This window comes from Odocoileus virginianus, chromosome 3, assembly GCF_023699985.2.
Source record: "Odocoileus virginianus isolate 20LAN1187 ecotype Illinois chromosome 3, Ovbor_1.2, whole genome shotgun sequence".
Lineage (NCBI taxonomy): Eukaryota > Metazoa > Chordata > Mammalia > Artiodactyla > Cervidae > Odocoileus > Odocoileus virginianus.
In genome coordinates this window covers 8,559,343-8,631,431 of record NC_069676.1, presented here as the reverse complement: position 1 = coordinate 8,631,431, position 72,089 = coordinate 8,559,343, and the positions used below count along the sequence as shown (strand labels likewise).

General features: G+C 38.4%; 1 non-coding gene and 2 pseudogenes across 1 annotated transcript; 1 reads left to right on the top strand and 2 right to left on the bottom strand.

The window, feature by feature from the left end:
* Window positions 1-40,457: 40,457 nt before the first annotated feature.
* Window positions 40,458-41,499, bottom strand: LOC110139298 (olfactory receptor-like protein OLF4; annotated as a pseudogene).
* Window positions 41,500-53,284: 11,785 nt separating this feature from the next.
* Window positions 53,285-53,391, top strand: LOC139034495 (U6 spliceosomal RNA). Its single transcript, XR_011487041.1, has one exon. It is a non-coding gene; the product is annotated as a U6 spliceosomal RNA (small nuclear RNA).
* Window positions 53,392-64,242: 10,851 nt separating this feature from the next.
* Window positions 64,243-65,345, bottom strand: LOC110131435 (olfactory receptor-like protein OLF4; annotated as a pseudogene).
* Between the last annotated feature and the right edge of the window lie 6,744 nt (window positions 65,346-72,089).

The following is a 72,089-nucleotide window of genomic DNA, read 5'->3' as shown; positions in this document are numbered from 1 at the left end:
TAGGCTTGACTCTTATTATCTGAATCACCAACTTCATCTCCTTGTGCTACCCTCACCCACATCAATCTCATAAATATTGATCTTCAGTCACAGCATCACTGGATATCACAGGCTCAAGACTCAGAGCCTATGTGCATCTGTTTCCCTCTGCTTGGAGTGTCAACCACTGGTCTATTTGGGACTTTTTATTTACCACTATCTTCAAAATGTCATCTTCTTTATTAGACTGCCTATGTAATCTTGTTCATGAATAATTTTTAACAATATTCCCACATATAAAGAAATGTTTCTCTTGCAATAATTTGTAAATTTTGCTTAATTATATGCCTATTATCCTATCTAGAATGTGAGTGCTTTGATGCATTTATTAATATCACACATACTCCTCAACACCCCAGACTTAGTTTAGTTAGGAATAGTAGCTGAGTTAAATATACATTGCATAAAGGAATAAACCAATATGTTCTTACAGAAGTTGCTGATGATGGAAGAAGATAAAGAAGCCAAGAAATACTAACATAGGTATAGAAACATGCTGAAGAATATTTTCCATATTCGGAGATCCAGAATTATTAATGGGTCAGACTATGTAATTTGTAAGAATAAAATAGAATAGAATAAGTAAAACACAAAAGAAAATATCAGAGTGCATCATACATAATATGGGCTTTTTGGTTCTTTTTGTTCAGATGTTCTGGAGAAGGAAACGGCAAGCCACTCCAGTATTCTTGCCTGGAAAATTCTATGCACAGAGGAGCCTGGCAGGCTACAGTCCATGGAGTTGCAAAGAGTCAGACATGACTGGGCAACTAACACACTTGTTCAGATGTGTTTGTGTCTGTACGCGTGTGCACATATGCACATGTACCTATTTTTTGTTTGCCTGTGCACACATGCTAGATGTTAAAAGCATGTAGATAGCTTGGACACTTCAAATAAGTTTCTAATTCACTGAGATAAATGCAAGGATAGGGAAAGCAATCTTGTTGAGGGAAAGCAATACGAATAAAGAGCTCAACAGAAGAGGCAGGTTACAGAGAGAACAGGCAGCAGCATGGGCACTGAAGTGATCTCAGACTCAAGGGATACCACACTGACCACACTGACCACACTTCCTTTCCTCTTTTTACATCACAGTACCCACATGGAGCCCCTGATTGAACTTTTATTTCATACTTGTTCCTGTGTATTTGACTACATCTATTTCTATATGGTTCAGTAGGCTTCTCTGGTAGCTCAGCTGGTAAAGAATCAGCCTGTAATGCAGGAGATCCTGCTTCAATTCCTGAGTCAGGAAGATCCCTTGGAGAAGGGTTTGGCCACCCACTCCAGTATTCTTGCCTGGAGAATCCCCATGGGCAGAGGAGGCTGGTGAGTTAGTTAATGGGGTCGCAAAGAATCAGACACTACTGAGCAACTAAGCACTTGTGGGTCAATAGTGGATGAAGCTGACCCTTCTGTTAATTTTCTTATGTGTCATTTTCTTTATTATTTTGGGGCTTTGTTTTTGTTCTTTTTTTTTTTTTTTGAAAAATCCATTGGTCACACTCTACTTCTCTTTTTTATACTTCACTTCTTTACTTACTTAAATTTTTAAAAAATTATAATGGATTATAGTTGATTTGCAATGCTGTACTAATTTTAGGCATACAACAAAATGATTAAGTCAAACAGAGACCTATATCCATTCTTTTTCAGGTTCTATTTCACTTTCTGATTCTTGTCCCAGATGAGGAAGCCACCTCACAGGGTGATTTATCAAATCCTATACATGCCACAAAATCTACCTTTTCTTTCATTTGGTTTATGCCTATGTACATTCTGTAATACACACATTTATTTTATTGTAATCTTCTTTCTCCATGAAAAAAAAAAAGGAGATCTGAAAAGCATGGATCTCACCTGCTTTCCTTGCTCTTGTGGCTTCATAAAGGTGTTCACATATAAAACAGATTTTTAGAAAATGAAATTTATGAAATAAATAGGATAGCATGCTAAATATAGTGGATACAAAACAACTAAATGAAATTGAATAAGATTACTATCTTATTCATGAATGAATGATGATGAATTTTTGAAAGAAATAATATATAAAATAACAATAGTCAAAGTTACACAAGTGAAATGAAATGAGCAAAAACCTAAAAAAAAAAGTATATGCATTATAATTTTAAAAATCACTATAGTAAGCAGTGTGTAGAAATATAGATTCAACCCAAACACCTATGTGAGTGAAAGTTGCTCAGTTGTGTCTGACTCTTGGCGACCCCATGTACTATATGTAGCCTGTCAGGATCCTCTGTCCATGGAATTCTAGAGGCAAAAATACTGGCATGGGTAGCCATCCACTTCTCCAGGGGATCTTCCTGACCTCTATCTTCCTGATCTCTATCAAACACAGGTCTCCCACATTGCAGGCAGATTTTTTTTACCATCTGAGCCACCAGGCAAGCCCTAAATACATTTAAATGAATTTGAACATGTTTATGAAAAAAAATAAGCAATAAATTAGTTGAATGCAAAAGCATGTGTTCCACAAAAGGGCAACAAATTATTGCCATTTTAAAAACAGATCTACTCATAAAAGGCAAAAGGTAGCCCTAAGCAAAAACATGTGAATAAGATGGCAATTCACATAAATGATGGTTTACTATTACTAAGGAGGAAGAAGAATATCTATGCTTGAAAAGCAGTGGAAGGGAGGGAAAAATATGACCAACTGATAGTTTTGACCATTTCCAATTTATGCACTCTCATACAACCCAACAAATGCAGTATATACACATATAAGAATTAAATGGGGCATAGCAAACTTCCTTTAAAAATGATAACCCTTTGTTTGAAAGAAGGCAATAAAAACAAGAATAAAGAGAGACTCACATAGAGAATCTGGAGTAGGGGAAGTTGTTGCAGTCTAGAGCATTTTTCAGTGAAAAAGGAGCCACAGAAATGTTGCCTGATACACTTGTGTTGGGAGGGGAAGAGTGGGGACAGAGAAGCTGCCTGTATCTCTAGTTTCAGCAACAAGACTTGTCAAGGCATTTAAAATACATTTCATGCTCTCCTTCTTCCACCTATTGGAGTGCAGTTTCTGGCCTTTTCTTAGCCAGAGGTGAAATAAATTATAAAAGAAGGGGTGTAGAAAAAAAGAATAGAACACTCAGAAGCCAGTATGTGAAACAATTTGCATGGACAGGTTACAGTAGGGAAAGTAAATAGCTAATAAGTCCCAAAATATATTCAGCCCATAGGTAGTGAACTAATTGCAAAGTTAACCCCTTTACCATATGCCTGTTTGTATAGTAAATGCAGTTTTAAAACAAGTGAACACTCAAATCTGAGTAAAGACTCTGTGACATGTGTGTCTCAAGAACTGTATTTCCAGGCAGTTACTATAGCCATTGATCTGGATCTTCCTTATGAATGCTCCAATATATTGCATCTTAAAAATTAAAAAGTAAATAAAATGTTGTCACTTCACTACAAATCACTTCTAACCAAATAGTTTATTTCCTACTCCAATCAGCTGCAAACGTCCTTGGAAACATTCAAATTTCACTGATCACTGTGCCTCCCATTTCTTCTTGAGTCTTTTCCAACTAGATTTTCATTCATATAACTTAATTATCAACTGTAATTCTTGTATTTCTGAATTTATAGGTACTTTCCTTTTAAGTTGTTAAATACATTTGTTATAAATTAACTAAGCAAACAAGCAAACATGGCGATCTCTTGGCTCTGGGTTATTTGCTTAGGTTTTCAGGTGACCCCAGATAAATAGCGTTGAGTTTCATTCTCTGTGACTTTCTCCTTCAGTGGCTATTTCTTACTTGGACTCACCCGGGGGGAAGTCTGAGAGGAAGGTCTCTGTGTGAAAGTCCAAATTCTTCCCTGAATGGTTGATGATGTTGACTGAAGTTCTATCTTTAAACAAGGGATGATTAGGAAGCAGTGAAGCAAAACCAGACTTGGGAATCTAAATGAAAAACCATGCCTTCTCCAGCTCAAGATAGAATTGCTCAGACATTGCAGCAGAGGAGATATAGTTCCTTATGTTTTCTGTATCTCCTCATTATTTTCAGCACATTTTCCATTGTTACTCCAACACTTGATCACATCATTTCCTCAGGGAAACTTGTCGGGACAGAATGGAAAATTTCTGTGCTGATTTGCCATTCCCAGGTGAACAGGTTAGAAGTCAGGTGTTCAGTTCAGTTCAGTTCAGTCGCTCAGTCGTGTCCGACTCTTTGCGACCCCATGAACCACAGCACGCCAGGCCTTCCTGTCCATCACCAACTCCTGGAGTCCACCCAAAACCATGTCCATTGAGTTGGTGATGCCATCCAATCATCTCCTCTGTCATCCCCTTCTCCTCTTACTCTCAATCTTTCCCAGCATCAGGGTCTTTTCAAAAGAGTCAGCTCTTCGCATCAGGTGGCCAAAGTTTTGGAGTTTCAGTTTCAAAATCAGTCCTACCAATGAAAACCCAGGACTGAACTCCTTTAGGATGGACTGGTTGGATCTCCTTGCAGTCCAAGGGACTCTCAAGAGTCTTCTCCACACCACAGTTCAATAGCATCAATTCTTCTGTGTATTTTATTCTTATTGTTACTCCATGGAGTATCCTCTCTCCCAGAGGTCTGACACTGAAACTTTTTACAGCACTCAGTCAAAGTTTTCTTCCACTTCTAAGTCTGAGGAACCTGTCTTGACTAGGTCACTTGGCTCTCGGAAGCACTGGCTTGTGATGGGAACACAATTCCTGATATCACCAGAAAATTACTGCTTCTTCTTTGATAAGTGAGAGAAGTATGTGCCTTTGTTATAAAACCATGGGTAAAATAATCCTAGGCTTTATAATGTCTTTAACACATCAATAGGATTTACATGCTTTAAATGCTGGTGAAAAGTTGATATTTAGTCCTTTATTTATAAAACATTTGATAATTATAAGATATCCACTTAGATCTTTTAATACACCATGGGCTGAGCTCAAAATCTTACATATTATTTCATTTATTTTTTGCAATGGTCCATCTTATGAGGATTGTACAATAATGAGCCTCCTTCTAAATTTGCAGTGATTGCAATTTGGGTGATTGGCCCAAAACTTACCAACTGAGTAAGGTGTGTGTTTTGATTATAACACTAGATATTTCTAGTTTTCTTGCTCCAGGCTAAGGCTTCTCAATCAGAGATGAGTTCATCTTCTGAAGACACTTGGAAATATATGGAGAGATTGTTGATTGTCATATCAGGGGAGGTGCTACTCACTGACAGTGGGTTCAGGCCAGGGATACAGTTCAACAGTCTACAAAGTAAAAATTGTCCCCACCCTAGAGAATTATCCAGCATAATGCCAACAGTAGTGAAGTTTAGAAATACTATTCTGCGCAAGCACTTCTCCCAATGTAGATGCATACATGAATCACTAGGGTATCTTGTTTAAATGAAGATTCAAATTTGGCAGGACTTTTAAAGTGCTACACTCAATATATCAGTAAATTTTGAAAACTCAGCAGTGGTCACAGGACTGGAAAATGTGTTTTCATTCCAATCCCAAAGAAGGGCAATGCCAAGTTCTAACTACCATACAGTTGTGCTCATTTCACATGCTAGTAAGGTTATGCTCAAAATCTTTCGAGCTAGGATTCAGCAGTGCCTGACCTGAAAATTTCCAAATGTGCAAGCTGGGTTTCAAGAGGTAGAGGAACCAGAGATCAAACTGTCAACATTCTTTGGATTATGGAGAAAGCAAGGTAGTTCCAGAAGAAATGTAATCCTGCTTCACTGACTACAATGAAACCTTTGACTGTGTAGATTGCCAGAAACTGTAGAAAATTCTTAAAGGGATGGGAGTGCCAGATCACCTTACCTGTTTCCTGAGAACCTGAATGTGGGTCAGGAAGCAACAGAACTGGACATGGAAAAACTGACTGGTTCAAAATTGGAAAAGGAGTATGTCAAGGCTGTAGAATGTCACGCTACTTATTTAACTTCTATGCAGAATACATTATGTGAAATACAGGGCTGGATGAAGCACAATCTGCAATCAAGAATGGTGGGAGAAATATCAACAAGCTCAGATATGCAGATGATATCACTTTAATGGAAAAAAGTGAAGAGAAACTAAAAGGCCTCTTGATGAGGGTGAAAGAGGAGAGTGAAAAAGCTGGCTTGAAATTCAATATTCAAAAACTAAGATCATGGCATCCAGTCCCATCACTTCATGGCAAATAAAAGGGAAAAAATGCAAGCAGTGATGGATTTTATTTTTTTGGGTTCAAAAATCACTGTGGATGGTGACTTCAGCCATAAAATTAAAAGATGGTTGCTCTTTGGAAGGAAAATTATGTGGAACCTGGGCAGCATATTAAAAAGCATAGACATCACTTTGCCAACAAGGGTCTGTTTGTCAAAGCCCATAAAATTAAAAGATGGTTGCTCTTTGGAAGGAAAGTTATGTGAAACCTGGGCAGCATATTAAAAAGCATAGACATCACTTTGCCAACAAGGGTCCGTTTGTCAAAGCTATTGTCTTTTCAGTAGTCTTGTATGGATGTGAGAGTTGGACCATAAAGAAAGCTGAGCCCTGAAGAATTGATGCTTTCAAGTTGTGGTGTTGGAGAAGACTCTTGAGAGTCCCTTGAACTGCAAGGAGATCAAACCAGTTGATCCTAAAGGAAACCAACCCTGAATATTCATTGGAAGGACTGTTACTGAAGCTCCAATACTTTGGCCCCTTGATGTGAAGGGCCAACTCATTGCAAAAGACCCTGGTGATGGGAAAGATTGGGAAACTGGAGAAAGGTGCAGCAGAGGATGGGATGGCTAGATGGCATCATTGACTTTAAAGGACATGAATTTGAACAAACTCCCATAGATAGTGGAGGACAGAGGAGCCTGGAATGCTACAGTCCATGAGATTGCAAAGAGTAGGACATGACTCAGCAACTGACAAACAACAACAGGGCTGTCCAGAGATCCTGCATTTGTAATAAATTCCCAGATGTTGTCGATGTTGTAAGTCTTAGGACCACACTCTGAATGTCAGTACTGTGGTCCAGAGTAAGGTGTAGGTCTTTTAGGTCTTCTCTATTAAGAATCTTCCTTTCCGCCTCTGGTCTGATGTAAGGGGGGTCAAATGTTGAACTCAGTCATTTTACTACTGCATATCCAACTTTACATGTGCCTCTTGGGTATTTCATTCTTGGTAGGAAATAATAATTTTGACCTGTACATCCTTTTTTGTAAGTGAGTAGATTTCACCTAAGCAGTTATTGTCTAAGTTGATAATATTTTAGATATCACAGGAAATTACTTGGCACAGACAGATGCTCAATTCATCGCAGCTGTTATAACTATGTCTGAGTTCAGAATTTACTAAAATCATTGGGACTCCAGAGAATCTCTTAAAATAAGAAGGGAGTCCAGGAATACTCTGATCGTGGATTGAACTGTGATTTTAAAGGCATATCTCGGGGGAGGAGCCAAGATGGCAGAGGAATAGGACTGGGAGACCACTTTCTCTCCTACAAATTCATCAAAAGAATAATTGAACGCAGAGAAAACTTCACAAAACAACTTCTGATCGCTAGTTGAGGTCATCAGGTGCCCAGAAAAGCAACCCATTGTCTTCGAAAGGAGGAAGGACAAAATATAAAAGATAAAAAGAGAGACAAAAGAGCTAAGGACGGAGATCCATCCCAGGAAGGGAGTCTTAATAGAGGAAGTTTCCAAACACCAGGAAACCCTCGCACTGGTGGGTCTGGGGGAAGTTTTTGAATCTCGGAGGGCAACCTGACTGGGAGGGGAACAATAAATAAAACCCACAGATTACATGCCTAAAAGCAACTGCCAGCAGAAAAGTAACCCAGATGTCTGCATCCGCCACCAGCAAGTGGTGGCAGAACATAGAGGAGCCAGCGGCATTGCTCAGGGTAAGGACCGGGCCTGAGTGCCCTGAGGACAATCGGAGGGAGCTTTTGTGAGTTACCAACTTAAACTGTGGGACAGCAAAAGAGAGAAAATTAACCGGCCCGAACACACTGCCGGCCGTTCACAGAACAAAGGGACCAAGCAAGTCCAGAGAGGAGCTGCAGGCTGCGGACCGGCCCAGCCCTGCCAGAGGCTGGAGGCAGGGGGAAGGGGAAAGGGGCAGGCTCGGCCCCAAGGACCGCATCCCCTACCACACTGCAAACAGGCCTCCAGTTTCTAATCAAAGACCTCCTGAGATTCTGGATGGTCGACATCTGCCAGGAGGGTTGTGGAGAGACACAGGGCGCAGGCACCCAACTGGCGCAGGAGGGGACTGGGGCTGGGGACGCGGAGGGCAGAAGGCACACGCACCCAACTAGCATGGGCAGAAAATGAGACTGGGACCTCGGAGGGGAGAAGGCGCGCCACACCCGGGGACAGTGCGCCCGTCAAGCTCCTGGCTGCCTGAGCCTGGCTGCTCGGACGGGGAAGGCACAAAAAGCAGGCGCAGCTTTTTGTTCCACGTTTTTGTGGAATACCCGAGGGCTGGAACCGCGTGCGGCCCAGGGCACGCTCCATATAGAGCAGCTGGGAGCCTGAGCAGCATAGACGGGGAAAGCAGCACCAGCCCCTCCCCACAGCGCGACGGAACTAGCAACCGGAATAAGAGTCCACTTCCGCCAGCCTGTGTCAGGGCGGAAATTAGGCACTGAAGAGACCGGCAAACAGAAGCCACATAAACAAAGGGAACCACTTCAGAAGGGACCGGTGCAACAGATTAAAATTCCTGAAGACAACACGGACTACACCAGAAGGGGTCTGTAGATATCGAGAAGTGTAAGCTGGAACAAGGAGCTATCTGAAACTGAACTGAATCCACACTGACCACAACAGCTCCATAGAAATTCCTAGATATATTTTTACCATTTTTTTGAGTAAAAAAATTTTTTTTTTCTTTTTTCTCTTTTATTTTCTTTTAAAATTCCCTTTTACTTCCCCATTACTCCTAAACTTTCATTTTCATAGATTTTTACGATTTTTTTAATTAGGAAAATTTTTTTCTTGTTTTTTTTTTTTTTTCCTTTTTCTTTTCTATTTTCTACTTTTCTTTTTCTCTTATTTCCTTTTAAAGTCCTCCATTACTTCTCTATTACTCCTTCATTTTCATTTTCATTACACTATAACCTTACCAAAAAAAAAAAAAAAGAGAAGCCTTATTTTTAAACTGAACTTCATATATATTTCTAAAATTTTTTTTTGTGTGTGTTTTGGTTTTTGTTTTTAATACTGTATTTTTAAGAGTCTAACCTCTACTCTAGATTTTTAATCTTTGTTTTTCAGTATATGATATACATTGTGGACATTTAAGAATCCAATATTCAGTTCCCAGTTTTATTCAGGAGTGTGTTGATTACTTGTGGACTCTGGGAGAAGGCGAGGGTGGGATGTTTCAAGAGAACAGAATTGAAACATGTATACTCTCTCCCAATGTTGACTCTCCATTTTCTACCTCAGAACACCTCTATTTCCTCTTTTCCCCTTCTCTTCCCAATCTAATTCTGTGAATCTTTGTGGGTGTCTGGGCTACAGAGAACACTCTGGGAACAGACAACTGTGTAGCTCCATCTCTCTCCTCTTGAGTCCGCCTTTTTCTCCCCCTGCTCATCTCTATCTCCCTCCTCCCTCTCCTCTTCTTCATGTAACTCTGTGAACCTCTCTGGGTGTCCCTCATGGGGGAGAATCTTTTCACCATTAACCTACAAGTCTTATTATCAGTGCTGTATAGTTGGAGAAGTCTTGAGACTACTGCAAGAATAAAACTGAAATCCAGAGGCAGGAGACTTAAGCCCAAAACCTGAGAACACCAGAAAACTCCTGACAACATGGAACTTTAAGCAATAAGAGACCGTCCAAAAGCCTCCATACCTACACTGAAACCAATCACCACCCAAGAGCCAATAAGTTTTAGACCAGGACATACCACGCAAATTCTCCAGCAGCGCAGGAACATAGCCCTGAACGTCAACATACAGGCTGCCCAAAGTCACACCTAACACATAGACCCATCTCAAAACTCATTACCAGGCACCCCATTGCATTCCAGAGAGAAGAAATCTAGTTCCACGCATCAGAACACCGAGGCAAGCTTCCCTAACCAGGAAACCTTGACAAATCAATCGTCCAACCCCACCCACTGGGTAAAACCTCCACAACCACAGACCTCCAGAATACAGAAAGCCCACTCCAGACACAGCAACCTAAACAAGACGAAAAGGCAGAGAAATATCCAACAGGTAAAGGAACATGAAAAATGCCCACCAAGTCAAACAAAAGAGGAGGAGATAGGGAATCTACCTGAAAAATAATTTAGAATAATGATAATAAAAATGATCCAAAATCTTGAAAACAAAATGGAGTTACAGATAAATAGCCTGGAGACAAAGATTGAGAAGATGCAAGAAATGTTTAATAAAGACCTAGAAGAAATAAAAAAGAGTCAATTAAAAATGAATAATGCAATAAACGAGATCAAAAACACTCTGGAGGGAACCATGAGTAGAATAACAGAGACAGAAGATAGGATAAGTGAGGTAGAAGATAAAATGGTGTAAATAAATGAAGCAGAGAGGAAAAAACAAAAAAGAATCAAAAGAAATGAGGACAACCTCAGGGACCTCTGGGGCAATGCGAAACACCCCAACATTCGAATCATAGGAGTCCCAGAAGAAGAAGACAAAAAGAAAGGCCATGAGAAGTTACTCGAGGAGATAATAGCTGAAAACTTCCCTAAAATGGGGAAGGAAATAGCCACCCAAGTCCAAGAAACCCAGAAAGTTCCAAACAGGATAAACCCAAGGCGAAACACCCCAAGACACATATTAATCAAATTACCAAAGATCAAACACAAAGAACAAATATTAAAAGCAGCAAGGGAGAAAAAACAAATAACACACAAAGGGATTCCCGTAAGGATAACAGCTGATCTATCAATAGAAACCCTTCGGGCCAGAAGGGAATGGCAGGACATACTTAGAGTAATGAAAGAGAATAGATTACTGTACCCAGCAAGGATCTCATTCAGATATGAAGGAGAATTCAAAAGCTTTACAGACAAGCAAAAGCTGAGAGAATTCAGCACCACCAAACCAGCTCTTCAACAAATGCTAAAGGATCTTGTCTAGACAGGAAATGCAGAAAGGGTGTATAAACGTGAACCCCAAACAACAAAATAAATGGCAACGGGACCACACCTATCAATAATTACTTTAAATGTAAATGGGTTGAATGCCCCAATCAAAATAAAAAGATTGGCTGAATGGATACAAAAACAAGACCCCTATATATGCTGTCTGCAAGAGACCCACCTCAAAACAAGGGACACATACAGACTAAAAGTGAAGGGCTGGAAAAAATATTTCACGCAAACAGAGACCAAAAGACAGCAGGAGTCGCAATACTCATATCAGATAAAATAGACATTCAAATAAAGGATGTGAAAAGAGACAAAGAAGGACACTACATAATGATCAAAGGATCAATCCAAGAAGAAGATATAACAATTATAAATATATATGCACCCAACATAGGAGCACCACAATATGTAAGGCAAACGCTAACAAGTATGAAAGAGGAAATTAATAGTAACACAATAATAGTGGGAGACTTTAATACTCCACTCACAACTATGGATAGATCAACTAAACAGAAAATTAACAAGGAAACACAAACCTTAAATGACACAATGGACCAGCTAGACCTAATTGATATCTATAGGACATTTCACCCCAAAACAATCAACTTCACCTTTTTCTCAAGTGCACACGGAACCTTCTCCAGAATAGATCACATCCTGGGCCATAAATCTTGTCTTGGAAAATTAAAAAAAAATTGAAATCATTCCAGTCATCTTTTCTGACCACCATGCAGTAAGATTAGATTTCAATTACAGGAAAAAAATTGTTAAAAATTCAAACATAGGGAGGCTAAATAACACGCTTCTGAATAACCAACAAATCATAGAAGAAATCAAAAAAGAAATAAAAATATGCATAGAAATGAATGAAAATGAAAACAAAACAACCCAAAACCTATGGGACATTGTAAAAGCAATGCTAAGGAGAAGGTTCATAGCATTACAGGCTTACATCAAGAAACAAGAAAAAAGTCAAATAAATAACCTAACTCTACACCTAAAGCAATTAGAGAAGGAAGAAATAAAGAACCCCAGGGTTAGTAGAAGGAAAGAAATCTTAAAAATTAGGGCAGAAATAAATGCAAAAGAAACTAAAGAGACCATAGCAAAAATCAACAAAGCTAAAAGCTGGTTTTTTGAAAAAATAAACAAAATTGACAAACCATTAGCAAAACTCATTAAGAAACAAAGAGAGAAGAACCAAATTAACAAAATTAGGAATGAAAACGGAGAGGTCACAACAGACAACACTGAAATACAAAGGATCATAAGGACTACTACCAGCAGCTCTATGCCAATAAAATGGACAACTTGGAAGAAATGGAAAAATTCTTAGAAAAGTATAACTTTCCAAAACTGAACCAGAAAGAAACAGAAGATCTTAACAAAATGATCACAAGCAAGGAAATCGAAACTGTAATCAGAAATCTTCCAGCAAACGAAAGCCCAGGACCAGATGGCTTCACACCTGAATTCTACCAAAAATTTAGAGAAGAGCTAACACCTATCTTACTCAAACTCTTCCAGAAAATTGCAGAAGAAGGTAAACTTCCAAACTCATTCTATGAGGCCACCATCACCCTAATTCCAAAACCAGACAAAGATGCCACAAAAAAAGAAAACTACAGGCCAATATCACTGATGAACATAAATGCAAAAATCCTTAACAAAATTCTAGCAAACAGAATCCAACAACATATTAAAAAAATCATACACCATGACCAAGTGGGCTTTATCCCAGGAATGCAGGGATTCTTTAAAATCCGCAAATCAATCAATGTGATATACCACATTAACAAATTGAAAGATAAAAACCATATGATTATCTCAATAGATGCAGAAAAAGCCTTTGACAAATTTCAATATCCATTTATGATTAAAACTCTCCAGAAAGCAGGAATAGAAGGAACATACCTCAACATAATAAAAGCTATATATGACAAACCCACAGCAAGCATCACCCTCAATGGTGAAAAATTGAAAGCATTTCCCCTGAAATCAAGAACAAGACAAGGGTGCCCACTCTCACCACTACTATTCAACATAGTTTTGGAAGTTTTGGCCTCAGCAATCAGAGCCGAAAAAGAAGTAAAATGAATCCAGATAGGAAAAGAAGAAGTGAAACTCTCGCTGTTTGCAGATGACATGATCCTCTACATAGAAAACCCTAAAGACTCTACGAGAAAATTACTAGAGCTAATCAATGAATATAGTAAAGTTGCAGGATATAAAACTAACACACAGAAATCCCTTGCATTCCTATACACTAACAATGAAAAAACAGAAAGAGAAATTAAGGAAACAATACCATTCACCATTGCAACAAAAAGAATAAAATACTTAGGAGTATATCTACCTAAAGAAACAAAAGACCTATGCATAGAAAACTATAAAACACTGATGATAGAAATCAAAGAGGACACAAGCAGATGGAGAAACATACCGTGTTCATGGATTGGAAGAATCAATATTGTCAGAATGGCTATTCTACCCAAAGCAATCTATAGATTCAATGCAATCCCTATCAAGCTACCAATGGTATTTTTCACATAACTAGAACAAATGATTTCTCAGTTTGTATGGAAATACAAAAAACCCCGAATAGCCAAAGTAATCTTAAGAAAGAAGAATGGAACTGGAGGAATCAACCTGCCTGACTTCAGTCTCTACTACAAAGCCACAGTCACCAAAACAGTATGGTACTGGCACAAAGACAGAAATATAGATCAATGGAACAGAATAGAAAGCCCAGAGATAAATCCACGAACCTATGGACACCTTATCTTCGACAAAGGAGGCAAGGATATACAATGGAAAAAAGACAACCTCTTTAACAAGTGGTGCTGGGAAAACTGGTCAACCACTTGTAAAAGAATGAAACTAGAACACTTGCTAACACAATACACAAAGATAAACTCAAAATGGATTAAAGATCTAAATGTAAGACCAGAAACTATAAAACTCCTTGTTGAGAACATAGGCAAAACACTCTCTGACATAAACCACAGCAGGATCCTCTATGACACACCTCCCAGAATATTGGTAATAAAAGCAAAAATAAACAAATGGGACCTAATGAAACTTAAAAGCTTTTGCACAACAAAGGAAACTATAAGTAAGGTGAAAAGACAGCCCTCAGGTTGGGAGAAACTAATAACAATGAAGCAACAGACAAAGGATTAATCTCAAAAATGTACAAGCAACTCCTGAAGCTCAACTCCAGAAAAATAAATGACCCAGTCAAAAAATGGGCCAAAGAACTAAACAGACATTTCTCCGAAGAAGACATACAGATGGCTAACAAACACATGAAAAGATGCTCAACATCACTCATTATCAGAGAAATGCAAATCAAAACCACAGTGAGGTACCATTACACGCCAGTCAGGATGGCTGCTATCCAAAAGTCTACAAGCAATAAATGCTGGAGAGGGTGTGGAGAAAAGGGAACCCTCTTACACTGTTGGTGGGAAGGCAAAGTAATACAGCCACTATTGAGAACAGTGTGGAGATTTCTTTAAAAAATGGAAATAGAACTGCCATATGACCCAGCAATACCACTTCTGGGCATACACACCGAGGAAACCGGATCTGAAAGAGACACGTGCACCCCAATGTTCATCGCAGCACTGTTTATAATAGCCAGGACATGGAAGCAACCTAGATGTCCATCAGGAGACGAATGGATAAGGAAGCTGTGGTACATATACACCATGGAATATTACTCAGCCATTAAAATGAATTCATTTGAATCTGTTCTAATGAGATGGATGAAACTGGAGCCCATTATGCAGAGTGAAGTAAGCCAGAAAGATAAAGAACATTACAGTATACTAACACATATATATGGAATTTAGAAAGATGGTAATGGTAACCCTATATGCAAAACAGCAAAAGAAACACAGATGTACAGAACAGACTTTTGGACTCTGTGGGAGAAGGCGAGGGTGGGGTGTTTTGAAAGAACAGCATGTATATTATCTAGGGTGAAACAGATCACCAGCCCAGGTGGTATGCACGAGACAAGTGCTCGGGCCTGGTGCACTGGGAAGACCCAGAGGGATCGGGTGGAGAGGGAGGTGGGAGGGGGGATCGGGATGGGGAATACATGTAACTCCGTGGCTGATTCATGTCAATGTATGACAAAACCCACTGCAATGTTGTGAAGTAATTAGCCTCCAACTAAGAAAAATAAATTAAAAAAATAATAAAGGCATATCTCCTCCCAGAATTCCACACAGGGAGGAGAGTGTTTGAGAGCCCACCATTCTATGCCTGGTTTTACACAGGGACATAAACTCTGAGCCCCTCATGCTGGCTCCATATTATTCAAGAAGAATTTTTAGACTCTCTCAAGGTGTTTTACTGTTTCTATGGTCTACTCAGAATATGTACAAAGCTGCCATTTCTTGATGAATCATCATCTTTTTATTTTCCTCTGCTGCAAGTCTGTAGCATAGAATTCATAACCAACTGATGTCAGTAGTAGTATGACATACTTGTGTTTGTTTCTGCTTTGAGTAGAATTTTTATTTTTCAAAATTACTGCATTACTCCGTTATTTTCTTAAGAGGAATGTACCTCACACCCATTGCTTTGTGCCTTGAAGGTGCAAGTGGGAGGAATACATGTCCCCACTTGTGAATCTTGACATGATGTGCTCAGAGCCTAAGGAGAAGTTGTAAGAGGCTTTGGAAGAGTCCATCCTTTCTATTAATATTACTGTTCCCCTCTATCATGAGAATGGGCACTTCCCACCTGGGAGCTGGCCCACTGATATGGCTCCCAGACCTGCAGGTAGCCTAGCACAATTTGACCAGAGCCAAAAACACTTTGCACCATGCATCTAATAATTGGCGAACAATTGTTATTTTAAGCCACTATGTTTAGGGAGTTGCTTGTTGCCACAGCAAAATTGACTACTATACCACTTTGCATGCATATTAAGTCACTTCAGTCATGTCTGATTCTTTGCAACCCTAAGGACCATAGCCCACCAAGTTCCTCTGTCCATGGGATCCTCCAGACAAGAATACTGGATTGAGTTGCTGTGCTCTCCTCTAAGGGATCTTCCTGTCCCAGGGACTGAACCTGCATCTCTTGTATCTCCTGAGTTGGCAGGTGGGTTCTTTACCTCTAGTGCCACCTGGGAAGCCCTCTGTCCATTTACGTGATGTTTAATGATAACTAATATTTATCTACCAACTAAATTGATACTACAGGGTAAGACCTGTTCAAGTATGTATTCTCATGTGATGTGCACATGGGAATAAAATCTCTAAAAGAAAAATCACAGACTGAGACATTTCAAATATTTAAAAATTTAATCCTGAATACTTTCACTAGTCCTTATTGGCTTAATTACTGATTTATGGAATAATAATAAAATAATTACATGAATACCTTATTTTCTGAGCTCAAATTATTCTCAATTTCCTTCCCAAACTCAGGAAACAAATAGATTTAGATACCAATGTGCTACTTGTACTATTTGGGGAGAGAACTGGTAACTCACTCCAGTATTCTTGCCTTGAGAATCCTATGGACAGAGGAGCCATGGGGTTGCAAAGAGTTTGACACAACGGAGTGAATAATCCACACATACTTGCACTATTACGCCTTTTATTAGATATTAAAGAAATATTCATTTTTCCCTCTCTCTCCCTCTCTCTGTGTCTCTCCAAACAATGTTAGAGAGACTTGTAAAATTCAGTTCCTGTCTAGATTGTAGAAATCTGGAAAGCATTTCACTTTAACAGGAAAGGGGAAGATAAACTATGAAATTGTATCTTTTCCTTGAACCTATTGAAGAGTGGAAATCTCAGAGCAACCATGTATTCGGAAATCTAAGGTGAGTCAGGTGCATCCAATAAGAGTCAGGGACTTGGGGAAGTGTTTTCTTGGGGGGCTATCACGGCAGAAAGGTCATGTCAACATTCATCAGGTGAGGTTTCAGGTAAAATCTTGCTGTTGCTCAGGTGCTAAGTCATGTCTGACTCTTTGTGACCCCATGAACTGCAGCAGGCCAAGCTTCCCTGTCCTTCACTATCTCCGTGAGTTTGCTCAAAAACTCATGTCCCTTGAGTCAGTGATGCCATCCAACCATCTCATCCTCTGTCACACCCTTCTCCTCCTGCCCTCAATCTTTCAGCATCAGGGTCTTGTCCAAGAAGTCAGCTTTTCTCATCAGGTAGCCAAAGGATTGGTGCTTCAGCTTCAGCATCAGTTCTTTCAATGAATATTGAGGGTTGATTTCCTTCAGGATTGACTGGTTTGATCTCCTTGCTCCCCAAGGGACTCTAAAAATTCTCTAGCACCATGAGCCGAAAACATCAATTCTTTAATGATCAGCCTCCTTTATGGTCCTACTCTCATATCTGTACATTACTACTGGAAATACTATAGCTTTGAGTAGAGGTACCTTTGTCAGCAAAGTGATGTTTCTGCTTTTTAATATGTTATCTAGGTTTGTCAGAGCTTTCCTTCCAAGAACCAAGTGTCTTTTAATGTCATGGCTGCAGTCACCCTCTTGGTGATTTTTGAGTCCAAGAAAATAAATAAAATCTTAGAGACTATGTGGGTTGACTACCATAAGAATAAAGAATTCCAGGAAAGGTTGTAATATTTCATTGCAATTCTCAGGTAACTGTGCAAATGGTGAGAAAATGTTTCATTGTCCACTTAAAGCCCTTGGATAAAGAGATCAAGATATGGTAGTTGAAAACTGAGCTTTGAAGTATCAGACATGATAAGAATAAAGGTGATATGGTGGGACATACACACAATTTAATATAGTTATTGATATTGATGCAAAGATGCTTATGTATTTTTCTCTACAGGGATCTACTTCCTGAGCCATTTTGTCAAAACATTATTTTCTTCATTGTTTTAATGCTTTTGTCAAAAATCAGTTGAGCAGATATGACTCATGTCTATTCATGACTCTGTTCCACTCCTCCATAAGTTTCTGTGTGCATGTGTGCTAAGTCCCTTCTGTCATGTCTGACTCTTTGCAACCCCATGTACTGTAGCCTGCCAGGCTCCTCTGTCCATGGGGATTCCCCAGGAAAGAATACTGGAGTGGGTTGCCATGCCCTCTTCCAAAATATCTTCCAGACTCAAGGACTGAACCCTCGTCTCTTATGTGATCTGCATGGGCAGGTGGTTCTTTACCACTAGTGCCACCTGGGAAGCCCCAAATCACAGTGTCTTCATTATTTTATTTTTAGAGCACCTGTTAGTGTGAAACTTTCAAAAAAATTTTTTTGCCTTTGGCAGTTCTTTGCATTTTCCATATAAATATCAGAAATGATTGGCAATTACTACCCAAAAGAAAATTTGTAAGAAATTTTAGTTGAATTTCCATCTGTAGAACAGGTTAGGTAGAACTGACATCATAACAATACTGAATCTTCTTTGACACAGTAGAGCAGGCAGAATTCCGAGACAGCTTCAAGATCCCTGTTTCTGCTTTATGCACTCTAGATGCATCTCACCTTGAGTGTGGATAAGTGAATTTAACATTCAATATTAGGATATACTTTATGGAAAAAATGAAAATGTTTTCCAGATTTAATAAAGTCTCAATTCAGTTTTTGTTGTGCTAATCAAGAGTGAGGTTATCCTGTTTTGGCCTGATGCAATCAAGTTAGCCCTTAAAAGAGACTGGGCCCTTCCTAAAAGAAAAGTTTGGAAGCAGAGGACTGATTTTTTGGCTGGCTTTTAAGTAGTAAGCTGCTGTCTTGTGAAATGGCTAAAAGTCAGGGCAGGTGTGCTCAGTCATTCAGTTATGGCTGACTCTTTGCAACCCCATGAATTGTAGCCCACTAAGTTCCTTTTTCCATGAAATTCTCCAGGCTACCCACTGGAGTGGATTGCCATCAGTTCAGGGGCTGTACAAAATTCCATAAACTTGTAGCCTACCAACAACACACTTTTATTTTTTTATAGTTCTGTAAATGTAAGGTTAGGTGCAGGCATGGTCAAAGTCCAAAGAAGGCTGTCTTCTGGATTGTAAATTAAAAGTTGTATCCTCATATGATGGAAAAGGATTAAACTTGCCCTCTAAACACCAAGGACTTTTTCAGGTGGTGTTAGTGGTAAAGAACCCGACTCCAATGCAGGAGATGTAAGAGACCTGGTTGGATCCCTGGGTCAGGAAGATCCCCTGGAAGAGGGCATGGCAACCCACTCCAGTATTCTTATCTGGTGAATCCCATGGACAGAGAAGCCTGGCAGGCTACCTGGTCTGTAGGGTCACAAAGAGTAAGACACAACTGAAGGGACTTAGCATGCATGCTAAATGGCAAATTAAGACAAAAGAAAGATACCAAATAGACAATGAGAGAGTCAGTTCCTAGGCAGGTTGATAAGAAGTCTAGGGGTCCCCAAGGAGAGAGAAGTATGGAATATTCAAGGAGGAAGAAAGGACAAACTTTTTTAACTTTTTTTTCCTCTACATTCCTTAGGATTATATAACAATAATGTATCCTGCCTGAGGACAGTCTCTGGCTAATTCTGTTATCTTAAAACATAAATTATGGGAGTAGGTCTGGTCTTTACAAGGATGTATCCTGCCTGAGGACAATCTTTGGATTAAACCTTCTAGCCAACTCTGTTATCTTAAAATGTAAATATGGGAGTGGGTCTGGTGAGGTCTTTGCAACCTCCAGACATTCTTTGGATTCATTGGAGAGTATATAACTCCATTGCTAATACTAGCAAAAGGGTTATTCTTTTGCCCCCTTCTGATGCCTATGTCAGAAGCTTTCCCTATCTCCTTTATACTTTAATAAAACTCTATTACACAAAAGCTCTGAGCGATCCAGCCTCGTCTCTGGCCCCGGATTGAATTCGTCTCCTCCGGAGGCCAAGAATCCCGCGTCTAATCGTTCAGCAACAACCTTTCACCTGGGTCAGGAAGATCCCCTGGAAGAGGGCATGGCAACCCACTCCAGTATTCTTATCTGGTGAATCCCATGGACAGAGAAGCCTGGCAGGCTACCTGGTCTGTAGGGTCACAAAGAGTAAGACACAACTGAAGGGACTTAGCATGCATGCTAAATGGCAAATTAAGACAAAAGAAAGATACCAAATAGACAACCTAAATTTCTACATCAAGCAACCACAAAAGAACAGCAAACTAAGCCCAAAGTCAACAGAAGGAAGGAAATAAGTATTGGAGTAGAGAGAATAAGACACAGGAAAGACAATTTAAAAATTAATGAAACTAAGAGGTTTTTTTTTTGAGAAGACTAACAACGTTGGTGATCTTTTGGCTACATTAAGAAAAAAGAGTAATGACTAAGAAGAGTTTACATGAAAGAGGAGACATAACAGCTGATACCACACAAAGACAAAGAATCATGAGACCATCATAAACAATTACATATCAACAAGTTAAGTAACTGAGAAGTAGTGAATAAACATCTAGAAACACACAAGTTACCAGGACTGAATCATGAAGAAACAGAATATCTGAACAGACCAATGAGTAGAAAGGTGGTTGAATCAGTATTAAAGAAAAGCCCCATGTAAGATGGCTTCACTGTTGAATTATACCAATCCTTCTCAAAATCGAAAAAGTTGATAAGGAGGTAGCACTCTCTAAGTCATTTGACAAAGTCAACATTACTCTGACACCTAAACCAAATAAAAACATTACAAGGAAAGAAAACTACAGAACAATATTCCTTGGAAACACAGATGCAAAGTATTCCCTCCCCACAAAATGTCAGTTTAAAAAAAAAATTCCAAGGCACACAATAAGTATTACGCACTGAATTCAAATGAGATTTCCCCCTGAGATTCAAGGATGTCTCAACATATATAAATCCATAAATGTAATACACAAATTAACAGAATGAAGAATAAAAAATATAATCACTAAAGACTGAGAAAAATTTTTTGACAAAATTAAACATCCTTTATAATGCCTGCATGCTCAGTAGCTTTGGTCATGCCCGAATCTTTGCAACCCTAGGCCCTGTAGCCTTCCAGGCATCTCTGTCCGTGGGATTCTCCAGACAAGAACACTGGAGTGGGTTGCCATGCCCTCCTAAGGGATCTTCCCAACCTAGGACTCAAAGATGCATATCCTGTGTCTCCTGCATTGCAGGCAGATTCTTAACGCTGAGCTACCAAGGAAGCCCTATTATGGTAATAGCTTTCAACAAAATGGGTTTAGAATAAATGTACCTCAAAAGTTTTTGATAATAAAGGCATTATATGACAACCTCACAAGTAACAGCAAACTCAAATAGGAAAAGTAAAAGCTTTCCTCCTAAGTTGAAAGACAAAAATGCCCATTCTTGCTAGTTCTATACAACATAGCACTGCAAGTTTTCTGCAGAAGAATTACACAATAAATGAACAAAAAGCATCCAATTCAAATGAAGCAATGGACAAATAAATTAAACTCAAAAATATACAAGCAACTCCTGAAGCTCAATTCCAGAAAAATAAAAGATCCAGTCAAAAATTGGGCCAAAGAACTAAACCGACATTTCTCCAAAGAAGACATACAGATGGCTAACAAACACATGAAAAGATGCTCAACATCACTCATTATAAGAAATGCAAATCAAAACCACAACGAGGTACCACTTGAAGCCAGTCAGAATGGCTGCTATCCAAAAGTCTATGAGCAAAAAATGCTGGAGAGGGTGTGGAGAAAAGGGAACCTTCTTACACTGTTCGTGGGAATGCAAGCTAGTACAGCCCCTATGGAGAACAGTGTGGATATTCCTTAAAAAATTGGAAATAGAACAGCCATATGACGCAGCAATCCCCCTGCTAGGCATACACACTGAGGAAACCAGAATTGAAAGGGACACGTGTACCCCAATGTTCATCACAGCACTGTTTATAATAGCCAGGACATGGAAGCAACCTAGATGTCCATCAGCAGGTGAATGGATAAGAAAGCTGTGGTACATATACACAATGGAATATTACTCAATCATTAAAAAGAATACATTTTTTTCCCTTCCATTGATGAACCTACTTTTATTTACCTTTGGGTTGGTTGGATTTTAGTATCAGGTAATTTTGAAGACACCTTATGGATGTCTAGGGGGCATGGGGAGATGGGTTGAGGACAATCAAAGTCCTCCTCAGCAACACAATTTCAAAACAGAGTGGAGCAATATCTACAGAGTTCTAAGAGAAAGAAAATGTAAACCAGAATTTTTATACCCAGCTAAACTGTCCTTTAAGTATAAAGGGAATAGACATTCTGAAACATGAAAAAAGAATACGTTTGAATCAGTTCTAATGAGGTGGATGAAACTGGAACCTATTATACAGAGTGAAGTAAGCCAGAAAGTAAAACACCAATATAGTATACTAATACATATATATGGAATTTAGAAAGATGGTAACAATGACCCTATTTGCAAGACAGCAAAAGAGACACAGATGTATAGAACAGTCTTTTGGACTCAGTGGGAGAAGGTGAGGGTGGGATGACTTGAGAGAATAGCATTGAAACATGTATATTATCATATGTGAAACAGGTTCGATGCATGAGACAGGTGCTCAGGGCTGGTGCACTGGGATGACCCAGAGGGATGGGATGGGGAGGGAGGTGGGAGGGGGGTTCAGGATGGGGAACACATGTACACTCATGGCTGATTCATGTCAATGTATGGCAAAAGCCACTACAATATTGTAAAGTAATTAGCCTCCAATTAAACTAAATAAATTAAAAAAAGGGGAAGAAGTAAGTGCTAAGGGGAAGATTCATAGCATTACAGGCCTACCTCAAGAAACAAGAAAGAAGTCAAATAAATAACCTAACTCTACACCTAAAGCAACTAGAGGAAGAAGAAATGAAGAACCCCAGGGTTAGTAGAAGGAAAGAAATCTTAAAAATTAGGGCAGAAATAAATGCAAAAGAAACTAAAGAGACCATAGCAAAAATTAACAAAGCTAAAAGCTGGTTTTTTGAAAAAATTAACAAAATTGACAAACCATTAGCAAGACTCATTAAGAAACAAAGGGAGAAGAACCAAATTAACAAAATTAGAAATGAAAATGGAGTGATCACAACAGACAACACTGAAATACAAAGGATCATAAGAGACTACTACCAGCAGCTCTATGCCAATAAAATGGACAACTTGGAAGAAATGGACAAGTTCTTAGAGAAGTATAACTTTCCAAAACTGAACCAGGAAGAAATAGAAGATCTTAACAAAATGATCACAAGCAAGGAAATCGAAACTGTAATCAGAAATCTTCCAGCAAACAAAAGCCCAGGACCAGATGGCTTCACACCTGAATTCTACCAAAAATTTAGAGAAGAGCTAACACCTATCTTACTCAAACTCTTCCAGAAAATTGCAGAAGAAGGTAGACTTCCAAACTCATTCTATGAGGCCACCATCACCCTAATTCCAAAACCAGACAAAGATGCCACAAAAAAAGAAAACTACAGGCCAATATCACTGATGAACATAGATGCAAAAATCCTTAACAAAATTCTAGCAAACAGAATCCAACAACATATTAAAAAAATCATTCATCATGACCAAGTGGGCTTTATCCCAGGAATGCAAGGATTCTTTAATATCCGCAAATCAATCAATGTAATACACCACATTAACAAATTGAAAGATAAAAACCATATGATTATCTCAATAGATGCAGAAAAAGCCTTTGACAAAATTCAACATCCATTTATGATTAAAACTCTCCAGAAAGCAGGAATAGAAGGAACATACCTCAACATAATAAAAGCTATATATGACAAACCCACAGCAAGCATCACCCTCAATGGTGAAAAATTGAAAGCATTTCCCCTGAAATCAGGAACAAGACAAGGGTGCCCACTCTCACCACTACTATTCAACATAGTTTTGGAAGTTTTGGCCACAGCAATCAGGGCAGAAAAAGAAGTAAAAGGAATCCAGATAGGAAAAGAAGAAGTGAAACTCTCGCTGTTTGCAGATGACATGATCCTCTACATAGAAAACCCTAAAGACTCTACCAGAAAATTACTAGAGCTAATCAACGAATACAGTCAAGTTGCAGGATATAAAATTAACACACAGAAATCTCTTGCATTCCTATACACTAACAATGAGAAAACAGAAAGAGAAATTAAGGAAACAATACCATTCACCATTGCAACAAAAAGAATAAAATACTTAGGAGTATATCTACCTAAAGAAACAAAAGACCTATACATAGAAAACTATAAAACACTGATGAAAGAAATCAAAGAGGACATAAGCAGATGGAGAAATATACCATGTTCATGGATTGGAAGAATCAATATTGTCAAATGGCTATACTACCCAAAGTAATCTATAGATTCAATGCAATCCCTATCAAACTACCAACAGTATTTTTCACAGAACTAGAACAAATAATTTCACAATTTGTATGGAAATACAAAAAACCTCGAATAGCCAAAGTAATCCTGAGAAAGAAGAATGGAACAGGAGGAATCAATCTGCCTGACTTCAGACTCTACTACAAAGCCACAGTCATCAAGACAGTATGGTACTGGCACAAAGACAGAAATATAGATCAATGGAACAGAATAGAAAGCCCCAGAGATCAGTACAGAAAACTTGGTCACCTTATCTTCGAACAAAGGACCCGAGATTCAAGGATTCTAACAATGATAAAACCATAAATGTATTAAACAAGTGTAAGACTGGAGATAAAAAATTAATCACTAAGATGAGAAAAATTTTTGAAAAATAAACATCCTTTATAATGCGCATGCTCAGTAGCTTTGGTATGCCCAGAATCTTTGCAACCCTAGGCCTGTACTTAACAGATCTCTGTCGTGGGATCTACCAGACAAGAACACTGAGTGAGGTGCCATGCCTCCTAAGGGATTTCAACATAGGATCAAAATCATATCCTGTGTCTAACTCCATTGCAGGCAGTCTTCTATACGCTGACATACCAGGAACCCTATTATGGTAATATATCAAAGCAAAATGGTTTAGAATAAATGTGACCTAAAAGTTTGATAATTAAAGAGCTTATTGACAACATCAAAGTAACAGCAAACTAAATAGGAAAATAAAACTTTCTCCTAAGTTGAAAGACAAAATGCCCATTTTGGCTAGTTATACAAGACAGCACTGCAAGTTTTTGCGAAGAATACACAATAAATGAACAAAAAGCATCCAATTCAAATGAAGCAATGGACAAATAAATTAAACTCAAAAATATACAAGCAACTCCTGAAGCTCAATTCCAGAAAAATAAAAGACCCAGTCAAAAAGTGGGCCAAAGAACTAAACAGACATTTCTCCAAAGAAGACATACAGATGGCTAACAAACACATGAAAAGATGCTCAACATCACTCATTATAAGAAATGCAAATCAAAACCACAACGAGGTACCACTTGACGCCAGTCAGAATGGCTGCTATTCAAAAGTCTATGAGCAAAAAATGCTGGAGAGGGTGTGGAGAAAAGGGAACCTTCTTACACTGTTGGTGGGAATGCAAGCTAGTACAGCCCCTATGGAGAACAGTGTGGATATTCCTTAAAAAATTGGAAATAGAACAGCCATATGACGCAGCAATCCCCCTGCTAGGCATACACACTGAGGAAACCAGAATTGAAAGAGACACATGTACCCCAATGTTCATCGCAGCACTGTTTATAATAGCCAGGACATGGAAGCAACCTAGATGTCCATCAGCAGGTGAATGGATAAGAAAGCTGTGGTACATATACACAATGGAATATTACTCAATCATTAAAAAGAATATATTTTTTTCCCTTCCATTGATGAACCTACTTTTATTTACCTTTGGGTTGGTTGGATTTTAGTATCAGGTAATTTTGAAGACACCTTATGGATGTCTAGGGGGCATGGGAAGATGGGTTGAGGACAATCAAAGTCCTCCTCAGCAACACAATTTCAAAACAGAGTGGAGCAATATCTACAGAGTTCTAAGAGAAAGAAAATGTAAACCAGAATTTTTATACCCAGCTAAACTGTCCTTTAAGTATAAAGGGAATAGACATTCTGAAACATGAAAAAAGAATACGTTTGAATCAGTTCTAATGAGGTGGATGAAACTGGAACCTATTATACAGAGTGAAGTAAGCCAGAAAGTAAAACACCAATATAGTATACTAATACATATATATGGAATTTAGAAAGATGGTAACAATGACCCTATTTGCAAGACAGCAAAAGAGACACAGATGTATAGAACAGTCTTTTGGACTCAGTGGGAGAAGGTGAGGGTGGGATGACTTGAGAGAATAGCATTGAAACATGTATATTATCATATGTGAAACGGATAACCAGCTCAGGTTGGGTACAAGAGACAAGTGCTCGGGCCTGGTGCACTGGGATGACCCAGAGGGATCGGGTGGAGAGGGAGGTGGGAGGGGGGACTGGGATGGGGAATACATGTAAATCCAGGGCTAATTCATATCAATGTATAACAAAAACTACTGTAATGATGTAAAGTAATTAGCCTCCAACTAATAAAAATTAAAAAAAAAAAAAAAAAGTCTACATCACCCCACCCCCAAGCTGTGGTACTTTGCTATCACAGCCCTAGTGAATTTAAATAAGTCCAACCACCTATAACAACTCCTGACATGTAATAAGTGAAAGTGAAGTCAATCGGTCTTGTTCGACTCTGCGACCCGATGGACTGCAGCCTACCAGACTCTTCCGTTCATGGGATTTTCCAGGCAAGAATGCTGAAGTGGGTTGCCACCTCCTTTTCCAGGAGATCTTCCCAACCCGGGGATTGAGCCCAGGTCTCCCACATTGTAGGCAGACGCTTTACTGTCTGAGCCACCAGGGAAGTCCCTGACATGTGATAAGCAATTAGCAAATAATTGCTGAAATAATAGATGGATGTGAGGCCTCATGTGATCTGGTGTCTGCTGCCCTCTCTGACCTCATCTCCTGCCCCTTTCCCCTTGGATCTCTCAATTCCTTCCAAACAGGACTTTTATGAACTCCTCAAACATGCCATACCCTTCCACCTCAAACTTTGCACTGTTCTCTCTCCCTGGAGTTCTCACTTCCCCAGCCCACCACTGCTCCCCCCAGGTCAGCACTGCAATTTCATACTGTTCATTCTGGTTTCAAATGCAATTTTAAAAACTGTTTTTTAAATACAACAACTGAACTGGAATGGACATACAATAAATTACACATATTTATTTTTTATTTTTTTCTTAGTTTTCTGAAGTTGAGTTTTTTTTTTTAATTTTTATTTTTTCATTTATTTTTATTAGTTGGAGGTTAATTACTTCACAACATTGCAGTGGGTTTTGTCATACATTGACATGAATCAGCCATGGAGTTACATGTATTCCCCATCCCGATCCCCCCTCCCACCTCCCTCTCCACCCGATTCCTCTGGGTCTTCCCAGTGCACCATGCCCGAGCACTTGTCTCATGCATACCACCTGGGCTGGTGATCTATTTCACTATAGATAATATACATGCTGTTCTCTCGAAACATCCCACCCTCACCTTCTCCCACAGAGCCCAAAAGTCTGTTCTGTACATCTGAGTCTCTTTTTCTGTTTTGCATATAGGGTTATCATTACCAGCTTTCTAAATTCCATATATATGTGTTAGTATGCTGTAATGTTATTTACCTTTCTGGCTTACTTCATTCTGTATAATGGGCTCCAGTTTCATCCATCTCATTAGAACTGATTCAAATGAATTCTTTTAAATGGCTGAGTAATATTCCATGGTGTATATGTACCACAGCTTCCTTATCCATTCGTCTGCTGATGGACATCTAGGTTGCTTCAATGTCCTGGCTATTATAAACAGTACTGTGATGAACATTGGGGTGCACGTGTCTCTTTCAGATCTGGTTTCCTCAGTGTGTATGCCCAGAAGTGGTATTGCTGGGTCATATGGCAGTTCTTTTTTTTTTTTTTCCCATTTATTTTTATTAGTTGGAGGCTAATTACTTTAAATCATTGCAATGATTTTTGTCATACACTGACATGAATTAGCCATGGATTTACATGTATTCCCCATCCCGGTCCCCCCTCCCACCTCCCTCTCCACCCGATCCCTCTGGGTCTTCCCAGTGCACCAGGCCCGAGCACTTGTCTCATGCACCCAACCTGGGCTGGTGATCTGTTTCACCCTAGATAATATACATGTTTCAATGCTGTTCTCTTGAAACATCCCACCCTCGCCTTCTCCCACAGAGTCCACAAGTCTGTTCTATACATCTGAGTCTCTTTTTCTGTTTTTGCATATAGGGTTATTGTTACCATCTTTCTAAATTCCATATATATGTGTTAGTATACTGTAATGGTCTTTATCTTTTTGGCTTACTTCACTCTGTATAATGGGCTCCAGTTTCATCCATCTCATTAGAACTGATTCAAACGAATTCTTTTTAATGGCTGAGTAATATTCCATGGTGTATATGTATCACAGCTTCCTCATCCATTCGTCTGCTGATGGGCATCTAGGTTGCTTCCATGTCCTGGCTATTATAAACACTGCTGCGATGAACATTGGGGTGCATGTGTCTCTTTCAGATCTGGTTTCCTCGGTGTGTATGCCCAGAAGTGGGATTGCTGGGTCATATGGCAGTTCTATTTCCAGTTTTCTAAGAAATCTCCACACTGTTTTCCATAGTGGCTGTACTAGTTTGCATTCCCACCAACAGTGTAAGAGGGTTCCCTTTTCTCCACACCTTGTCCAGCATTTATTGCTTGTAGACTTTTGGATAGCAGCCATCCTGACTGGCGTGTAATGGTACCTCATTGTGGTTTTGATTTGCATTTCTCTGATAATGAGTGATGTTGAGCATCTTTTCATGTGTTTGTTAGCCATCTGTATGTCTTCTTTGGAGAAATGTCTGTTTAGTTCTTTGGCCCACTTTTTGATTGGGTCATTTATTTTTCTGGAATTGAGCTTCAGGTGTTGCTTGTATATTTTTGAGATTAACCCTTTGTTGCTTCATTGTTATTAGTTTCTCCCAACCTGAGGGCTGTCTTTTTACCTTACTTATAGTTTCCTTGGTTGTGCAAAAGCTTTTAAGTTTCATTAGGTCCCATTTATTTATTTTTGCTTTTATTACCAATATTCTGGGAGGTGGGTCATAGAGTATCCTGCTGTGATTAATGTCAGAGAGTGTTTTGTCTATGTTCTCCTCTAGGAGTTTTAATTTCTGGTCTTACATTTAGATCTTTAATCCATTTTGAGTTTATTTTTGTAAATTACACATATTTAAAATGTGCAATTTGATAAGTTTTAACATATGTATATATTCATGAACTCATCACAATCAAGATATATATAGATATATAGATGTATAGATATATAGATATATGCATGCATGCATACTCAGTTGCTCAGTTGTGTCCAACCCTATGGACTGTAGCCTGCCAGGCTCCCTTGTCCATGGGATTCTCCAGGCAAGAATCATAAAGTGGGCTGCTGTTTCCTTTTCCAGGAGATCCCCCCAACCTAGGGATCAAACCTATGTCTCCTGTGATTCCTGGATTGGCAGGTGGATTCTTTACCCCTAGTACCACCTGGGAAGCCCCATATAGGTATATGGATAGATATATATAGATATATATCATGCATTATACCCCCAAAAGTTTTCCCATAGCCCTGTTTATTCCCTGGCTCCCCACCTTATTCTCCTCTCAAGTCAACCACTGATCTTCTTTTAGTCATTGGGAAATGCATTTTTGCACTTTATTGAGCTATGATTGAAATACAAAAAACTGTACACATTTAATGTCCAGAGTTTGTACGTTTAGTTTTATATAAGTGGAATCTTATACTATGGCCTTTTCATTTGCGTCCGGCTTTTTTTAACTCAGCATCATTTTGATATTCATCTGCAATGTTATGTGTATCAGTAAGCCATTCCCTTTTATTACTGAATAGAATTCCATTATATGGAAAACAGTTTGTTTCACTGTTCATTAGCTGATGGACATTTTTGCTGTTTATAGCTTGCAACTATTACAAATAAAGCTGCTCTGAGAATTTGTATACACACAAAAAAAGAAGATGTGGACCATATATACAGAGGACTACTACTCAGCCATAAATAATACCATTTGCAGCAACATGGATGAATATAGAGATGATCATAATAAATGAAGTAAACCAGATAGAGAAGGAAAAATATCATATGATATTATTCATACATGGAATCTTATAAAAAATTATGATTGTATTTACAAAACAGATACAGAGTCAAAGATACAGAAAACAAATTTATGATTACCAAACTACAAAGAGAAAGGGGTAAATTAGGAGGTTGGGAATAACATATACCCACTACTATATAATAGATAACAAAAAAGACCTACAGTGTAGCACAGAACCATATTCGTATTTTGTAATAACCTATTAGGGAAAGAATCAGAAAAAGAATGTGTGTGTGTGTAATACACACAGATATATTTGTGTGTGTGTAAAATTGAATGACCGTGCTATACACCTGCAGCTACATGATACTGTAAATCAACTATACTTCAATAAAAAGAATAAGCAGAATCGAATAAATAAAACACAAAATATCAGACTGCATCATACATGCATACTTGCTAAGTCACTTCAGTCATGTCCGACTCTTTGTGACTCTATAGACTGTAGCCTGCCAGGCTCCTCTATCCATGGGACTTTTCAGGCAAGAATACTGGAGTGGGCTGCCATTTCCTTTTCCAGGGGATCTTCCCAATGCAGGGATTGAACCTATGTCTCCTGTATTGGCAGGCAGATTTTTTCCCACTGAGCCACCTGGGAAGCCCGCATGCAATCTTTGACTGAATTCAAAAGAATGGGTTCCACAAGATGGCTGCAAATGATTGATATTTAAAAAATAGATCTAATCTAAAGGCAAAGGGTAACAGTAATAAAGCATATGTGAGGTAAAATGGCAAAGCATCTAAAAGGTGGTTCATTACAACTATGGAGGTAGAACAACTTTCTATGTTTGTAAAACCATGGAAGGGAAGACAAAATATAGATAGATTTGACTACTCAAAATTCATAACTTTTCACACAACCCAACACACACATTGTATATACAAACAAGATTTAAATGTCAAATAGCACACTTGTTTTAAAAATTGAAGGAATGAAATAAAAAAATTAGAATAAAGGAGACTAGGCATTGATAATCCTGGGTAGTGGAAGTGATTGCAGCTTACAGCAGCTTTGGGTGAAATGGAGTCACAGAAATGGTGCCTGACACATCTGCATGGGGGAAGGGAAGAGTGGAGAGAGGGTGAGGTGTATGGAAAGAGTAACATGGATACTTACATTACCATATGTAAAGTAGATAGCCAGTGGGAATCTGCTGTATGGCTCAGGAAACTCAAACATGGACTCTGTATCAACCTAGAGGGGTGAGATGGGGAGGGAGACGGGAGGGAGTTTCAAAAGAGAGGGGGTATATACCTATGGCTGATTCATGTTGAGGCTTGACAGAAAACAGCAAAATTCTGTAAAGCAAGTATCCTTCAATAAAAAAATAAATTAATTAAAAAGAGAGAGAGAAGTAGCACATATCTCTATTTCCAACAAGACTTGTCAAGGTATTTAAGATACATCACACTCTTCCATTTTTCCTTATGTTGGAGCACAATTCCTGGCCTTTTATCTCAGAGATAGAAATGAAAAAAGTTATGAAGGAAATTATACAAAAAAAGTAAAGCAGAAAAAGTAAAAGCACTCAGACACCAATATGTAAAGCAAAGAACATCCATAGACAATTTTCAGTACAGAAAGTAAATGGCTAATAAACCCTCAGATATATCCAGTCTTCCAGGTAATAAAATCATTACAAAGTAAAACTTTTTATCATCTTCCTGTTTGCATAGTAAATGCAATTTTTCCAAGTGAATACTCAGTGTGAGAGAAGACGCTATGAAATATGAATCTCAATAACTGGATTTGCAATTTCATAGTTACTTCTATTGGTCTGGATATTCCTAATAAATACAGAACATCATCAAATATACCCTATGTTAAAATTTTACAAAATAAATAGAATATTCTCACCTAAAAGCAAATTCTTCCTTACCTGTCTATTTTCCTACACCCATATGTTGCAAAATTCTGGAAAATTTCAGAGTTTCTCTTTCTTCTTGAGTCTCATCCAACAGATTTTCATTCCCAAAACTTACTAGAGAGCAGTATTTCTTGTATTGCCAAGTCCGATAGAGACTTATCACTAAATAAATACATTAATTTGCCAATCAAGCAAACAAACATGGAGATCTCACAGCTCTGTGTCAGCTGTTTGGATTTTCAAGTGACCTCAGTTAAATAATATTGGGTTTAATCCTCTCTGGCTTTTTCCTGTAGTGTCTACTGGACTTTTATACTCACCTGGATGGGAAGGCTGAGAGGAAGGTCTCCATGTGGAAGTCCAATTTTCTCCCTGGATGTTTAATGAAGCATCTGGGGCTGAAGCTCTGTCTCCAGACAAGAAAGAAGGAAGGAGTTAAGCACTGGTACCTGAGCTTAATTTGGGAATCCAAATGCAAAAACTATGCTCTGTCCAGTTCAAGGTTGAACTTGCTCACTCATTGCAGCAGTGGAAATATTTAAAGCTCTGTATATTCACTGTACCTGCTCATTTTCATTATTACTACAACCCTGAGTACATTTCCCTATGGGAGCATGTCTCGACAAAATGGAAATTTTCTGTGCTTATTTGCTCTTCCCAACAGATTAGTTTAGATGTCAGGTCTATCCAATGCTTATTGCTACTCCATGAACTCTTCTGGCTTCCAAGGGTGAAACATGGATCCTTTTTAACAATTTGACTTACAATATTGAGTCAAAGATTTATCCAAAACTGAGCCAGAGAAGCCTGTCTTGACTAGGTCCTTTTAGTCTGAAGTACTGACTTGTGGTAGGACCACAGCTCCTGATATCTCCAGGAAAGTTTTATTTATTCTTCAATAAGAGAACTGTGTTCCTTTGCTATAAAATCATCATTAAAGTAATCCTTGTTTTATAAGGATTTTAAAAACAAAAAAGAATATTTTTTGACACATCAATCAAGAGTTTCATGCTTTTAATATAAATGAAAAGTTGGCATTTGATTTGCATTTATTATGCAAACAGGCAGATGGTAAAAGTTTTCCTTTGCAATGATTTTATTGCCTGGGATACTGGATACATTTTGGGGTTTATTAGCCATTTACTTTCTATATTGCAAATAAAGTCCTCTATTTATTAAAAAAATGACAATCATTAAAGACATGGTTAGATCTTTTAATGCACTATGAGGTGAGCTTAGAAACTTATATGTATTTTCTCATTCATTTTTTTCAAAAGTCCAAACAATGGGGTTGGAACAATTATGAGCTTCATTCTAAATTTGCAGAATTGTGGTTCAAAAGTGTTAAGTGGTTGTTCCAAAGTTATGAACTGAGTAAGGGATGCACTTAGTGTAGAGTACAAAATACTTCTTAATTCTCTTGCACCAGGCCAGTGGTCTCAATCAGAGATGGTTTTGTCTCTAGAGGACCCTTGGGGATATGGGGAGAAATATTTGATTTTCCCACAAAGGGAAGTGTTCCTGGACATAGTGGGTTGAATCCAAGGATGCAGATCAGCAAACTGCAGAGTACAGGACAGCCCCCACCACAAGAAAGTATCCGTCACAATGTCAACAGTGGTAAGGTTGAGAAACACGGTTCTTCACAAGACATTTCTCCCAAAATCAGTGTGCATATGAATCACTGGGGAATCTTATAATTAAATACAGATTCTGATTTGGCAGGGCTAGAGTGGCCCAGAGATTCTGTGTTTGTAACAATCTCCCAGTTGTTGTTGATGTTGCAGGTTTTGTTCTTTGGAAGAGTCTTTGAGTATCACGACTGTAGTCCAGTGTTAGAGTCAGGTGGAGGTATTTTCCCAGGTGGTGCTAGTGGTAAACAACATGCTCATCAATTCAGGAGACACAAGAGACATGGATTTGATCCTGCCTCAGGAAGATCCCCTGGTGGAGGGCATGGCGACCCACTTCAGTATTCTTGCCTGAAGAATCCCACAGACAGAGGACCCTAATGGGTTACAGTCCAGGGAGTCCCAAAGAGCCGGACATGATTGAAGGGACACAGCATGCAAGCACATGAGCATAGGTGTTTTAGTTCTTCTCCATCAAGAATCTTTCTTCTCACTTCCATCATGTCTGATGTAAGGTGATCAAATGTTGGACCAATATCAATTGTGGTGGTCAAATGCCATGCTGCTTCTGCCTTAACAAATTTTACATACATCTCTTGAGTATTTCCCTCTGGACAGATAGTAAAACTTTTAGGCCTTGTTTCCTCTGTTGTTGTTGTTTAGTCACTCAGTCATGTCCAACTCTTTTGCGATCCCATGGGCTGGGGCCCGTCAGCTTCCTCTGTCCATGGGATTTTCCTGGCAAGAATACTGGAGTGGGTTGCCATTTCCTTCTCCAGTTTCCTCTTACATGACTAGGGAAATTCCTCCTAAGGAGTAGGTCGTGAAGTTTTTAGTATTTCAATCTCATAGAAAATCACCTGGCACAAAACAGTTGCTCAATTCATTGCAGCTATTATGACTGTGGTGTAGAAGACTCTTGAGATTCCCTTGGACAGCAAGGTGATCAAACCTGTCAATTCTAAAGGAAATCAATCCTGAATATTCATTGGAAGGACTGAAGGTGAAGCTAAAACTCCAATACTTTGGCCACCTGATTCGAAGAACTGACTCACTGGAAAAGACCCTGATGTTGGGCAAGATTGAAGGTAGGAGGAGAAGGAGATGACAGAGGATGAGGTGGTTTGATTGCATCACCGAGTTGATGGACATGAGTTTTAGTAAGCTCTGGGAGTTGGTGATGGACAGGGAGGTCTGGCATGCTGCAGTCCATGAGGTCACAAAGAGTCAGACACTACTGCGTGACTGAACTGAACTGAATATATTCTAATTTTAGTGGAACCACTTTATGCTTCCAAATAAAATTTTACCCACTTAATTCCATTCTCATCACTTAATTGTCAAGAATGATCTCTGTATTGCTAAGTCTAAAAGACATGTATATTTTTAGCATATAAATAATGTACTTACAAATTAGTTGACCAACACACATGTCCAAGTCTTGGCTCTGAGCTATGCTCATTACAATCTCTTAATGACTTTCAGGTAAAACTTCTCAGCTTATAGTCTCTGAATCTTTCCTGAAGGAGCTGTGTATTCCCAGGCTCATGTGGACATGCACTCTGATAGGAAGGTCTCTGGAAGTCTGAATTCCTCCCTGCACGGTTGAAGACGAAGTCTGTAGCTATGTTCTCAGAGAAGACTGCAGTAAGGAGTGAAGTGCCAGTTCCTTCACAGACACAGGACTCCAACACAACAGATATGTCTCCTTCGACTCAAGGATGTAGAAGCTGAGGGACTGCAGGAGATATTTATGGATGCCTAGATCTGGTCATTAGGGACGATTCCCTCTTGTTACTCCAGCCTCAAGCATGTGATTTCACCCCGTGCACTGGTCTAGACAGAAGTTCCTCTTAATGATTCTTTGTTCCCAAGAGACTAGGTCACACATCAGGTGAATACTATTAATATTAATCCTTCTCCATGAACTCTTGCCCCATCTAGATGTATAACCTCCTAGCACCTTATTCCACTATGAGTCCACATTTTCTCAAAAATCTAAGACTGAGGAACATGTCTTGATTAGGTCCTTTGGATCTTCAAAGCATTAATTTGTGGTGGCAACACAAATAGGTGGAGTCCTAACATCTCCAGAAAATTGCTGTTACCCTTTTAACAAAGCAAAGAAGTGGGCTTTTTTAATATGAAACTTTGAATACTACACATTTTGGCCTCATGAAACTTTTGCTTAAACAAGTAGGATTTTTACACTTGTATCACAAATTAAGTAAGTAAAATTAGAGCTGTCACTTAGTCCCTCATCAAAAAAAAAAGTTTGTTAGTTTTAACAGATACATTTAGATCACTTTTTAAGACATATAACTTGTATTTGCAGATTGTATTTAATCTTTATGAAAGTTCATTCTATGATGTTGTACTATATGTATTTCACTGAAGAAACTGGACTTGGAGGAATGTAGTGATATAAGATATCACTTATATCTTGCCCAAGATATAAATTGAGTGAGGGATGGGAACCTTGATTGGAATTATATCAGGATATTCTCAGTTCCCTTTGGGCCACTGGTTTCCAACAAGAGATCATTTTGCCCCTGGGGAATATTTGGTGATATCTGAAAAAGTGCTGCTAAACACCCACAATGTGTGGGATAGAACAGAAAACAAATAACTATCATGCCCCAAGGTTAACAGGCAGAAGATGAGAATACCTATTTTAGTCCAATGCTTCTCCAAAGTCATTGCACATAAGAATCCCCTATGATTGTAGTTATAATACAGATTCTAACTCAGTAGGTCCTGGTCAGCCCTGAGATGCTGAATTTCTAACAAGCTTCTGGGTGATGATAATGCATTCAGGATTTGATCTGAGGACCATTCTTTGGGTAGTAAGTTTGTGGTCCTTTGTTAGAGTCTAGAGTAAATAGTTTTAAGCCTTTTGCACCTAAAAAAGGCCTTTGTATGTAATTTTGAAAGAATGATATTTACTCATTCCAGAGGCCATGATAAATTTCTGTGGTGTTTCTTTTATATAAGGGCACTTAAGTGACTCCAAATACTATACTTCGGAAAGATACTTTTTAATAATCAGAATAAGGGCCACCAAAGAATGGCCACATCCTAATCCCCAGACCCTTAGAATATATTATTTTATATAAGGAGGGGAATTGAGTTGGTAGAGAGAGGAAGGTTGCTAATCAGCTGACCTACATATAATAAGATTGACCATGATTGTTTTTTTTAAAGAAACTTTTAATTAGAATATAATTACTTTACAGTGTAATTAGTTTCTGTATTGTATTGTTGTACTGAAACTAAACTGTATTAGTTTCTGCCATGCAACAAGTGAATCAGCCGTAAGTATATATATGTCCCTTGCTCTTGAGTTTCCCTCTCAACCTCTCCCCTGTAAGTCTTCACAGAGCATCCAGCTGAGCTCCCTGTGATAAACGGCAACTTCCTGCTGTTGTTGTTCAGTCAATCAGTCGTGTCCAACTCTTTGCCACCCCATGGACTGCAGCATGCACGTCAGACTTCCCTGTCCTCCACTATCTCCTGGAGCTTGCTCAAACTCATGTCCATCGCCTTGGTGATGCCATCCAACCATCTCATCCTCTGTCGCTCCCTTCTCTTCCTGCCCTCAATCTTCCCCATCTTCAGGGTCTTTTCCAGGTGTCCCTATATTATGTTACGTGTGTGTGTGTGTGTTGTGCTAGGTCACTTCAGTAGTGTCCAACATTGCGAGACCCTACAGACTGTAGCCTGCCAGGCTTCTCTGTCCATGGGGTTCTCCAGGCAAGAATACTGGAATGTGTAGCCCATGCCTTCCTCCAGGGAATTTTCCCAACCCAGAGATTAAATCCACGACTCTTACATTTCCTGCACTGGCAGACAGGTTCTTTAGCACTAGCACCACGTGGGAAGCCCGTATTAAGCACCTACATGTTAGCAACTATTATGTACTCTTCTTGTATTGATGACTTTAATTTATATAATGTACTTATCTTTAGTTTTGACTTTTTTTCTTTTATCTTTTTTTAGTTTCTATTTCTTTTTTTTTTCTTACAAACCCTTGTGTCAAAAATAGGTCGCAGGAAGGGAGTTGCTCTGCTACAAAAGAAACCTCCACCCAGAAGCAGGTCGACAAGGAATGGTTTAGCACCAGGTTCTGCATGAATGTGCGGTGCGTGTCAGGCGAGGGGGTGGCCGCCTTTCTGGAGGCTCCCCATGTCCCAGGAACAAGGGCTCTCTGCACTAGACCCCGGTCCAGTCCCGGGGCAGGGCACGCCATGCCATGCCCCAAGGGTCGTGGGCGGTGGCCCACTGGTGGGGATGGCGGGGGACTGGCTATCTGAGGCTCCCGTGGCGCTGCCGACTTCAACCTGGGCGGAATTCTGACTTAGAGGCGTTCAGTCATAATCCCAGAGAGAGCAGCTTCCCCCATTGGCTCCTCAGCCCAGCATATACACCAAGTTTTAGCCTTTGTTTTAAAGGCTATTTTTTCCCCCTAAGATAATGTTCTCCATATCTCCTATTTCTTTTATTTTTTTTTTATCTTTTTTCTTCCATTTATTTTTATTAGTTGGAGGCTAATTACTTTACATCATTAGTGTAGTTTTTGTCATACATTGAAATGAATTAGCCATGGATTTACATGTATTCCCCATCCCGATCCCCCCTCCCACCTCCCTCTCCACCCGATCCCTCTGGGTCTTCCCAGTGCACCAGGCCCGAGCACTTGTCTCATTCATCCAGCCTGGGCTGGTGATCTGTTTCACCCTAGATAATATACATGTTTCGATGCTGTTCTCTTGAAACATCCCACCCTCGCCTTCTCCCAGAGTCCACAAGTCTGTTCTATACATCTGAGTCTCTTTTTCTGTTTTGCATATAGGGTTATCGTTACCATCTTTCTAAATTCCATATATATGTGTTAGTATACTGTAATGGTCTTTATCTTTCTGGCTTACTTCGCTCTGTATAATGGGCTCCAGTTTCATCCATTTCATTAGAACTGATTCAAATGAATTCTTTTTAATGGCTGAGTAATATTCCATGGTGTATATGTATCACAGCTTCCTCATCCATTCGTCTGCTGATGGGCATCTAGGTTGCTTCCATGTCCTGGCTATTATAAACAGTGCTGGGATGAACATTGGGGTGCACGTGTCTCTTTCAGATCTGGTTTCCTTGGTGGGTATGCCCAGAAGTGGGATTGCTGGGTCATATGAAAGCTCTATTTCCAGCTTTTTAAGAAATCTCCACACTGTTTTCCATAGTGGCTGTACTAATTTGCATTCCCACCAACAGTGTAAGAGGGTTCCCTTTTCTCCACACCCTCTCCAGCATTTATTGCTTGTAGACTTTTGGATAGCAGCCATCCTGACTGGCATATAATGGTACCTCATTGTGGTTTTGATTTGCATTTCTCTGATAATGAGTGATGTTGAGCATCTTTTCATGTGTTTGTTAGCCATCTGTATGTCTTCCTTGGAGAAATGTCTGTTTAGTTCTTTGGCCCATTTTTGGATTGGGTTATTTATTTTTCTGGAGTTGAGCTGGAGGAGTTGCTTGTATATTTTTGAGATTAATCCTTTGTCTGTTGCTTCATTTGCTATTATTTTCTCCCAATCTGAGGGCTGCCTTTTCACCTTGCTTATAGTTTCCTTTGTTGTGCAAAAGCTTTTAAGTTTCATTAGTCCCATTTGTTTATTTTTGCTTTTATTTCTAAAATTGTGGGATGTGGGTCATAGAGGATCCTGCTGTGATTTATGTTGGAGAGTGTTTTGCCTATGTTCTCCTCTAGGAGTTTTATAGTTTCTGGTCTTACATTTAGATCTTTAATCCATAAACTCAAAATGGATTAAAGATCTAAATGTAAGTCCTATTTCTTTTAATTTCCATATGCATGAAATATCTTTTCCATCCTTTTACTATCATTCTTTGTGTGAATTTAGCTCTGAAGTGAGTTTCTTATAAACAGCATACAGAAGATAGAAGTCTTTTTTTTTTAAACTCAATCAGCCACCCTATATCTTTAATTGAAACATTTAGCCCATTGGCATTTAAAATATTAATGATAAATATGTGCTTATTGACACTTTGTTATCCATTTTCCAGTATTTTTAGTTCTTTTGAAAATATTTGGCATAATATACATGTCATCTGGGGCTTCCACAGTGGCTCAGTGGTAAAGAAGGTGCCTGCAATACAGGAGACATGGGTTTGATGCCTGGGTTGGGAAGATCCCCTGGTGGAGGGCAGGGCAACCCACTTCAGTATATTCACCTGGAGAATCCATGACTATGGTCCACAGGGTCACAAAGACTGGGACACAGCTGAAGCAACTGAGCACACATGCACATGCATATATCATCTGAGATGAAATTATTCATAAGCAATCCATGTAGCACCATGAAATTAACCAGAATTTCAAAGTCTTTCTGTTCTTAGGCTAGGGAAAAAAAAACTTTGTGAAAATAGGAAAGTGGATAATGGGGATAACTGTCTTTTCATCAGATCGAGGAGAAAGCTTCAAAAAGTGAGTGCACAATTTATTTAAAGTGTAAAAGTCAAAGAAACAGAAATTCCAGGAAATGAATAGAAAAAGCAAGTTCAACATCCAGAATCTAATCAAAGAATAGGAGTTTTTGTTCCAAAGCTTGAGCTTCTTCAAGGATGTTTCTTCAAACCCAGAATTTCTCTTTTTATAACTGCCATGTGAATGACTCTTTTCAGAGCTCTTTTTATGTCTTTGTTTCTGAGACTGTAGATGAAGGGGTTCAGCATGGGTGTGACCACGGTGTACATCACAGAGGCCGTTGCACTTGAATGAGAGCTGTGGGGAGCAGCAGTGGAGCTAAGGTACACTCCTAGGCTTGAACAATAATATAAGGAGACAACTGAGAGGTGAGATGCACAGATGGAGACTGCTTTATATTTCCCCTGAGGTAATGAGATTCCACGTACGGAGAATATTATCTTAGAGTAAGAGTACAGGATACCAGCCAGGGGACCACCACCCAACAGCACTGCTGTAAAATACATAATGGTATCATTAAGAAGTGTATCATCACAGGAAAGTTGGACAATCTGCTTGATTTCACAGAAAAAGTGAGGGATTTCCAAATCTGTACAGAAAGACAGCCGTAACACAAGTAGGGTTTCTAACAAGGAAAGCAGGGTACTAATGATCCAGGATAGCAGAACCAAAAGTCTACAGAGTTGAGGGTTCATGATGACTGTGTAGTGCAGGGGGTGGCAGATGGCCACATACCGGTCATATGCCATCACGGTCAGAAGAAAATCATCCAACACTGCAAAGAGCATGTAAAAATACATCTGACTGATGCAGCCTTCATAGGATATAGCTTTTCTCTGGCTCTGTATATTTATTAACATCTTTAGGATTGTTGTGGAGGTGAAACAGATGTCTACAAAGGACAGGTTGGAAAGGAAGAAGTACATGGGGGTGTGGAGGTGGGAATCTGAACTGACAGCCAAGATGATGAGCAGGTTTCCAAACCCAGTGATCAGGTACATTAAGAGGAAAAGCCCAAATATGAGGGGCTGTAGCTCTGGTTTCATTGATAATCCTTGAAGAAGAAATCCTGAATCTTGTGTATCATTTCCTGGTACCATGTTGTAGTGTTGATGACTAGGAATGAAAAAAATAAATGCGTGAATAATTTTTACCCAAATGGGCATTATTCATTTGAAAATGCTACAATTATATCTATATCTATCTCTACATATCTATCTACCTATCTGTCTATCCATCCATTTTTTCATCTGTATTTTTAAAGAATCCTCACATTTAAAGGATGTTTTGTGACATCTCTGACTAGGAATTCTGTTAGAGAGAGAGGCATAGTACTGACCTAAGTGGAAAAAACAGATCTAAATTGCTAAGGTAGCCCCAGTTAGATTATAACGTGGAGAAAACTTTCAGATTTTCTCTCAAGGGATCATGCACTACACAGTTTTAATGAGAAATATTTTTATCCATTTGAGGAATATATGCTGAATACTAGCCATTTTTTAGGTTTAAAATTCTGAGAAAGAAAAGCCAAAAGAATAATGATAAAGAATATAAGCACATAAATATCTTATATCATGCGACATGGTGATAGATTCTATGAATAGTGTAAAAAAGTGTAAAAACAGTAGATGAGGGTGCTCTGTTTTTTTTTTTAAACTGAGAGTTCAGAAAGGCCTAAAAATGGTGAAGATAAAGTTATAGTAAATGTTGTTAAGATATATCCATCTAAAATAGAGGAACTTACATATATAAAGCCAGTATTAGGAGATCTAAATGGAGAAACTGACAGCAGCACAATAATAGAGGAGGACTTTGACACTCCTTTTACATCATTGCATAGCTCATTGAGACAGGAAATCAACAAGAAACAATAGCCTTATGCTTTCATTGGGCCAGATGGACATGATAGATTTGTACAAAACATTCCATCCAAATGCATCAGAATATACATTCTTCTCAAGTGCACATGGAACTTTCTCAAGAGTATTGTTCAATAGAGCCTCAATAAATTCAGAAGACTGAAATTTCATCAGTCATTTTCTGATCACAATGGTATGAAACTACAAATTAACTATAGAAGAAAACTGAAAAAAATCACACATATATGCAGGCTAAACAACATGCTACTGAACAACTATTTGTCAGTTGAGAAATCAAAGGAGTCATTAAGAAAAATATCTGAAGACAAATAAAAATGAAAATGTGGCATGTCTAAATCTGTGAGATGAGCAAAAAAATGAGAGAGAAGTTTATAAGAACACAGACCTACCTCAAGATACAAGAATGCACTGAACAATCTAACTTTATATCTAAAGGAAGTAGTAAAAGAAGAAGGCACAGCTCAAATTCAGTAGAAAGAATAATAAAAAATAGAGAAGAAATTAATGAAATAAAGACTACAAAAATGGGAATGATCAGTCATACTAACAGCTGATTCTTTGAAAAGACAAACAAAATTGGCAAACCTTTACTAGATTCACTAAAAAAAAAAAATAGAGAGGCAGAAGTCTTTGATTAATAAAATCAGAAATGAAGAAAGAGAAATAGCAATGAATACCAGAGAAATACAAAAGATTATGAACAGCTATAAGTCAACAAATTAGACAACCTAGAAATCATAAAAAGAATCTTAGAATTATATGACATTTCATGACTGAATCATGAAAGGATAGAACATTTGAACAGACCTATTATTTAGCAAAGATATTAAAACAGTAACAAAAAGCCGCCCCCAAATCAAAAGTTCTGGACCAGACAGCTTCAGGGGTGAATTCTTTGAAACACTACCTATCCTCCCCAAACTTTTCCAAAAATTAAAAGAGAGAAAACCATCCTTAATAATTTCATGAGACCAAATTTACCCTGATTCCCAAACTAAGCTAGAACAACAACAAGAGCCAAAAAAATATAGTGAAATAGATCTAAAGAACATAGAGCAAAAAGCCTCAACAAAATATTAACAAGAGAATACAACAATACTTAAAAGGACCACACACCATAAAAAAGTGTAGTCAAGTGGTTTATGTTTCTGGAATGCAAGGATGTTTTAACACCTACAAATTAACATGGAAAATAGCAATAACATAATGAAGAATAAATAACATATGATCAGTTCAATAAATCCAGAAAAAGATGCTGATATTGAAAGAGAGTTCAAAAGATTCATAAAATTTTTAACCATATAAATTCTCAATAATGTGGGTATATAGGAAATTTACCTCAACATAATAAAACCCATATATGACAAACTCACTGCTAACATCATAATCAATGTTGAAAAGCTAGATGCTATCTCTCTAAGATTAGGAACATGACAAAGGTACCCACTCTTCCTATTCTTATTCAATATAGTATTGGAGTCCTAACCAGTGTAATGAGGCAAGAAAATACATAAAAGACATTTATTTTTTGCAGCTGGAAAGGAAGTAAATCTATCATAAATCGCAGTTGACAGAAATTTTGTGTAGGAAACTCTAAAGATCCCACTAAAAACTATTAGAAATAACAAATGGCTGAGTAATATTCCATGGTGTATATGTACCACAGCTTCCTCATCCATTCATCTGCTGATGGGCATCTGGGTTGCTTCCACGTCCTGGCTATTATAAACAGTGCTGCGGTGAACATTGGGGTGCACGTGTCTCTTTCAGATCTGGTTTCCTTGGTGTGTATGCCCAGAAGTGGGATTGCTGGGTCATATGGCAGTTCTATTTCCAGCTTTTTAAGAAATCTCCACACTGTTTTCCATAGTGGCTGTACTAACTTGCATTCCCACCAACAGTGTAAGATTCATTTGAATCAGTTCTAATGAGATGGATGAAACTGGAGCCCATTATACAGAGCGAAGTAAGCCAGAAAGATAAAGACCATTACAGTATACTAACACATATATATGGACTTTAGAAAGATGGTAACGATAACCCTATATGCAAAACAGAAAAAGAGACTCAGATGTATAGAACAGACTTGTGGACTCTGGGAGAAGGCGAGGGTGGGATGTTTCAAGAGAACAGCATCAAAACATGTATATTATCTAGGGTGAAACAGATAACCAGCCCAGGTTGGGTACATGAGACAAGTGCTTGGGCCTGGTGCACTGGGAAGACCCAGAGGGATCGGGTGGAGAGGGAGGTGGGAGGGGGGACTGGGATGGGGAATACATGTAAATCCATGGCTAATTCATTTCAATGTATAACAAAAACTACTGTAATGATGTAAAGTAATTAGCCTCCAACTAATAAAAATAAATGGAAAAAAAAAGAAATAACAAATGAATATTATGAAGTTATAGGTATAAAATCAATATAGAAAACTACAATGTTTATATACAATAATGAGGAACTAGCAGGAAAAAAAAAAACTCAAATACAAACCCACCTACAATTGCAACAAGAGAATAAAAATTTAACTCCTAACAAAAAAAAAAAAAAAAAATCAACTCAAAATGAGTTAAACTAATGAATGCAAAACCTGAGAAATCATAAAACTCCTAGAAGAAGACAAAGGCAATACATTCTTTTGCAATATATTGCTAGATACTTCTCCTAAGGCAAAAAAAAACAAAAATAATCTAATGGGATTACATTAATTAAAGATTTGCTCAGCAAGGGAAACCATGAATAAAATGAAAAGACAGCCTACTAAATGGGAGATAATCTTCACCAATAATGTATCAGATAAGGGATTCATATCCAATATTTATAAAGAACTCATATAAGTCAGCATTCAAACTACAAACTGCCTAATTCAAAAGTGGGCAGAAGAGCTGAATAGACTTTTCTCCAAAGAAGACATACAAATGACCAGCAGGCACATGAAAAGATGTCCAACCTCACTAATTATTAGTGAAATGCAAAGCAAAACCAAAATGTGATATCACCTCTGGCCCTTTAGGATGACTGTTATCAAAAAGTCTAGAAATAATGTGTTAAAGAGGATGAAGGCCATAGGTAACACTTATGCACTGTTGGTAAGAATGTAAATTGGTCGAGCCACTATTGAAAAACAGTGTGGAAATTCCTCAAAATTTAAAAATAAAACCGACATATCATCCAAAAATTCCACTTCTGAATATTTTATCCACACTCCCTAAAAGTCCCACTAGTTCGAAAAAAGGTATGCACACCAATGTTCATTGCAGTATTATTGAAAACAACTAAAATATAGAAGCAGCCATTTATAGATGAATGGATAAAGAAGATGTGGTAGGTGTCTACCATGGAATACTATTCAGTCAAAATAAGTCTTACCATTTTTGACAAATGTTCATCTAAACTAGGAGGTATGATGGAAGGAAATAACTGAGATGGAAGAAGACAAATACCATATGATTTCACTCAGGTGTGGAATAAAGTGTGTGTATGTGTGTGTATCATTAAATAAATGAACACACCAAATAAAATAATAGCAAACACTTAGATATGGAGAACACAGTAGCTGTCATAGGAAGCACTGGGGAAGACAAAATGGGTAAATAGTGACAACAGTGTAAGTAAGGATGGAAACTGAACTTTTGGTGGTGAGCACACTGTAGTAGAAGTCAAAATATAATATACACATGAAACTTATGCAAAGTTTTAAACCAATGTTACCTCAGTAAATAAAAGAATGTAGAAATAATACCTAAATTCCAGTTGGTAAGCCTCCTGTGGATATGTAAACATGGAGATCCATATTTATATGACCATTTTGTGTCCTGTATTTAAGAAAACATAAACATCAATTTAAAAACAGAGGAGAGACCTACACATCAGTGGGTGAAAAGATCTAGAATACTCATATGGTTCCCGAGAAATTGTGATGAGAAAAAAAATTTTTATTGGTCCTGGCAATATTCAAACCCTAGTTATATCTCGTCAATGCCCAGAATACCTAATAAATCAGGAAAAACATACACACAATTTAGTCTCCAGAGAAACAAACAACATTTTACAATGTTATGACCCTTTACTGATTAAACATTCCATTACAGTAATGATCATAGGAAGTAAATTCTCAATTTAAAACAGAAAATATACAAGGTACAACAACCATTGTACATTTTAAAAATTGAAATAGTGAAATATTTTTAAAAAAATGATACCATATGAAAAGACTCTGGGCACTTGAAAACTGAGTTTTGAATTTTGGATGTACCACATATTAGTTTTTTGTCATGGGTGGCCATGGAACCATTATAAATGCTAACGTTCTCTTTTACATAGTAAGAGAGTGGTATACACTGTCTGGAGGTGCTTGACAGATTTATTCAATAAGTAAATAGAATAGTTCCTTCCTGTTAACAAATGAATATTTATCACTGCCAATGAGATAAAGTTGACTTTCTTCCCTACGTATCAAGTGTCACTGTTGCTTCCCCACCTCTCAGTAATGAAATAGTTGTAAAGTAGAGCTTGTTAGCATAACTCTTTTTCATATTAGGTACAATTTGTTATCCATATGGATATCCAACATGAGGGACATCTATGCAGACAAATATCCACCTCCCTTAGTCTGTTTCTAATCAACACACAAACATACTCAAACATGAACATGATACATGGACAAACATGAAAATAAAAGATGCAAAACATGAAAATATTTACAAAATATGCAACCAACCAAGGATTAGTCTCCAAAATTTAATAACTGTTCATGTGGCTCAATATTATAAAAAAAAACTATCTAATAAAAAAATGAGTCTTTCTAGTAAACACATGCTCAAACTGCACCCCATCTTAAGCATTAAAAAAATACCTTTAGTTCACTGCACACGACTCTGAACCTAATTTTCAGCTCCCCTTAACTGTAAATATCCTCAGCTATGTTCTAATATTTCTGGAACTACACTATGCCTCAAATTCCTTCTTCACTGTCATTAAGCTGAACTTTCTATTCCATGAGTTAGCTGTAACAAGCTCCTTGTATTTCTAAGTTCAAAAGACACTTCTCTTTTTACCACATTAAGTGAATTAATTATGGATTAATTAGTCTATCTAGCAGAGACACATGGCAATCTCCTGTCTCAGGGCTAGAGTAGTCTGGCTCTTAGGTGAGCTTAGGTAAAAGTTTTCAGGTTTGTTTCTCTCTGAACCTTTTTTCCTCATGTACCTATTAAGTTCTCAGATGTACCTGGATAGTCTCTAAGAGAAAAATCTCTGTAGGGATGTTTGAATTCCTGTCTGGATGATCGGCAATGGAGATGGAAGCTCTGTTTCCAGACAAGCCAACAGGAAGTAGCAAAGCATTGGTTCCTGAGCTGTGATTAGATTCAAAAAGCAACAACCAAGTCCTCTCCAGCACCAGGAATGCACACACTAAGGAATTACAGCAGAGGAGATAGTTATAGCTCCCTAGGCTGCTCCTTAGGCACCGTTTCTGTTGTTGCCCCAACTTCTGAGCTCATAATTTCCCTGTGGGACGCTGATCTGAACACAAAGAAAATGATTCCTATTGAGTCTCTGTTCCCAAGAGACCAGATTAGTAGAAATCAGGTGAATGCAGTCTATTCTTAGTTCTCCACGAACTCTTCTGCCTTCCAGAAGTCTCACCTCATTACACCTAATCTTAACCTTGATCTAACGTTTTCTCCAAATCTGAGAATGATAACCTGTGTTTACTAGGTCCCATGGAGTTTCAAAGCATTGACTTGTGAGATGTTTCCCAATAACTCTAGAAAATTAGTATTCCCCTTTTCAACAACAACAAAAAAATAAATAAATGAGCCAAATGTAAAACAGCTAGTTGGTTAAAATCAAAACAAAACAAAAAGCCCCTTTTGCTTTTTTTAATGAATGTGAAGAAAAATGGCAGTAGAAATACTATGACATCACTATACAAAAGGAAAGGACTCCCATAGACAATTTACAGTGGAGAAAGTACATGTCTAACAAACTCACAAATATATTCACCTTCACATATAATGAAATAATTTGAAAGTAAAGGACATTGCCATGGCTACTTTGATATATTATATAATTTTCTTTCATGTGAATACCCACACTGAGAGGACACCGTGAGAAATCTAATGAAATGTTATTGCAAGAGACTACTTTCAAGAATTCTTTGGTCTGTGTTTCTCATTAATATACAGTCAAGTATGCACCATCTTTTAAAATAAAAAGAATGCCATCACTTCACTGTGTATTCCCTCCTCTGCTAATAAGGATATTTCTCTACTCCAGTTAATTATGGAGATCCTTGGACTTATTTTCCACTTTTACCAGAAGCACTTTACATCTCCCGTTCTATCTTCTAATTGGGCTTACAAGATGGTGCTAGTGCTAAAAAAAAAAACAAAAAAACAAAAAAACAAAAAAACAAAAAACCAAAAACAAACAAAAAAAACCACCTCCTGCCAATGCAGGAGTTGTAAGAGATGCAGGTTTGATCCTTGGGTTGGGAAGATCCCCTGGGAAGGGCATGGCAGCCCACTCCAGCATTCTTGCCTGGAAAATCTCTTGGACAGAGGAGTCTGGTGGGCTACCTTCTGCAGGGTCAAAAGAGTCAGACACAACTGAAGCAACTTAACACACACTTCAATTTAATTTTCAACATTGACCTTGCTTTGCTGAGTACAATATTCACTTCTTTCTTAGGCATCATAAATAAATTAATGAATGAATGAGGCAAGCAAACAACCAGTCACAGTGAATTGGGGGCCACAGTTTAGGGAGGGTTGGCTCAGGTAAACATTCTTGGTTTTCCTTCTCTCTGATTCACTCCCACAATGCCTACAGGGCTTTCAGGCTCAAGGATTGTGATCTCTGAGAGGACAGTCTCCAGGAGGAATCACAAATTCCCCCTGGATGGTTGATGGTAGAGATTGAAATCTTCCCCCCGGCAAGAAGGCAGGAAGGAGTGAAATACTGGTCACTGAGTCAGGCTTTGAACACCGAAAAGAAACAATGGTGTCCCATTAAGCCCTGAATTTGCAACTATGAAGAATTTTGCTCCCTATATGTGTTCGTTGGGCACATATTCCTCTTGTTACTCCAAATTATAAGTATAGATGTTCACTTCACTCTTCTTTCTCTACTTTGAGGTGTCTCTTCTCACTGGGATGTCCAGACTTGCGGTAGAGGAGATGGGAGTCATGTGAAATTTTCTTTTCTTACCCTGTTCAATGGGATTCCCAGATGGCAATGATTTCCTTGGTGGTTAAAAAGGTAAAGAATCTGCCTTCAATGCAGGAGACCTGGATTCATTTCTTGGGTTGGGAAGATCCCTTGGAGAGGAGAATGGCTACACAGCCCAGTATTCTGACCTGCAGAATTCCCATGGACAGGGGAGCCTGGCTGGCTACAGTCCAAGGGGTCTCAAAGAGTTGGACATGCTGAGTAACTTTCACATTTATTCCCATGTGTCTCTAGTGGTAAAGAACCCACTGTCAATGCAGGAGACATAAGAGACACTGGGTTTGATCCCTGGGTTGGGACGATCCCCTGGAGGAGGGCATGGCAAAACACTCCAGTATTCTTGCCTGTAGAATTCCATGGACAGAGGAGCCTAGCAGGCTGCAGTCTGTGGTATCACAAATAGAAGGACTCCCATCGCTGAGTCAGTGATCCCATCCAGCCACTTCATCCTCTATTACCCTCTTCTCCTCCTTCCCTCAATCTTTCCCAGCATTAGGGGCTTTTTCAGTGAGTCAGCTCTTCACATAAGGTGACCAAATTATTGGACCTCCAGCATCAGTCCTCCCATGAATATTCAGGGTAGATTTTCTTTAGGATTGACTGGTTTGATCTCCTTGGAGTCCAAGGGACTCTCAAGAGTCTTCTCCAGCACCACAGTTCAAAAGCATCAATTCTTTAGTCCTCAATCTTCTTTAAGACAATGTACTTATGACAAACTCATTTTTTTCTTCTGTAAACTATGTTAACCTAGATATAGAAATGGATGAACTGTCCACAGTTTGGTTTTAGAGAGAAGAGCACTACAACCAGGCACAAGATCATGGATGAGGCTTAGAAGTGCTGTATAGAGCTGTTGCTGCTGCTGCTGCTACTAAGTTCCTTCAGTCTGTGTGACCCCATAGACGGCAGCCCACCAGGCTCCTCTGCCTCTGGGATTCTCCAGGCAAGAATACTGGAGTGGCTTGATATTTCCTTCTCCAACTGCATAGAGACTGAAAGCTAATTACAGAGACTGGCAGCTAATTACAAACTCACAAGAAATATAGTATAACTTGGAACAACCCCAAACTGTACCATCTCATTTGATAATAAATACATTATGTTTTACTATTTTATTTTACGATGGATGGTTACTCAGCCTGCTAACAAATATAATCATCAGTGGAATGATATTAACAGCAAGGATAATATTCTATTGCTTGTTGTGTTTCACTGTGTTCTAACATTTGCAAACTACATTTCTGATTACTCTCATTTGTCAGGGAATGTTTAACAGGAGGATTCCTATGTGCTGTTTCTCATAAATCTTCTGTTCCTTATCAGTTTCTGGCAACAGAAATGAGTGGAATGGCACACCGCTCCTAGGACTGAGGTCATAGGATGAGACATGCATGAATCTCCTTCAGTAAGCATTCACCTTATGACAAAACTGCATAGTCTCGATCCCCTTTCTTGAGATATGGATTGTCCCCTGACATTATGAGCATTGTTAATCCCTGTTCCCTTGGTAACGATTGCTGTACATTTGGTTTTCTGATCTTTATCACTGTCAAAAGAAATTCCTTGTACAACAGCCTATACATACTCACAGAAAGATCGTTAAAGCACCTTTACTCCGTCAGAGTTTGGGTCCCCCCCCCTCCCAATTCTCTGGAGCGTGGAAACCCGCCAAACTCATTCTCCTGCCCGGGCTTTAAAGACCCCCTCGAGAGGGCGCCCTGTGCCTTTGTGAGCAGTGCAAGCCCTGTTCTAGGGTTTCATTGGTTCTCTGCATAAACCAGGGAATATTAGCTTCTTTCTCTCTTTCACTTTCTTATCGTTGACTCTGGACCGCCAGGTTCTGGTCCATTAAAGAACCGCAACAAGTGGCACCCAGAACAGGGACCTGGTATACAGGGCATTTTGGATGGAGTGACTCAGGACCCATTGAAGTTGGTAAGTACTAAGACACAGGTGAAATGGCTGGAAAGCCCCATCATTTCTCTACTTTACTTCACCATTTGTTTAAAGCTCAGGGACTTTTGGTTTTGCTCCAATGAATAGAGGCTTGCCTTCAAACAGTGGTTGAATGTAATCCTTGTTTCCCTGATAAAGGTAGTTTTGATTTAGAAATTTGGCAACGGGTGAAAGAAAATGTTGAAAGAGCCACCAGACAGAGAAAAAATAAATTCCAATTGATTTTTGGCCCCTATGGGCTCTCATTAAAGCTGTAATTCTGCTATTTCAAGGTAATTCTAGCCCTCCTGATATTTGACAACAGACAAAGCATGAATATAAATTAGATGATGAAGCTTTACAAAAGGCCCAATTAAAACAACATAAAATATTTCAAAATTTTCCTACTAATCCTACCCTGGCTGGTCCAAATGCTCCTCCTCTGCCAACAGGTGCAACTCCAAAAGTCTCTCCTTTGTTAGAACCTAATAATTCTGACAATGACTCTCCTGAAACACCTTTTGACATCAAAACTGGCAATACTTTTTAAAATATAATAATGATAAGTCCTTAACACAGACTCATATTTGCAAAAAATTGACATTTATTCCCTCTCCATCATGACAGAGGCTCTCTTTACTGCTGGCTTTGCAATCTCAATCTCTGAGGCTGATGATCTTTTTGCCTTTCCTATGTTAAAAAATGTTAATGCTCAAAGACAACTAATACCTCAATATGGAGACATTGATTTTTCTCACATACAATAAATGAAAAAGGCTATAACTATGTACAGCCCTCATTCACCTTTCACTAAAGAACTTCTAAATGCTATGACATCTTCTATTAAAATTTTTATTCCTTATGATTGGCAACTTTTAGTAAAAGCTCTCCTTAAATCAGGAGAATATCTTCAATGGACAACGTGGTTTCATGATATAGCCAGAGATCATGCTAACAAGAATGTTTGAGCTGGCACTCCCCAAAACCAAATTACTTTTGAAATGTTAACTGGTACTAGACAATTTGATGCCATAGAAGCTCAAATACAATGCCCTCCCTTGTTGCATGAACAATTAAAAACAGTGGCCCTTGAAGCTTGGGATCAAATTACTCCTCAAGGAGAGCCTACAGGTAGCTACACCAAAATATTACAAGGACCTAATGAAAATTATGCTATTTTTTTTAGCTAGACTAGAAACTGCTATTTCCCATACTGTAATTGGAGAAGAAACTTAAAAACAGCTAGAGAAATTACTTAATTATGAGAATGCATATCAGGAATGCCAAAAAGCTATTGCTCTTATTCGTGAGACTGGGACTATTATTGATTATTTGAAGGCTTGCCGCAATCTAGGATCAGACTCAAAAGACACAAATGCTAGCTGAAACAATGGCTGCTGCCTTTAGAAAGCAAAATGAAGGATGTTTTACATGTAGATATAAGAACCATTTAAAAAGGATTGCCCTAAGAAAGCTAATAAAAGGCCTCCAAAAATCTGCCCCCGCTGCCATAAAGGAATGCATTTACAAAGATTGTTAATCTAAATTTGATATTGAAGGAAAACCTATTCCAGGAAACTCCAAGCAGGGGGTCCCCCAGGTCCCCTTAAACAAAAAGCAGGGGCAAATTACATCTTTTCCCTCAAACCCTCAACATCCGGCAGTGCTGCCATCGATATACCAGCCCTAAATGATTTTCTCCTTTACCCTCAAGCAGTCCCTTCTAGAATACCTACCAGACTTTTTGGGCCCCTGACCCCACAAACCTTCAGTCTTTCACTCGGCCGATATAGTTTGACTTCTAAAGGAATTACTGTTCAGTCTGGAGCAATTAATTCAGACTATAAAGGAGAAATTCAAATCATGATGTCATCTCAGACTCTATGGCAATTCAAAAAGGAGGACAAGTGCTCACTTCGACAGCACATATACTAAAATTGGAACGATACAGAGAAGATTAGCATGGCCCCTGCACAAGGATGGCATGCAAATTCGTGAAGCATTCCATAATTTCAGACCAATACAGTATACCAACGCATATATATGGAATTTAAAAAGATGGTAATGATAACCCTATATGCAAAACAGAAAAAGAGACACAGATATACAGAACAGACTTTTAGACTCTGTGGCAGAAGGCGAGGGTGGGATGTTCAGAGAGAACAGCATTGAAACAAAGTATACTATCAAGGATGAACAGATCACCAGCTCAGGTTGGATGCATGAGACAAGTGCTCAGGGCTGGTGCACTGGGAAGACCCAGAGGGATGGGATGGAGAGAGTGGCAGGAGGCGGGATCAGGATGGGGAACACATGTAAACCCATGGCTGATTCATGTCAGTGTATGGCAAAAACCACTACAATATTGTAAAGTAATTAGCCTCCAACTAATAAAAATAATTTGGAAAAAAAAGGAAATAAGAGGCTTTCTATGTGACTCAGATACAAATTAGGGGGCAAGAGTGAAAGGAGGAGCCAAAAGACCTCCAGAGAATAATAGTCATGAAGACAAAAGTACTGAGTTCTGCCTAATGAGAAACAATAAAGATCACTTTGTGAACTACTGATGAAGAAGGACTGTTAAAACAATAAGCTACTCCAAGACAGTCTTGCAAGACTGATCTTCATAAAGTGCTATTCTAATCCTGTTATTCTGCCCACAAAATTGCCAATTGCTCCTTACTGCCCATAAATAAACCAAAACCTCAAAAAAAAAAAAAAAAAAAACCCAAACCAAAAAAAAAAAAAAAAAAAGGAGAACAAAAGTGCTCAACTACTTCTTTTGCCTTGCATTTCTATTAACTCCTCTAATGATGTATGGACAGGTAGATTCAGCAGTATAGATCAAAAACAATCCTTATGGACATCATTGATATCTGAATATGCCTGACCAAATATAAATATCAAAATTAATGGTAAAAGATTTTCTGGTCTCCTCAACACTGGATCTAATATTACTATTATGTCCAAACACTTATAGCCCAAATCCTGGCCTATACAAAAATCTCTTGCCAAATTGCAGGAATTTCTCAAACCAAAATGCAAGAAGTTTATCAAAGTGTTCAAATCTCCCTATGTGAGGGACCAAAAGGCCAGCTTGCAACATTAAGACCTTATGTGATAGATGCACCCCTTAATCTGATAGGAAGGGACTTACTTATGCAATGGCAAACTCAGATATACATTCCACATTTGTCCTAGGGGCCACTACTCATTTAACAAACAAAGCAATTATTAAAATAACTTGGAAGAATAACCAACCTATTTGGACAGAGCAATGGCCCCTTACGAAAGAAAAGTTACAGGCTTCTAAAGAACTTATAGACACACAGTTATAATTGAAATATATTGAGGAATCTTGCTCTCCTTGGAACTCTCCTATTTTTGTTATAAAAAAGAAATCTAACAAATAGTGCCTCTTAACAGATGTTAGAAAAGTTAATGCATCTATGAAACCTATGGATAGGTGCACTGCAACCAGAAATCCCATCACCTACAACTATTCCTCAAAACTGGCACATTATTATTATTGATTTACAAGCTTGCTTTTTTTTTTTTTTGAAGATCTTTTTTTTTAAAATTTTTTATTTTTTTTCCCATTTATTTTTATTAGTTGGAGGCTAATTACTTTACAGCATTGCAGTGGTTTTTGTCATACATTGAATTAGCCATGGATTTACATGTATTCCCCATCCCGGTCCCCCCTCCCACCTCCCTCTCCATGTTTCGATGCTGTTCTCTTGAAACATCCCACCCCCGGGTTCTCCCATAGAGTCCACAAGTCTGTTCTATACATCTGAGTCTCTTTTTCTTTTTTTGCATATAGGGTTATCGTTACCATCTTTCTAAATTCCATATATATGTGTTAGTATACTGTAATGGTCTTTATCTTTCTGGCTTAATTCGCTCTGTATAATGGGCTCCAGTTTCACCCATCTCATTAAAACTGATTCAAATGAATTCTTTTTAATGGCTGAGTAATATTCCATGGTGTATATGTACCACAGCTTCCTCATCCATTCATCTGCTGATGGGCATCTAGGTTGCTTCCATGTCCTGGCAATTATAAACAGTGCTGCGATGAACATTGGGGTGCACGTGTCTCTTTCAGATCTGGTTTCCTTGGTGTATATGCCTAGAAGTGGTATTGCTGGGTCATATGGCAGTTCTATTTCCAGTTTTTTAAGAAATCTCCACACTGTTTTCCATAGCGGCTGTACTAGTTTGCATTCCCACCAACAGTGTAAGAGGGTTCCCTTTTCTCCACACCCTCTCCAGCATTTATTGCTTGTAGACTTTTGGATAGCAGCCATCCTGACTGGCGTGTTGGAAGTGTTGGCCACAGCAATCAGGGCAGAAAAAGAAGTAAAAGGAATCCAGATAGGAAAAGAAGAAGTGAAACTCTCTCTGTTTGCAGATGACATGATCCTCTACATAGAAAACCCTAAAGACTCTACCAGAAAATTACTAGAGCTAATCAATGAATACAGTAAAGTTGCAGGATATAAAATTAACACACAGAAATCTCTTGCATTCCTATACACTAACAATGAGAAAACAGAAAGAGAAATTAAGGAAACGATACCATTCACCATTGCAACAAAAAGAATAAAATACTTAGGAGTATATCTACCTAAAGAAACAAAAGACCTATACATAGAAAACTATAAAACACTGATGAAAGAAATCAAAGAGGACACAAACAGATGGAGAAATATACCGTGTTCATGGATTGGAAGAATCAATATTGTCAAAATGGCTATACTACCCAAAGCAATCTATAGATTCAATGCAATCCCTATCAAGCTACCAACGGTATTTTTCACAGAACTAGAACAAATAATCTCACAATTTGTATGGAAATACAAAAAACCTCGAATAGCCAAAGTAACCTTGAGAAAGAAGAATGGAACTGGAGGAATCAATCTGCCTGACTTCAGACTCTACTACAAAGCCACAGTCATCAAGACAGTATGGTACTGGCACAAAGACAGAAGTATAGATCAACGGAACAGAATAGAAAGCCCAGAGATAAATCCACGAACCTATGGTCACCTTATCTTCGACAAAGGAGGCAAGGATATACAATGGAAAAAAGACAACCTCTTTAACAAGTGGTGCTGGGAAAACTGGTCAACCACCTGTAAAAGAATGAAACTAGAACACTTTCTAACACCATACACAAAAATAAACTCAAAATGGATTAAAGATCTAAATGTAAGACAAGAAACTATAAAACTCCTAGAGGAGAACATAGGCAAAACACTCTCCGACATAAATCACAGCAGGATCCTCTATGACCCACATCCCAGAATTTTAGAAACAAAAGCAAAAATAAACAAATGGGACCTAATGAAACTTAAAAGCTTTTGTACAACAAAGGAAACTATAAGAAAGGTGAAAAGACAGCCCTCAGATTGGGAGAAAATAATAGCAAATGAAGCAACAGACAAAGGATTAATTTCAAAAATATACAAGCAACTCCTCCAGCTCAACTCCAGAAAAATAAATGACCCAATCAAAAAATGGGCCAAATAACTAAACAGACATTTCTCCAAGGAAGACATACGGATGGCTAAAAAACACATGAAAAGATGCTCAACATCACTCATTATCAGAGAAATGCAAATCAAAACCACAAGCTTGCTTTTTAAATATACCTTTATATCCTTTAGACTGAGAGAGATTCTCTTTCTCTCTCCCTTTTCCTAATCACATCGGGCCTCATAAAAGATTTCAATAGACTATGTTACCTCAAGTTATACTTAACAGTCCTACTATTTGTCAAAATTTTGTAGCCAAGGCTTTACACCCAATGTGACAGCAATTCCCTCATGCATATATCATTAATGATATACTGTGACTATAAAAAAGAAAAATGACATTTTTGACACTGAATGGCCATGATATTCTTTAGACTGAAAAAACTGATTAAAATAAAATCTTTTTTGAAATTGCAAAACTGGTCCTTCTTACACATGCAGTTAGGAAATGTTGACTTGTTAAAATACTTTTTTTGAGCTCCAATTCTTCCTGGGAAACAAAAAAGGGCTAGGAAAAAACCTAAAGTTAACTCTTATCATGTCCTTGGGATACACAGCCCACTCTGTCTGGGACTCCAGCCATAAACAAATTTGTAGCACTCAAAAAAAAAAAAGAAAAGAAAAGAAAAGAAAAGAAAACAACAACAACAAAAAACCCAAGATGCAGTGAAAAGATATTTTAAATTTCAAACGGAAAACTATGTCTGTCTGACTATCTAAACTTATCTGTGTATCAATGTGTGTCTTTGTTTTTGAATAATATGACATTAATTTATAAATGAGCTCTATTTAAATTCAGGTACATGTGAACTAAAAAATATTCAGTATAAAATATAATGTTTGTTCGCTAATCTAATTAAGACATGTCTTAAATCATCAACATTGCATAATACTTTTATTGTGCCTAGGTTTAAGGTAAACTAAATTTGTCAATAAAAAAGTAACTCTTCATATACCTATAAATATATAAATGAGATGAAAACTTTTAGATAAACTCTATTGAAAGTAATTATATTTAAAAAAATGTCTATCTAAAATAATCTCAGGATTGGGGTAACTTAAATTTCTAGAGTTGTACTAAACTAACTTTGGAAAACTCAGCAGTAGTCACAGAACTGGAAAAGTTCAGTTTTCATTCCAATCCGAAAGAAAGGCAATCCCAAAGAATGCTCAAACTACTGCACAATTGCACTCATCTCACAGGCTAGTAAAGTAATGCTCAAAATTCTCCAAGCCAGGCTTCAGCAATATGTGAACCATGAACTTCCAGATGTTCAAGCTGGTTTTAGAAAAGGCAGAGGAAACAGAGATCAAATTGCCAACATCTGCTGGATCATTGAAAAAACAAGAGTTCCAGAGAAAATCTATTTATGCTGCTTTATTGACTATGCCAAAGTCTTTGACTGTGTGGATCACAATAAAGTGTGGAAAATTCTAAAGAGATGGGCATACCAGACCACGTGACCTGCCTCTTGAGAAACCTGTATGCAGGTCAGGAAGCAACAGTTAGAACTGGACTTGGAACAACAGACTGGTTCCAAATAGGAAAAAGAGTATGTCAAGGCTATATATCATCACCCTGCTTATTTAACTTATATGCAGAGTACATCATAAGAAACTTTGGGCTGGAAGAAGCACAAGCTGGAATCAAGATTGCTGGGGGAAATATCAATAATCTCAGATATGCAGATGACACCACCCTTATGGCAGAAAGTGAAGATGAACTAAAGAGCCTCTTGATGAAAGCGAAAGAAGGGAGTGAAAAAGTTGACTTAAGACCCAACATTCAGAAAACTAAGATCATGGCATCTGGTCCCATCACTTCATGGGAAATAGATGGGGAGACAGTGCAAACAGTGTCAGACTATTTTTTTTCGACTCCATAATCACTGTGAATGGTGTCTGCAGCCACGAAATTAAAAGATGCTTACTCCTTGGAAGGAAAGTTATGACCAACCTAGACACCATATTAAAAAGCAAAGACATTACTTTGCCAATGAAGGCCCTTCTAGTCAAGGCTATGGTTTTTCCAGTGGTCATGTATGGATGTGAGAGTTGGACTGTGAAGGAAGCTGAGCGCTGAAAAATTGATGCTTTTGAACTGTGGTGTTGGAGAAGATTCTTGAGATTCCCTTGGAATGCAAGGAGATACAACCAGTCCATCCTAAAGCAGATCAGTCCTGGGTGTTCATTGGAAGGACTGATGCTGAAGCTGAAACTCCAATACTTTGGCCACCCCATGCGAAGAGTTGACTCATTGGAAAAGACCCTGATGCTGGGAGGGGTTGGGGGGCAGGAGGGGAAGGGGATGATAGAGGATGAGATGGCTGAATGGCATCACCGACTTGATGGGCATGAGTTTGAATAAACTCCAGGGGTTGGTGATGGACAGGGAGGCCTGGCCTGTTGCGGTTAATAGGGTCACAAATAGTTGGACACGACTGAGCAATTGAACTGAACTGAAATGATAAAAGTTTATTAAATAGCTAGGTAATTTCCAAATAAAATAAGATTTTACAACATTAACTACTTAACACTAACTTCCCCTTACAAAAAGTTTTTCTTATAGAAAAGCTAAAGGAATTTAAAACTATTAATAAATAAATATATATATATATAATATATAATATAATAAATATATTCACCAATCTATAAAATGCTAATATACAAGACATTACATGGTTGCTAAAGAAAAGTAAGATGTATGTTTTTAGTGAAAACGTATAAGTAATGGCAAATAGAATGATGATTAGAAAAGTATACAAAAAGTTTATGACAAATGGAAGAGAGATTTATGGCAAATGGATGTAACTCATTGACCTGAACTTTCTTCCCCTTCCTTCTTACATGTCTCAATTGATACACATTCTTCTTTTATATGGGCTACACCTCTCCGAGGTGAAGCTACACAACATGTTATAACCCACCTGTCGGCTTATTTTGCAATAATGAGAACATCTAATTCTATAAAAACAGACAATGGCCCTGCCTATATTTCTAGGCAATTCAAACAATTTTTACATTCATTCTCTATTAAACAGATTATAGACATTCCTTATAATCCACAAACACAAGACAGTTGAATAAGCACATCACACACTGAAACTACAAATAAAAATTTAAAATAAGGGGGGAATACCCATGAACACTGTTATCTTCCTTATCCAGAACAGACTTCACTAGATTCCAGCACAATATATTCTTTAAGCCTATAACTATTGTTAATATAGCTTTATTTGTTTAAAATTTTTAAAACTTACTGCAAGGAGATATTTTGACAAAAGCAGAAAAACATTTCGAGGCATTGGAGGACACCTCCCTTCCTCTGCCCATTTGGTATCAAGAAGAGTTAACTAATCAGTGGAAATCTAGGAAACTAATCTTACAGGGAAAGGGGTATGCTTGTATTTCTCCAGATGGATCCAACGAACTCACATGGCTTCCTCTTCAGAAGATTCGACCTAAGGGGGCCCCCAACATTCAAAGTAGAGATGAAACAACAAAAACCCCAGGAGGAAGAAATTCCAGTACAAGCCATGGCAGCTTTAAAAATTTCTGAAAAACGCCGCACTCGACACTATCGACCTTATGATCTCCCTACTTGGGGACAAATAAAAAACCCTTACTAATCAAGCTGAAAATTTGATTTCTCAACAGGGAATGCCTCGGAATCCTGAAAATATTTTTTTGTCTTTATGCTTGCTTTGCTTGCTTTTGATTCCCCTGCTCAGGCTGACTTGATTGATCATACTTATTGGGCTTATATACCTAACCGCCCCCCCTTTTATTGTAGGTTGTAGAATGGACAGATATAAGACCAATCGTATCCACTAATGACTCAACACATATGTCCCCTCCTTAGAACTTGGAGGGGCCCTCTCATCCTGAGGAAAAAGGAAGACTAATGAACATTTCTCTAGGCTATGAAGTCCTTCCTTTATGCATGGGCCCAACAAAATTATGTACTAATGTTAGTCGACAAACATGGGCTTTCGTCCTGCCTCCAAAAAGGAAATTCCATACATTGCTTGCACTGTTTACTGCCCTGTCGTTTTCTGAAAACCATGTCAATACTACCAAAACTCTAGGAAAAGGACAAAAGTTAGAATGTAAGGGGTTTACTTATAAAGACATTAAATATACTCCTGTTTATTGAGATAATTGTCAAGCTAAATCAGGGAAAATTAATGTTTGTGGCCAATTACACCACTATTGATTGGGAACCCCATGGTATATGGTTATCTAACTGCTAAGATGATATTAACAGCACTGTGTGTGACTATGCTGACTAGCATAGAAGGTTACTAACACTACAATGGAGCATTACCATGACAAAGGACTTCTTGGGTTGCTTGATGGTGATATGCCCCCCCCCCCATCCCCGAATCATCCTCAATAAACAGATTGGGCCTAAACAATGGGACATCTGGAAACTTGCTGTGAGCTCCGAAGAACTTGGGACTTGGACTGGACATTTCACAGGGACCAATCATAGTCATAGAAACTATTTCTTTTGTTATAATCAATCATATTTCATACAAGCTTGTGTTCCCCCTCCTTTTGTTCTAGCTATAGGGAGTTTACAATTCAATAAGACTTTACGTTCTGTAACTTGTATAAATTGCAAATTATACACTTGTCTTAACTCTTCTGTTTCTTTAAGAGATGAACCCCTTTTGATTCTTCGATCTTGACATAGTCTGTGGTTACCAATAAATCTCCAGCGGCCCTGGGAAGAAGGTCCCATGGCTGGACTTGCTTCCCGGTTACTTACTAAACTGCTCTGGCAATCTAAACAATTCATTGGATGGCTGATTCTTGGCATCTTGGGGTTAATAGCTATTTGTACCACTGCTGCTATTTCTGGTGTTGTTATACAAACCTCAGTTCAAACCCATAATTTTATCCAATCTTGGACTAAAGATGCTCGTACTATATGGGCCACTCAGGCTCAGATAGATGAGGATATTCAAGGTGAAATACAAGAACTAAAAACACCCATCAAATGGGTTGGAGATCAATTAATAGATGTATAAAAACAGGTGATACTAAAATGTGATTGGAATTCGACTCAATTTTGTGTTACTCCTATTCAATTCAATCATAGTGCCTACAACTGGGAAGAAACAAAATTTCATTTACAAAACATACATGATAATGCCTCTCTGAATTTACAATTACTAAAAAAATAAAAAAGATCTTTGAAACCTTTTCTAAAAATCTGCCCTCTTCCACTAACTTGAAAACTTTAGCTGAGCAACTGGCTGATCAATTATCTGGGCTAGACCCACGCAGATGGTTTCAGAACATTACTCACAGCATCGGGTCTGGAACTGTAACTTTGGTGATTGTCTTGACAATTATATTTGTTGTTTATCATTGCCCTTATGCAAAAATTGTTAAAACTAAACAAACTCAAATGGTCAGGAACCTTTTTACAAATATAATAAGTAAATAAGGGGGAATTGTCAGGGAATTGTTTAACAGGTGGATTCCTACATGCTGTTTCTCATAAACCCTATGTTCCTTATCAGTTTCTGGCAAAATGAGTGGAATGGCACACCGCTCCCAGGACTGAGGTCATAGGATGAGACATGCCTAAATCTCCTTCAGTAAACATTCTTCTTATGACAAAACTGCTTAATCTCGATCCTCTTTCTTGAGATATGGATTGTCTCCTGACCTTATGAGCATTGTTAATCCCTTGTTCCCTTGGTAATGGTTGCTGTACATTTGGTTTTCTGATCTTTATCATTGTCAAAAGAAATTCCTTGTAAAACATCCTATATATACTCACAGAAATATCATCAAAGCACCTTTGCGCCATCGGAGCTTGGGTCCCCGTCTCTCTCTCTCTCTCCCTCCCACTAATTCTCTGGAGCGTGGAAACCTGTCAAGCTCATTCTTCTGCCCAGGCTTTCAAGACCCCCTCAAGAGGGCGCTCTGTGCCTTTGTGAGCAGTGCAAGCCCTGTTCTAGGGTTTTATTGGTTCTCTGCATAAACAAGGGAATATTAGCTTCTTTCTCTCACTCACTTTCTTATTGTTGACTCCGGACCACCAGGTTCCGGTCCATTAAAGGACCACAACACTTATCCAACATTTTCCCCCCACACAACTCTATTAAAAAGTGATTTCTTTTATGTTCCTTTCCTGATAGCCAGGAGAGATTGCAAGAACATTCATGTTTGTGTACAGAACAGGCTGACCTGGGTCTTATGTCTATACAGGAAAGCACATTCTTATGATTTAGTTTTGATCATGATAGTTGAAGGAATTGCTTTGTGTATGTGAGATAAATAGTGGGTGATACTGCCCATTCACTGCTCATTCTATTTCTGACAACATTTAGAATGGATGCTAAGTTTTATTTAGAACAATGGAAAAAGTAATAGCTGTAGGCATCACCTGAAATTTTCAAGTAGGATGAGTGAGATAATTCAATAAGTAAAAATAAAAACAGGTTCATTAATCCTTTACCTCAATGAACAAATCACCTTATATACTTACACTGATATTCCATACTTTAATGAGTATACATACAGCTTAAAAAGAAATGGCATGTGTAATAATACAAAATATCATTTAAAATTTAATTATACACAATGTCATCTCTGATTCATATTCAGTAATATGACTCTGACTAAGTCATAACATGGCTGAAGATCATATTAAGTCAATTGATTTATTTCAGTTTCTGTTTCTGTGTAGACTACAGTGGCAGATCTGAATTTGATAATCAACTTTGCTAATGACTATGGTACGGAATGTGTACATAGAGTCAGATAAGATAATAGAATCCTATTTAGAAGAATAAAACCCAATGACCTTTTATAAAACAGACTGTTATGTTGAGGTCTACATTATCAGGAACACCAGTTCAGGCCAGTGATATAAAAAGGAATGATGGACCCAGAAGTGAAAAATTGTAGTCTCGGGTTTTTCCTCTCCCACAATGTCATAAAAATCAACTCAGTAGTTTAGTTTTTTTTCCGATGGAGTGGTAATTCATGACTATTCTTTTGGTAAAAATAAGATGCATCACCTGGGATGGTATTTGTCGTTTGAGAAGAAGTCGTTCTTAATAAATCCAAGCACTTTCATGAGATAAATGAGAAGTTCCAACTTTTTGATATCAAAACTTTGGGATGAAGTAGGAAAAATAGGAAGAAAGAACAAGAAGGAAAGCAAAATGGTTGGACGTCTGACAGAGAAGAGTAATTGAGTAATTAAATTGTGTAGCATAGTTGAAAAAAAGTGAGAATTTCAGGAAATAAATAACAGGGCAGCTTGTACTTCCAAAGTCTGCTTAAAAAAATCACAACTACTGACTCTGAGACTTTGAGATCTGCAATCTTGGGCACTTCTCCAAATCTAGAATAATTGGCCATTTTAGACTCGCCATCACAAAGAATCTTTTCAGAGCCCCCTTTATGTCTTTGTTTCTCAGACTGTAGATAAAGGGGTTCAGCATGGGTGTGACCACAGTGTACATCACCGAGGCTGTTGCACTTGAGTGTGAGCTGTGGGTAGCAGCAGAACTAAGATATACTCCAAGGCTCGTACAGAAGAATAAGGAGACAACTGAGAGGTGAGATGCACAGGTAGAAAATGCTTTATACTTCCCCTGAGTTGATGAGATTCTATATATACAGGAAACTATCTTTGAGTAAGAATAAAGGATACCAGCCAGGGGACCACCACCCAGAAGCACAACTGTAAGATACATTACCATATTATTAAGAAAGGTGTCAGAACAGGCAAGTTGGGTTATCTGACTGAGGTCACAAAAAAAGTTAGGGATTTCCACAACAGTGCAAAAAGAAAGCTGTAACAAAATTAAACTTTGTAACAAGGAATTCAGGGCACTGATGGTCCAGGACACCAGAACCAGCAGAAAGCAGAGCCGAGGGTTCATAATGACCATGTAGTGCAGGGGGTGACAGATGGCCACAAAGCGGTCATAGGCCATCACTGTGAGGAGGAAGATGTCCAATAATGCAGAGAGTAGGAAAAAATAAATTTGTGTGATGCAACCTTCATAGGTGATAACTTGGCTCTGTGTTTGTATGTTCCACAACATCTTTGGGATGGTGGTAGAGGTGAAACAGATGTCTACAAAGGACAGATTGGAGAGGAAGAAGTACATGGGGGTGTGTAGGTGGGCATCTGAGCTGACTGCCAGGATGATGAGCAGGTTTCCAAACACAGTGATCAGGCACATGGAAAGAAAAAGCCCAAATATGAGGGGCTGAAGTTCTGGTTCCTCTGAGAATCCCAGAAGAAGAAATTCTGAAATTTCTGTATTATTCCCCAATTCCATGTAGTAGAGGTGACTACCTGGAAACAAACAAACAAAAAAAATGACATGACTAGTTTTATCTGAAATTGGCATTGTAACAATGTTGAAATTCTACAATTTTGCATTCAAAAATTAAAATCTATAATTTTTGTATGAAGATTTCTCCTTCAAGAGATCCCCTGTGCCATCTCTGAGTACCAACTCCTGGCCCATATCCAGCCTCCTCCCCAAATGGTCATGTATTGGGGAGTTTAGATGAGAAATTCTGCCATGTTTTTGGAGAATATAAATTGAAGACTGACCTACTTCTAGATAAAGAGCATACTGGACTGCGAGATAGTTGCTATGAAGCAAGAGATCTAGTATGAAGAAGAAAGTTAATGGGGGTATTATGCTTTATTTTCTTGGGCTCCAAAATCACTGTGGATGGTGACTGCAGCATGGAATTAAAGGATGCTTGCTCCTTGGAAGAAAAGCTGTGACAAACTTAGATAGCATATTAAAAAGCAGAGACATCACTTTGCTGACAAAGGTCCTTACAAAGGTCCTTATAGTCAAAACTATGGTTTCTCCAGTAGTCATATACAGATGTGAGAGCTGGACCATAAAGAAGGCTGAAGGCCAAAGAATTGATTCTTTTGAACTGTGGTGTTGGAGAAGACTCTTGAGAGTCCCTTGGACCACAAGATCAAAACAGTCAATCCTAAAGGAAGTCAGCCCTGAATATTCATTGGAAGGACTGATGCTGAAGCTGAAGCTCCAATCCTTTGGCTATCTGATGCAAAGAGCTGATTCTGGAAAAAAAACAAAAAACAAAAAAACAAAAAAACACAACCCTGATGCTGGGAAAGATTGAGGGCAGGAGGAGGAGAGGGCCACAGAAGATGAGATGGTTGGATGGCATCACTTGACTCAATGGACATGAGTTTGAGCAAACTTCAGGAAATGGTGACGTACAGGGAAGCCTGGTGTTCTGCAGTCCATGGGGTTGCAGAGAGTTGGACGTGTCTGAGTGAACAACAAAAACAACAGTGTTTTATGGAGTATTCAGGTAGTCTGCCAAATATCTGAACAGAGACCTCATGGAAGTGAGGGCCAGAGATGTGAGGTTATCTGAAGGAAATGTGTGTGGTGGACAGAGATTACCCCAAGGTGAAAGGACCTGAAAAGGTATTTGTTTCAGAAGATCAAGTTTGAAAGGAAGTGTTTGTGTCCATGGGAAAGTTCATGCGGTAGAGTGATGAGAAATAGTATCAGAAAATTTGGAGGTACCAAGAGGCCTCCTTGCAATGACCAGGCTATTCTCAACCTCAAGCACACAATTAGGAAAACAATGCCACAAGCCAAGCTGTCAACATTAGATTATCTTTCCTCCCTAAGTGTGGTAATAGTACCTAAAGTCCAGTACAATTTTTGCAGAGTCAGCTATTTGCACCAGATATCCAAAGGACTGGAGCTTCAGCTTCAAGGGTATCTGGGCTATGGAGAACACTTTGGGAACAGATAACTGCATAGTTCTGTCTCTCTCCTCTTGAGTCCCCCCTTTTCTCCTCCTGCTCACCTCTATCTCCTTCCTCCCTCTCCTATTCTTCATGTAACTCTGTGAACCTCTCTGGTTGTCTCTCATGGTGGAGAATCTTTTCACCATTAACCTAGAAGTTTTATTATCAGTGCTGTATAGTTGGAGAAGCCTTGAGACTATTGGAAGAATAAAACTGAAATCCAGAGGCAGGAGACTTAAGCCCAAAACCTGAGAAAACCAGAAAACTCCTGACTACATGGAACATTAAGGAATAAGAGACCATCCAAAAGCCTCCATACCTACACCAAAACCAACCACCACCCAAGAGCCAATAAGCTCCAAAACAAGACATACCACACAAATTCTTTAGCAATGCAGGAACATAGACCTGAGTGTCAACATACAGGCTGCCCAAAGTCACACCTAACACATAAACCCATCACAAAATTCATTACTGGACACTCCATTGCCCTCCAGAGAGAAGAAATCCAATTCCACACACCAGAACACTGACACAAGCTTCCCTAACCAGGAAACCTTGACAAACCAATCGTCCAACCCCACCCACTGGGTGAAACCTCCATAATAAAAAGGAACCACAGACCACCAGAATACAGAAAGCCCACTCCAGACACAGCAATCTAAACAAGATGAAAAGGCAGAGAAATACCCAACAGGTAAAAGAACATGAAAAATGCCCACCAAGTCAAACAAAAGAGGAGGAGATAGGGAATCTACCTGAAAAAGAATTTAGAATAATGATAATAAAAATGATCCAAAATCTTGAAAGCAAAATGGAGTTACAGATAAATAGCCTGGAGACAAAGATTGAGAAGATGCAAGAAATGTTTAACAAGGACCTAGAAGAAATAAAAAAGAGTCAATTAAAAATGAATAGTGCAATAAATGAGATCAGAAACACTCTGGAGGGAACCATGAGTAGAATAACGGAGACAGAAGATAGGATAAGTGAGGTAGAAGATAAAATGGTGTAAATAAATGAAGCAGAGAGGAAAAAAGAAAAAAGAATCAAAAGAAATGAGGACAACCTCAGGGATCTCTGGGACAATGTGAAACGCCCCAACATTCGAATCATAGGAGTCCCAGAAGAAGAAGACAAAAAGAAAGACCATGAGAAGTTACTCGAGGAGATAATAACTGAAAACTTCCCTAAAATGGGGAAGGAAATAGCCACCCAAGTCCAAGAAACCCAGAGAGTCCCAAACAGGATAAACCCAGGCGAAACACCCCAAGACACATATTAATCAAATTAACAAAGATCAAACACAAAGAACAAATATTAAAAGCAGCAAGGGAGAAAAAACAAATAACACACAAAGGGATTCCCCTAAGGATAACAGCTGATCTACCAATAGAAACCCTTCAGGCCAGAAGGGAATGGCAGGACATACTTAGAGTAACGAAAGAGAATAACCTACAACCTAGATTACTCTATCCAGCAAGGATCTCATTCAGATATGAAGGAGAACTCAAAAGCTTTACAGACAAGCGAAAGCTGAGAGAATTCAGCACCACCAAACCAGCTCTTCAACAAATACTAAAGGATCTTCTGTAGACAGGAAACACAGAAAGGTGGTATAAACGTGACCCCAAACAAAAAAATAAATGGCAAAGGACCATACCTATCAATAATTACCTTAAATGTAAATGGGTTGAATGCCCCAACCAAAAAACAAAGGCTGGCTGAATGGATACAAAAACAAGACCCCTATATATGCTGTCTACAAGAGACCCACCTCAAAGCAAGGGACACATACAGACTAAAAGTGAAGGGCTGGAAAAAAATATTCCACGCAAACGGAGACCAAAAGAAAGCAGGAGTCGCAATACTCATATCAGATAAAATAGACTTTCAAATAAAGGCTGTGAAAACAGACAAAGAAGGACACTACATAATAATCAAAGAACTAATCCAAGGAGAAGATATAACAATTATAAATATATATGCACCCAACATAGGAGCACCACAATATGTAAGGCAAACGCTAACGAGTACGAAAGAGGAAATTAATAGTAGCACAATAGTAGTGGGAGACTTTAATACCCCACTCACAGCTATGGATAGATCAACTAAACAGAAAATTAACAAGGAAACACAAACTTTAAAGGACACAATGGACCAGCTAGACCTTATTGACATCTATAGGACGTTTCATCCCAAAACAATCAACTTCACCTTTTTCTCAAGTGCACATGGAACCTTCTCCAGAATAGATCACACCCTGGGCCATAAATCTAGTCTGGGTAAATTAAAAGAAATTGATATCATTCCAGTCATCTTTTCTGACCACAGTGCAGTAAGATTAGATCTCAATTACAGGAAAAAAATTATTAAAAATTCAAACATATGGAGGCTAAACAACACACTTCTGAATAACCAGCAAATCATAGAAGAAATCAAAAAAGAAATCAAAATATGCATAGAAATGAATGAAAATGAAAACACAACAACCCAAAACCTAAGGGACACTGTAAAAGCAATGCTAAGGGGAAGATTCATAGCATTCCAGGCCTACCTCAAGAAACAAGAAAAAAGCCAAATAAACAAGCTAACTCTATACCTAAAGCAACTAGAGAAAGAAGAAATAAAGAACCCCAGGGTTAGTAGAAGGAAAGAAATCTTAAAAATTAGGGCAGAAATAAATGCAAAAGAAACTAAAGAGACCATAGCAAAAATCAACAAAGCTAAAAGCTGGTTTTTTGAAAAAATAAACAAAATTGACAAACCATTAGCAAGACTCATTAAGAAACAAAGGGAGAAGAACCAAATTAACAAAATTAGAACTGAAAATGGAGAGATCACAACAGACAACACTGAAATACAAAGGATCATAAGAGACTACTACCAGCAGCTCTATGCCAATAAAATGGACAACTTGGAAGAAATGGACAAGTTCTTAGAGAAGTATAACTTTCCAAAACTGAACCAGGAAGAAATAGAAGATCTTAACAAACCCATCACAAGCAAGGAAATCGAAACTGTAATCAGAAATCTTCCAGCAAACAAAAGCCCAGGACCAGATGGCTTCACAGCTGAATTCTACCAAAAACTTAGAGAAGAGCTAACACCTATCTTACTCAAACTCTTCCAGAAAATTGCAGAAGAAGGTAAACTTCCAAACTCATTCTATGAGGCCACCATCACGCTAATTCCAAAACCAGACAAAGATGCCACAGAAAAAGAAAACTACAGGCCAATATCACTGATGAACATAGATGCAAAAATTCTTAACAGAATTCTAGCAAATAGAATCCAACAACATATTAAAAAAATCATACACCATGACCAAGTGGGCTTTATCCCAGGAATGCAAGGATTCTTTAATATCTGCAAATCAATCAATGTAATACACCACATTAACAAATTGAAAGATAAAAACCATATGATTATCTCAATAGATGCAGAAAAAGCCTTTGACAAAATTCAACATCCATTTATGATTAAAACTCTCCAGAAAGCAGGAATAGAAGGAACATACCTCAACATAATAAAAGCTATATATGACAAACCCACAGCAAGCATCACCCTCAATGGTGAAAAATTGAAAGCATTTCCCCTGAAATCAGGAACAAGACAAGGGTGCCCACTCTCACTACTACTATTCAACATAGTTTTGGAAGTTTTGGCCACAGCAATCAGGGCAGAAAAAGAAGTAAAAGGAATCCAGATAGGAAAAGAAGAAGTGAAACTCTCTCTGTTTGCAGATGACATGATCCTCTACATAGAAAACCCTAAAGACTCTACCAGAAAACTACTAGAGCTAATCAATGAATACAGTAAAGTTGCAGGATATAAAATTAACACACAGAAATCTCTTGCATTCCTATACACTAACAATGAGAAAACAGAAAGAGAAATTATGGAAACAATACCATTCACCATTGCAACAAAAAGAATAAAATACTTAGGAGTATATCTACTTGAAGAAACAAAAGACTTATACATAGAAAACTATAAATCACTGATGAAAGAAATCAAACAGGACACAAACAGATGGAGAAATATACCGTGTTCATGGATTGGAAGAATCAATATTGTCAAAATGGCTATACTACCCAAAGCAATCTATAGATTCAATGCAATCCCTATCAAGCTACCAATGGTATTTTTCACAGAACTAGAACAAATAATTTCACAATTTGTATGGAAATACAAAAAACTTCGAATAGCCAAAGTAATCTTGTGAAAGAAGAATGGAACTGGAGGAATCAATCTGCCTGACTTCAGACTCTACTACAAAGCCACAGTCATCAAGACAGTATGGTACTGGCACAAAGACAGAAACGTAGATCAATGGAACAGAATAGAAAGCCCAGAGATAAATCCACGAACCTATGGTCACCTTATCTTCGACAAAGGAGGCAAGGATATGCAATGGAAAGAAGACAACCTCTTTAACAAGTGGTGCTGGGAAAACTGGTCAACCACCTGTAAAAGAATGAAACTAGAACACTTTCTAACACCATACACAAAAATAAACTCAAAATGGATTAAAGATCTAAATGTAAGACCAGAAACTATAAAACTGCTAGAGGTGAACATAGGCAAAACACTCTCCGACATAGATCACAGCAGGATCCTCTATGACCCACATCCCAGAATTTTAGAAACAAAAGCAAAAATAAATAAATGGGACCTAATGAAACTTAAAAGCTTTTGCACAACAAAGGAAACTATAAGCAAGGTGAAAAGACAGCCCTCAGACTGGGAGAAAATAATAGCAAACGAAGCAACAGACAAAGGATTAATCTCAAAAATATACAAGCAACTCCTCCAGCTCAACTCCAGAAAAATAAATGACCCAATCAGAAAATGGGCCAAAGAACTAAACAGACATTTCTCCAAGGAAGACATACAGATGGCTAACAAACACATGAAAGGGTGCTCAACATCACTCATTATCAGAGAAATGCAAATCAAAACCACAATGAGGTACCATTACACGCCAGTCAGGATGGCTGCTATCCAAAAGTCTACAAGCAATAAATGCTGGAGAGGGTGTGGAGAAAAGGGAATCCTCTTACACTGTTGTTGGGAATGCAAACTAGTACAGCCACTATGGAAAACAATGTGGAGATTTCTTAAAAAAGTGGAACTAGAACTGCCATATGACCCAGCAATCCCACTTCTGGGCATACACACCAAGGAAACCAGATCTGAAAGAGACACATCCACCCCAATGTTCATCGCAGCAGTGTTTATAACAGCCAGGACATGGAAGCAACCTAGATGCCCATCAGCAGACGAATGGATAAAGAAGCTGTGGTACATATACACCATGGAATATTACTCAGCCATTAAAAAGAATTCATTTGAATCAGTTCT